The sequence below is a fragment of the Leucoraja erinacea genome, chromosome 17 (genome assembly GCF_028641065.1).
Source record: "Leucoraja erinacea ecotype New England chromosome 17, Leri_hhj_1, whole genome shotgun sequence".
Lineage (NCBI taxonomy): Eukaryota > Metazoa > Chordata > Chondrichthyes > Rajiformes > Rajidae > Leucoraja > Leucoraja erinaceus.
Genome location: NC_073393.1, coordinates 38116376 through 38188464, shown reverse-complemented (window position 1 = coordinate 38188464; position 72089 = coordinate 38116376). Strand labels below are relative to the sequence as shown.

The following is a 72089-nucleotide window of genomic DNA, read 5'->3' as shown; positions in this document are numbered from 1 at the left end:
AATCAAAGTGATCGGGGCTGGGCCCACTGTTGGTCACTATTTACATTCGTTATTATATTATTTGGAAGTGAATGTTCGCGGCATGATTAGTAAGTTGATGGAAGACACTAAAATTAGTGTTACAGTAGACAGTGAAGTAGGTTATGCTTTCTTGATGGACTAGGCCAGTGATTAATGAATAAATATTAGGTGTGGTATTTTGGTCGGACAAACCAGGGTTTAATTTATGGAGTAAATGGTAGGGCCCGGAGGAGTGTTGTAGAACAGAGAGATCTAGGGGTGCAGGTACATAGTTTCATTCAGGTGGTCAGGGTGGTGAAGAAAGCATTTGACATGCTTGCCTTCATTAGTTAGTGTATCGCGTGCAGGAGTTGGGACATCGTGTCACAGCCATTCAAGGCATTGGTGTGGCCATATTAGAAGCACTGTGTACAATTCTGTTCACCTTGTAATGGGAAGGTTGTCATTAAACTGGAAAGGGTGCAGAAAGATATATAAGAATGTAACCAGATCTGGAGGGTTTCAGTGAAAATGATGGGTGTGATAGGCTGGGTCTTTCTTTTAAGAGCTTAGAAAACTGTGGGATGGTATTGTAGAGGAATATATAAGAGGGTCAAAGATAAGGTGAATAGCCACAGTAGTTTCCCCTGAGTAAAGGAGACTACAATTAGAAAGCAAAGTTAGTGGGAAAATATTTAAAAGGGACCCGAGGGCGACTTTTTCACATAGAGGGTAGTGCGTTCCTGGAAGTGGCTGCCAGAGGAAATAGTAGAGGCAGGTAAAATTACGGTATTTAAAAGATACTTAGAGTGGCACAGGCAAGTAGGACTCACTTGGCTAAGCAATTGGATCAGTATGGATAAGATGGGCCAAAGGGCCTGTTTCTGTGCTGTATAGCTCTATGACAGTTCACTGGCTACACCAGCAAAGCCCATTTTCCATGTCTGAATAAATCTAAAAAGAGGGTATAAGTAAAACTCTTTTACAAAATGAACTCAAGATTGGCTGAAGTAGGGTCTCGACCCGAAACGTCACCCGTTTCTTTTCTCCAGAGATGCTGCCTATCCCGCTGAGTTAAGGGCCTGCCCCACTTGGCCGTCATTTCTGCCTCATTTACGCGTCATATGTAAAATAGGTCGACGCGTCGTGATGCGTGACGTCCCATGCAAATCACGTATCAGCGCAGCCGTCTGGTGCGCGGGACGTCACGTTAGAATACCCTGCAGCTCGTGGCGACGCATGGTTGCGGACGTTGATGCTACATGCCGAGACGCCAGTGTGCGACGCCAATGCATTAGCGCGCATAGCCAACGCGCCAGTGTGCGTACGCAATACGTCACACAAGTGACATGCGAGGATTTCGTTACACTACGAAATCCTGGAGCGCTGCACGATACAGCACGACACCACATGCGATTCCACACCTCACCAGGCGCAATGCGTGCGTCACCCACACGTCACGACACGTCGACCTATTTTACATGACGCGTAAATGAGGCACAAATAACGGCCAAGTGGGACAGGCCCTCCAGGATTTTGTGTCTACCTTCAAGATTGGCTCCCTCAATCAGTCAATTGATTGCTGTGTTAAATATTCACCTTTTCCGTAATTATTAAGAGCTAATGCCAGCACTCTGAAATTCCCAACAGTGTAGGAATAATAGTCTGATCCCTAAGTAATTGTCAGAATAATGCAATAAGGACTTGGCACATTTGTCCCGTAGCGATTATTAGTAATTTAACCTCATTTCGTTTGTAAAAAAACCAAAGACAATTCCCAGAAGATTATGATATTTCACAGCTCACTACATTTCATTCAGCTGCAAGCTTTGCATCTGATAAAAAATATGCGATTTGAAGCACACCACTGTTGATGCAACACAAATCAGGTCTGTCAGAAAGGACTCTAATTTCAGTCAGAACCCAGAGGGCTAAATTAAAGTTGAGTGCACATTCCTGAAGTTTTACATTAACACTATCTTTACCCTTTGCTCTTGTCAAAAGTGTTCTCCCAGGATTCAATTAAGACTGGAAAAGATGTGGCACGACTGGCATGCAACTACTGAGATGTCTTTTTCAATTCTTTCATCAGACGGTGGCATTGTCAGCAAGGTTATGATTGATTGATCATCCTTAAATGCCATTGAGATGGTGTTGAGCCAGCTTATTGAACTGCCACCATCTATGATTGTCTTTCCACTGACTGGTTAGCACACAACAAAAGCTTTTCACTGTACCTCGGTACATGTAGTAATGAACTAAACCGAACTATTGCTATTGAGGGAGTGCAGCGTAGGTTTACAAGGTTAATTCCCGGGATGGCGGGACAGTCTTATGCTGAGAGAATGGAGCAGCTGGGCTTGTACACTCTGGAGTTTAGAAGGATGAAACATATAAGATTGGTAAGGGTTTGGACACGCTAGAGGCAGGGAACATGTTCAACAGTGGCCAACGGTGTTGGATGGGAGGGCGCCAGATATTCAGAACTGAGCAACGGACAAAGTTGTGACGGAGAAACTCAGCGGGTGCGGCAGCATCTATGGAGCGAAGGAAATAGGCAACGTTTCGGGCCGAAACGTTGCCTATTTCCTTCGCTCCATAGATGCTGCCGCACCCGCTGAGTTTCTCCAACACTTTTGTCTACCTTCGATTCTCCAGCATCTGCAGTTCCTTCTTAGACAATGCTGTGATGATATTTTGAGCATGCATGTGACATATACATGTCAGTACACATGCACAACTTTTTAAACATATCTGGATTTGGAAGAGCAAGCTTCTGGAGAGAGGTATACCAAATATGGCGTTGACATTTGGTGGTATTGTGAGTTTTCGTCGGGGAGAGTTAAAGAAAGTTATGTGTTGGATACTAATATATTAATTCACATACTCCATGGTTTTTTGAGCTAGTTTTCCAAGAAAAAAAACTGCAGTTTTCAAAGCCCGAAAGGGTAGGATGGGGCTGAAGCCCAGATTTAGACATTGGAATGTTTTTATTATCATTCTAATGGAATGATTTTTCAATTCCAGTGATAATCAAACTTTTTTTTTCCCACTCCTAGTTAATATATTTTCAGGATGTTGAAAAAGTTGAATAAAATAAACAATTAAGAAATTAGTCAATTTATGTATTTTTGCTCATGTGACAAAATTAATTATCTTTAAAATGATGCACAAGAGAGAATAAGAAAATTAACAAAAGACATAAGTAAATTTAGTCGAAGGCGAATGAAATTTTGTGCTAAAGACTCACGGGTGAATGACACTGAAACAGTTTAAGAAACACTGGACTATATCCAAGACCATCCCTTGTTTCTGTACTGATGTCTTGTTTAGGATGTGCTTCAATGTCATCAGATAGTTGCTTTCCCATCAAGAAAGACAAATATAATTTAGTGCTCCAGGTAAAAATGTAGATAGAACCGTTGTTCTTTTTTTCTAATTCAGGTTGTTCCTGATGAGCACAAATATTCACGTACTAATGGATATGATTATGTTCATTGACGGTCATCGGGTGGCGCCGCAAGCGGGAGTCTCGCCAGCAGCGTGTTCGTCCTTTCGACTTTATTTGTTTTTTAGTATGTCTAAATGTATGTTTTAGTGTGTGGGGGGGGGGGGGGGGGAAATAGGGGGGAATGTTTTCAGTCACATACCTCGACGGAGAAGCGACTTTTCTCTTTTTGTCACATCTTCGTTCCCCCCTCGCGGCCTAACTGGATTGGTGCGGCCTTTCTCGGAGACCGGCCCAGAGCTCCAGCAGCAGGCGCGGACTTTAACATCGTGAAGCCACGGTCTGCGGAGCTTCCAGCCGTGGGCGTGGCATGGACTTTCCATCGCGGTGTGTGGGACCCCTTGCCGGGGATCGGCAGAAGTGCTCCAACCGCCGGACTGCGGCCTATAACATCGTGAAGCCGCGGTCTCCGGAAGGAAAGTGGCCGATTCGGGAATTCCAAGGCACGGAGTGTGTGTTCCGATCCATCCCAATGTCGGAGTTTTGATCATCCTGACGAGAGGGCTTGTACATTGGGCTGTCCGTAGCGGTGACTACGGAGGGGTCATGGCCCCGACCACGGGTGAAGAAAGGAGGAAGATTGACTGAATTAGATTAGATTAGATTAGATTAGATTCGTTTATTGTCATTCAGACCTTTCGGTCTGAACGAAATTCTGTTTCCCTGCAGTCATACATATAATTTAAAAAAATGACACAAAAACACACAATCAACACAAATTTAACATCCACCACAGTGAGTTCACCAAACACTTCCTCACTGTGGTGGAAGGCAAAATCTTAAAGTCTCTGGCTCTTCCCTCTTTGTACTCCCTCTGCACCGAGGCGACGGTTCAAACTCCGTTGGAATGTTATTGCCTTCCATCACAGTGAAGAATGGTAATTCCACTGTGGTGGATGTTTATGTTAAATTCTATTGTGTATTGTGTTCTTTTTGATTGTATGGCTGCATGGTAACTCAAATATCACTGGTACCTTAATTGGTGCATGTGGCAATAAACGTGAACCTGAACTTAGCCCCATGATTGTTAATAAATTTAATGCTGCACGTGTAAATCCTTTAGATGTTTAGTTTAGTTTAAAGATACAGCGTGGAAACAGGCCCTTCGGCCCACTAAGTACTATTCTATGTTATTTTACTTCCTCATCCGCTCCCGATACCGTCAGGGCAATTTGCAGAGGCCAATTATCCTACAAACCTGCACGTCTTTGCAATGTGGGAGGAAACTAGGGCACCCGGAAAAGACCTGGTCAGGGGGAGAATGTACAAACTCCACACAGACAGCAACACTAGTCTGGATTGAACCCGGGTCTCGGGCGCTGTGTGCCAGCAGCTCATCCAGCTGTAGCAGTGTTGCCACTCTATGTATTTTGGCATTCAGTATTTCAAGAGTTCATATGGCAAATGTGCCATTTTTATGTCTGAAGCTCCATTCTTAACATGCTGTGTGCACGGAATACTCCCAATATATAAAGGATATAGCTTTAACGTGAAAGTGGGAAATAAATGAAGTGTAACTAAGTGGTCTGTTGTTCACACAGATGGTGAGTGTGTCGAACAAGAAAGTGGCAGAGGAGGTATAAATAGAAAGTTTAAAAGAGATTTGGGCAGGTTAATGGTTGGGGAAAGTTTAGAGGTATACTTTGAGACTCAATGTTGTTTAATCTTAGCAACTGATTCATAAGTTGAAATTGGGTAGTTAAGGAACAAAATAAGTGAGGAAATTATAATATTCAGCAAGCATTATACTGTAACTACAAAAATACTCCAGCAATGTTTCAAAGTGGTTTTGTTAGAGTATATTCAAATCAAAAAAAGCCACAACTGAGACAGAGTCCCCCTAGTCCTTGCCTTTCAACCCATACAGAACATAATCCTCCAACATTGTGGCAATGTCCAACTGGATCCCAATACGAGTCACATCTTCCTAACCCCACTCCTTTCTACCTTCCGCAACTCCCTGGTTAACTCATCCCTGATAGATCTGGCGTTGGTGAGAATGATGCTGGGTAGCGGTGGTTTATGTGGTTGTTGCCTTAGCCTAGCGGTAGTCCGGACCGGCGACCACGCTTTTGCTTCCTGTGCCTCCTCCGTCTCCAGCGTTTGCTGGGGCCCGACAACAATCCACGGAGAGCCCGGTGTCCTGGCTATCTCCTCCGTATGTTGCATGAATGCAGAAAAACACATTTAACTGCCTGTTTGCACTGTAATCCGATAATCAGAAGATCCTGTCGGCTGAAGGTGAGATTCGCACGACAAAACGTAACATTGTCAAACAGACATACAAACAAAAACACACAAAAAAGCACCAAAAGGGAGAGCTTCGAGCCGCCGCGACTGTGCGTGCCGCCATCTTGTTCATTTGTTCCGGTGAAGGCGCTGTGCACACGGCAGCCAGCCAACAGTCGCTTGTCTTTTGCTCTTTGTTTTCACTTTTAATTTCAAGTTTTAGTGTACTGTGTGTGTTGTGACTGTCAGAAAACCAATTTCCCTCCGGGGATGAATAAAGTTTTTAGCGTGCCGTATATTAGCTTTTTACTCATTTGAACCTGTGTCCGCACATCATCCTTCCAATAACTCCATTTACAATCTTATAAAATTTAATAAGATCAATTAAATTAAAGGCTGAAAAGCTCAAGTTTCTCCCACTCTATCTTGTAATTGAGTCATTAATTGTGTGGCATTTCTCAGAACTGGTTCTGAGTCTTGATCACTCTTAATATCTGCTGATGAAAGTGCTCCACAGCTTGAGCATGATTTCACCCGACTTGTCCTCACCTGCTCTGGCTCTAGAGCTCAGTATTCTGCTTGATCTTGTATCGCTGCAATATTGTAATATGCTGAGCATTCAATCCAGCAGCATCACCAGACCTGTAACGTCACCCTTAGCTATAATATTGACATATTCTGTTGTACTGCTGCAAGTAAGAATTGAATTCTTCTATCTGGGACATATGACAACAAAACACTCTTGATTCTTGACTCATGATTTGTCTGGTAGCTGCATTCTTTATTGATATTCTTACCTGTAGTGTTTTACAGTTGTTTGCATTGCGTTTCACCATCTTTTCTTTGATGCAGTTTCAACTAATTTTGGATTAATTTATTGTATCAAGTTTCACTTTTAATATCCTGGCACTGTGCTTCTCTGTCTGGAAACACAGCTTGTGAAGTTGGACACAAAAAGCTGGAGTAACTCAGCGGGTCAGGCAGCATCTCTGGGAAAGAGGAATAGGTGATGTTTCGGGTTTGAACCCTTCTTCTGACTGCTTTTTTGAAGATGAATGGATACCGACCATGACCGTCTAATCATTAATCTGGATGAAAAAAAGTCTGAAGAACAGTATTGATCCGAAATGTCACCTTTTACTTTTCTCCTGACATGCTGCCTGAACCACTGAGTTCCTCCAGTGTCTATCTTCTTTGAAAACAAAATGAGCCCTGAATGCAGAGTTTCAATATATCCCATAGCACAGCAGGGATGTATACCAGCAGTATTAATGTTAAAAAATATTTTACCATTACAATGTAATGGTCCAGCACATCGTTCTTTGATATTTCCGCCAGCTACTGTATGATTGCACCAACAATCATATCTTCCCCTTCGCACTCCTTTCTGCTTTCCGCAGGAAACACTCTCTCCGTGACTCCCTCGTTTGCTCATCCTATCCATTCATCCCCCTCTGGAAACTTCCTTCCATTCTCATCTATTGCGTTTGGTGCTCTGACTTGGCTCCTTCACATCAGTGAGACCGAACGCAAACTTAGTGACAGCTTTGCCGAGTATGTAGGAAGAAACTGCAGATGCTAGTTTATACTGAAGATAGATGCAAATAGCAGGAGTAACTAAGCAGGTTAGGAAAGCATCTCTGGAGAAAAGGAATATGTGATGTTTCAGGTCGAGACCCTTCTTCAGCTTTGATCTCCCAATTGCTGACATTTTAATGCTACTGGCCGTTCCCACACTGACTGGGTGGTCCATGGTTTCCTCCACTGACAGGCTGAGGCTTAACACAAACTAGAGGAGCAACACCTCAGATTCCATCTGAGCAGTCTACAACCTGTAGACATATCATTCCATTCTCCAGTATCATGTGTGTCTCTTTCCCTCCTCTCCTATCTCCCCTGGTGCTCTCTCACACTCCCATCTTCCCACCTTAGCCTAAAGCCCTCTACCACCTTCTTGCTTTCCCTCTTGCCCACACGCTCCTCCCCTTTCCTCCCTCCCTCTGTTCCCATCTGCCACCACAGTTCATCCATCACCTTCCCTTCCCAACAGATTCAAGAAACTGCAGCCCTTTGTTTCCCATTCATCACCTCCCAGCGTCTGTCACTACTCCACCCTTCCCTTCCCCATCGGACCATTATCTGTTATTCAACCCCATCTCACCTGAAAGGACACAAAGTGCTGGAGTAACTCAGCAGGTCAGGGGGTTGGGGAGGAATAGGTGGGGGTTGGGGGGGGGGGGAATAGGTGGGGGGGGAGGGGAAATAGGTGGGGGTTGGGGGGTAGGGAGAAATATGTGAGGTACGGGGAACAGGTGGGGGAGAAAGACGGGTCGGTTAGAGTTTACCTAAGATTGGCAACTTCTATGTTGATACCGTCGGGTTGTAAGCTACCCAATATGAAGTGCCTCTCCTCCCCCTCTCCCCATCTTCAATGCTGTCTTACATCTTCTGTTTTTTATCTCGGTCCTGTATTCCAATCATCTGCCTTACCTGTGTCCAAGCTTTGTCCTGCCTCTCCCCTCCCCAGTCAGTCTGAAGAAGGGTCTCCACCTGAAACGTCATCTATCCATCTCCTCCAGAGATGCCGAGTTACTCCAGAACTTTGTGTCCTATTGTGTATTAACAAACATCCGCAGTTCCCTCCTTCCTTCATCTGCCTCTTTCTGTTTGCTACAGATTGCAGCATCTGCAGTCTCTGATGCCTCTGAATAATATTGCACGCTTCCTTTTGGGTTTATGTTAGACATACACTATTACTGTCGGTGTGGGCCACAGGTACATCTGAATTAGCAACATCAATTGTAACGCCCACAATTCATTATGGTCTTTGTCCCTTTACCCCGACTCCATTTCACCATCTTTGATTAAAACATTACCCTGAATCTAATAGTATGTTCGCTTTGCATTGAAACTGAGAGTGAATAAAATAGTTTGCGTGCGACTGTCTGAGCTTGGTGTCATCGTATATCCTTTATCCTTAATGCAATTACGAATGTTCAGCTTCCTTAATGCTTGGCCATTAACGTTTACTCTGTCTTGTTCGATATCTATTTTGTGTAACTCTTTAAATCGCGTAGACATAAGGCGATGCAGATGCTGGTTTACAAAACAAAGTGCTGGAGTAACTCAGCGGGTCAGGCAACATCTCTGCAGAACATGGATAGAGCATGAAGAAGGGTCCAGACCAGTGCCGGATTTAGATGAAGAGAGGCCCTAATGGCTCTTTCTCACGGTGCGACCTGATGCAAGACTTAACAAGAGTTTAACATCGTGGGAACCTACTGCGATAACAGTACGGCATTCGTGGACCACCGAGGACCTCCGTGGCGCTAACGGCAGGTAGTCGTGTAATTTGTTAAGGTCGGGAGAAAATTCAAACATTTTTGAATTTTTCCAAGAGTGGCTTGAGCAGCGTTGCAACATTGTATGAACGCAGATGCCAGTGCAATATCCGTGCGATATCCGTAATGACTCTTGCGGGTACCGTGGGAACTCCTGCGAACGGTAATATGGGTTGAGCACAACACCGGCTGAAAGGAGGCCATCGAGAAGCAGATGTACGCCTTTGAAATTTTTTTGGCATTGGCTTTTTTAAATGTTTTATGTAATTTATGTTTTTATGTGTCTTGAGTTCTATGTGCAAATCCTTTTCAGTTCCAGGTATCAGAGCGTTGGAAGCAGGATGCCAGAGGCCACTCAGCCACTCTAGCCTGCCCCCCCCCCCCACCACCCACACACACTTACCGGGCGCAGGTGGGCATTGGGGAGTCTGAAGACGTCTGCCATGGTGCAAGCCATCTGGAACTTGGTCATCTGCTCATTGCCAGACCAGTGGAAAACCCCACTGACCGAGGAGTCCAGTAGGGAGGTATTCCGCATCAGCAGAGGGACCGCACAGTAAAGCAAAGCAAGATTCCAGCTGTGATAGTTTACAGTCAACTGTTCTCCCTCTACCCCCCCATCTCTCCCCCTCGCTCACTTCCCCACTCCCCCCCACGTCCCCTCCCTCTCTCCCGGGTGGGGGGAGAGGGAAGGGATCGGATCGGGGATGGGGCTCTACACCCACAGGTGGTGCTCGGACAGCTGCTGACACATCAAGGCACGTGGATGGGGATTGAGTGAGGTGGGGGGGGGTGAGTGATGGTATGGGGAGGGGGGTGGAGGTGAGTGTGAGGTGGGGGGGGGGGGGGGGGTGTGTGAGCGTTGGAGAGGGAGGGGAGGGGGGGGGCACTGACCTGTAGTCATCGCTCGGACAGCTGCCGGCACACCAGGGCCACATCGGCCACGTGGGTGGGGTAACGTTGCTGCCGGTGGTCTATGCTGGCCATCCGCTCGCACCCCTGCACTGGTCCGAAGAGGATGGTCACCGCACTCTCGCCCCTTCATAAACCTAGCCTTGTGATGCTGCTGCGAGCAAGATTTGCATTGTACCTATAGAGCTCTTAAAGATAGCAGAGTCGAGGGGTACGTGGAGAAGGCAGGAACGGGGTACTGATTTTGGATGATTTTGGATGATCAGCCATGATCACAGTGATTGGCGGTGCTGGCTCGAAGGGCCGGATGACCTACTCCTGCACCTATTGTCTCCCCTTCACATTCTCATTCTTGATGCAGATTCTCATCCCGAAATATCAACCATACCTTTCCCCTCACATACGCTGATCAACCCGTTGAAGTTTCAGAAGTTTGGTTTCTTTGTGCTCCAAGTTCCGGCTCCTTGTTTGTGCTGATTAAGTTTCATGTATACAATTCATCTATTGTTAAGGTTTGGGGTTTGAGTAATTTAAGATGAATTGTTAGTTGCTATCATGATAATGATGGAGGAACTACACACTTAACGTATGAATGTGTTATAAATTAGGTATGCACAGTGCAATCAAACACTATTATTCTGCAATTTGCCGACAAAATTCACACTTTAAAAGGAAAAGAAAAAGAACACTGATTTTGGCACAATTCCCATTCAGTCAACAACATCACCATTAGAGGAGATTCAGCAAAGATTTTTTTTGGGACTAACTTAATTAGATTCGCAATCTTTTGTTCAGGGTATGGTGAAGAATCGGTTGATGATTCATGTAAATTACCTTATCTTTTTGAGTTTACAGTTATTGCGGCTAGGTTCTCAGCAGGCTAGAGTGGCCGAGTGGCCTCTGGCATCCTGCTTCCAACGCTCTGATACCTGGAACTGAAAAGGATTTGCACATAGAACTCAAGACACATAAAAACATAAATGACATAAAACATTTTAAAAATCCAATGCCAAAAAAATTTCAAAGGCGTACATCTGCTTCTCGATGGCCTCCTTTCAGCCGGTGTTGTGCTCAACCCATATTACCGTTCATAGAAACATAGAAATTAGGTGCAGGAGTAGGCCATTCGGCCCTTCGAGCCTGCACCGCCATTCAATATGATTATGGCTGATCATCCAACTCAGTATCCCGTACCTGCCTTCTCTCCATACCCCCTGATCCCCTTAGCCACAAGGGCCACATCTAACTCCCTCTTAAACATAGCCAATGAACTGGCCTCAACTACCCTCTGTGGCAGAGAGTTCCAGAGATTCACCACTCTCTGTGTGAAGAAAGTTCTTCTCATCTCGGTTTTAAAGGATTTCCCCCTTATCCTTAAGGTGTGACCCCTTGTCCTGGACTTCCCTAACATCGGGAACAATCTTCCTGCATCTAGCCTGTCCAACCCCTTAAGAATTTTGTAAGTTTCTATAAGATCCCCTCTCAATCTCCTAAATTCTAGAGAGTATAAACCAAGTCTATCCAGTCTTTCTTCATAAGACAGTCCTGACATCCCAGGAATCAGTCTGGTGATTCTGGGTTCACAGGAGTTCCCACGGTACCCACAAGAGTCATTACGGATATCGCACTGGCATCTGCGTTCATACAATGTTGCAACGCTGCTCAAGTCACTCTTGGAGAAATTCGAAAATGTTTGAATTTTCTCCCGACCTTAACAAGTTACACGACTACCTGCCGTTAGCGCCACGGAGGTCCTCGGTGGTCCACGAATGCCGTACTGTTATCGCAGGAGGTTCCCACGATGTTAAACTCTTGTTAAGTCTTGCGTCAGGTCGCACCGTGAGAAAGCCTTTTAAACTGTTCCACTTGTGAGGCCCCCAACGACCGGACAACCATGGCGGCCAATTCTCCCACAATTCAAAGCGAGGGAGAAAGTGCCCAGCGCTGACCAGTTGCCGTGGCAGTGCGCATGCGCAGGGCGGCCGATGATGTGCTGGCCGTGGTTGTGCGCATGTGCAAGGCGGCCTGCCGTGCCGGCGAATGAGGAGCGAGCGGAGCCTGGCGTCCCGGACACGGATAGCGGGGGGAGATGGAGAGAGAGAGAGATAGAGAGGGGGGCCGCCTAGAGTTGAACGGTAGGTGTTCTGCCTTGGAGACCCCCCTAGACCTCGAGGCCCATCAATTTTTTGGGGGGGCCCCCTAGAAAGTGGGGGCCCTAAGCTATAGCTTGTTTAGCTTATACGTATATCCCGCACTGGTCCAGACCCAAAATGTCACCTGCCCATGTCTTGCCAAGATGCTGTCTGACCCGCTGAGTTACTCCAGTACTTTGTGTTTTGTTCCCCTTTAAATCATGGCCCGTTTGGGGAGTTTGCACGTTCTCCCCGTGACCACGTGGATTTTCTCCGGGAGCTCCGGTTTCCTCCCACACTTGTAGGTTAATTGGCTTGGTATAAGTGTAAATTGTCCCCGGTGTGTGTATAGGGTGGTTGCATGAAAGGTCACAGGGCTCGACGCATGGAGCCGCTAGATCCAACTGGAAGACATCAGTCACTTCCGGTATAGGGTGATTTCACGAAAAGTCACTGGAGCATAGATCCTCACCCAAGCGACCACAAAATTTAACTGGGGTACAAACGTCACTTCCAGTACATGTTATTGATGCTGAAAACGCGTACTTTCACACCCATTAAAAACCGCGAAAACGGCACGTTTTTGAGCTGTAAATAACTGTGCCAGTCGGGGTGACCGTGAGGCACAATTATCCTGCTTTAGAATCCAGAAGATAAAGAAAAACGAAGGTAAATACAAGAGAGAGCTGAAGGGAAAATAACAACGGAAGTGGTTGTCCGTGCAGATATAAAGATCGAAAATATCGGGAATTATCGCGTTTGCTCACTGCATTTCATCAAAACTATGGCATTATTGATGTTTTGATGAAAGTACTCGTTTCCAGCATCAATAACATGTACTGGAAGTGACGTTTGTACCCCAGTTAAATTTTGCGGTCACATGGGTGAGGATCTATGCTCCAGTGACCTTTCGTGAAATCACCCTATATGTTATTAATGCTAGAACCGCGTACTTTCCTACCTGTTAAAAACGCCAAAATGTTGAATTTTTGCGCTGAAACAAATTGTGGGGGTCGGGGTAAGTGTGAGAGACATGTACCCAACTTTAGAATTCCAAACGTGTAGCGAAATGAAGGTAGAGAGAAGCGAGAACTGAAGGGACTACAGCAACTAAAGTGCTTGGTAAACATTGAAAATATTGGGAATTATCGCGTTTGCTCACTGCATTTCATCAAGTAAGGCATTATTTGTGTTTTTTCTCGATTCCTTTGGCATCTAAAAATTCTCAGAAGTGATAAATCTGGCTGTAAATTTTTCTTCAGATGCGTTTTCATTTTGTATGTAAAGACCCACGAGAACCATGGGCGATTTAAAAAAAAATTACAGCCAGATTTATCACTTCTGAAACTTTTTAGATGCCAAAGGAATAAAAAAAAAACACAAATAATGCCTTACTGTTAATGAAATGCAGTGAGCAAACGGCCAAATGTTCGCCCAGCACTCTGGCTGTTGTTGTCCCTTCAGCTCTCGTTTCTATCTACCGTCATTTCTCCTCACTTTTGGAATTCTGAAGTAGGCTAAATGTCTCTCACGCTTATCCCGATTTCCATAATTATTTTCAGCGCAAAAATTGACAATTTCAGCCGGTTTTAACGGGCCCACTACGGTGGAAACTATGGGGTAAGTGCCTACCTGAAGTACATCGCGTGTAATCCATTTGGAGTAGCGTAGCAACAGTACGGGTCATGGGTCGTGAAACCTCCCTATATGGTAGAGCTAATGCGTGGGGGATCACTGAGGATTCGGTGAGCCGAAGGGTCTGTGTCCGCGCTGTATCTGACTAAACTAAAGAGATTGACGTGAACGCGTTGACTTTCCCGTGGTGGGGAGGGCGTAGCCGAGGCAGCTGATCTACAGCCATCACGGATCGTCAGTGGCTGATTGTTCCACCGAGGGTGGGTTGTAGTTGAAGCTGCAGCTGCAGCTGCCTCGGGTGGGTTTGTGCTCCAGTGTTATCTCCAGGTATCCGCCCATCTAGAGGTCGCAACATCAGCTGAGCTCAATGGTGCCGACTTAACGTCAGACTGGATTTCACTGTTGGGTCCCGCTCCCGGACCAGTTTCAGTTGAAGCCAGCGTCGAGGTGAAGCGACTCGGTACAACGCACCAGGCTGCCAGCTAGAATCGGACCATCCGTCTCCATACAAGTGGACCTTACAGTAAGTGGCGTTGTTCACAGCAGTAACGAGGGTTCAGGAGGAACATGAGACTGCAGATGTCGGGGTATGGAGCAGCTGGAGACACAAGGCAGCATCTGCGGGGAGGGGGGTGGACAAGTCTAGATGAAGGGCCAAATGTCTATTTCTGCCCGACCAGCGGAGTCCCTGCAGCTGCCCGTTTTACTGTTTCACCAGAGTTCTATCTCCTTCTCTCCATTCAGTGTCGCTAGAAATGTCCCGGGTTGTACAGGGTCTTGGTGAGACCACACCTGGAGTATTGCGTACAGTTTTGGTCTCCAAATCTGAGGAAGGACATTATTGCCATAGAGGGAGTGCAGAGAAGGTTCACCAGACTGATTCCTGGGATGTCAGGACTGTCTTATGAAGAAAGACTGGATAGACTTGGTTTATACTTTCTAGAATTTAGGAGATTGAGAGGGGATCTTATAGAAACTTACAAAATTCTTAAGGGGTTGGACAGGCTAGATGCAGGAAGATTGTTCCCGATGTTGGGGAAGTCCAGGACAAGGGGCCACAGCTTAAGGATAAGGGGGAAATCCTTTAAAACCGAGATGAGAAGAACTTTATTCACACAGAGAGTGGTGAATCTCTGGAACTCTCTGCTACAGAGGGTAGTCGAGGCCAGTTCATTGGCTATATTTAAGAGGGAGTTAGATGTGGCCCTTGTGGCTAAAGGGATCAGAGGGTATGGAGAGAATGCAGGTACAGGATACTGAGTTGGATGATCAGCCATGATCATATTGAATGGCGAATGGTGCAGGCTCGAAGGGCCGAATGGCCTACTCCTGCACCTAATTTCTATGTTTCTATGTCCCGCCATCACAATCTTAAAAAAAGAACGAAACGAAAAGCTAGTTAACGGAGCCGTGATATTGTCAGGGGTACGTTAGAATTAATACATGTTAAAGCGTTCGGCGATTCGGTCCATTGTTCCACTACTAGCCCGTTCGCGGAGTTATCCAGTTACTTCCATCTCCCCGCTCTGCATCAAAACCCCCGAATGTCGTTTTTTAAAAAATCAGGAATGTTCTTCCCCTTCCCATAAATTAATAAAGTCGACAAAATGAAAGTTTTGCTCGTATTACGAGAACAGGCGATCCCACGCCGTGTGCGCGCGCAGAGCTGGATTGTAACATTCGCAGTTGTAGGAAGGAACTGCAGATGCTGGTTTAAACCCAATAGACACAAAGTGCTGGAGTAACTCAGCGGGACAGGCAGCATCTCTGGAGAGAAGGAATCGGGGACATTTCGGGTCGAGAACCTTCATCAGACTCAATCTGAAGAAGGGCCTCGACCCGAAACGTCGCCCATTCCTTCTGTCCAGAGATGCTGCCGGTCCACGGAGTTGCTCCAACACTTTGTGTCGTGTTTTGTAAACCGGCATCTGCAGTTCCTTGGTACACACGAATGCTGGAGAAACTCAGCGGGTGCAGCAGCATATAACCATATAACACTTACAGCACGGAAACAGGCCATCTCGGCCCTACAAGTCCATGCCGAACATTTTTTTCCCCCTTAGTCCCACCTGCCTGCACTCATACCATAACCCTCCATTCCCTTCTCATCCATATGCCTATCCAATTTATTCTTAAATGATACCAATGAACCTGCCTCCACCACTTCCACTGGGAGCTCATTCCACACCGTCACCACTCTCTGCGTAAAGAAGTTCCCCCTCATATTACCCCTAAACTTCTGTCCCTTAATCTATCTTCGCATCTATGGAGCGAAGGAAATGTATAAAGAACAATGAATGAATGAAAAAAGTAACGATGATAAAGGAAAGAGCCCATTGTTTGAAGAAGGGTTTCGGCCCGAAACGTTGCCTATTTCCTTCGCTCCATAGACGCTGCTGCACCCGCTGAGTTTCTCCAGCATTTTTGTGTACCTTCGATTTTCCAGCATCTGCTGAACACGTTCCTTCTTGAACACATCTGCAGCTCCTTGTTTTCACACAATACTAAGAGTTGTGTGATCTTTATTGTGGTCGACGTTAGCACGCGTGGACATTGAAGAAGGGACAGTGTTTTTGTTTTATTTTTGCTGGATAACCTGATCTCTCTCCTCCTCCTGTAGGCGGCTGCGTTTGCCTCGACAATGGGTCACCCGGGGCCGGGTTTTGCCCACATCTCCGTGGATGTCAACGCCTTGCGGGACGAGCTGGGCAACGTGAGCGCGGATGGGCTGCGCTGCCCCGGCCTGGGTTGGTCTGCGGACACTAACGGGACGTTGCCGGGGCTGGGCCCGGGGTGTAACTGGTGCTGCGGCTCTCCGCTCTACAGGATCCTTGCGATCGGCTTCATGGCCACCCTGGCCGGCGCCGTGGTCGTGGGCAACGCCATCACAGTCACCGTGTTCCTCGGCACCAGGCAGTTCCGGACCCCGCAGGGTTACCTGAAGGTGTCTCTCGCCCTGGCCGACCTGATGGTGGGAGTGCTGGTGGTCCCGTTCTCCGTCTACACCGAGATCGTGTGGATGTCTGGCGGGGGGGCGCCGCCGGTCTGGGCCCTGGGTTATTCGGCCAGGGGGGTAGGAGGAGGGGGAGGGTGGTGGTGGCCCTGCCACCTGGTGGGCCTGGTGTTCGCCGGCTGCACCTTCGTGTCCATCAGCACCATCTTCCTCCTGACGGCGGAGAGGAGCGTGGCCATCCTCAAGCCCCTGCAGAAGGACATGGTGGTGACACGCCGCAGGACCCTGGCCACTATCGGCTGCTCTTGGCTCGCTGCATTCGTGCTGGCCGCCGCGCCGCTGCTGTTCAGCGACCACTTCACCCTGCAGTACAACGAGTGCAGCCGCATGTGTAACTACGCCCCGGTGCCGCCGCCCTCCACCCCCTCCACATGGAGCATCCTCCTCCTCTTCCCCGCCTTCGACTTCACCCTCCTGGGCGGCACCTTGGTGGTCAACGCGCTGTCCTTCAGCACCATCCGCCGCTGCTCCAAGAGGCGCAAGTTCCTGGTGGAGGCCGACAACTTCCCGGGACCCCGGCGCCCCTCCTTCTCCGACATCAAAGCGGCCAAAACCATCGCCATCGTCACCTTCGCCTTCGCCGCGTCTTTCAGCCCCATAGCAGCGTTTGTGGCGGGCAGTGTCAGCGGCTACTGCTGGTGCACCTTCTCCTTCTTCGCCTTCTGGATCCTCGCCTCCAACAGCTGCTGCAATTTTGTCATCTACAGTGTCAGTGACCAGCGCTTTCGCAAAGGGGTGCACCAGTTATTCTGTAAAAACCTGCACGCTTTGCCAGAAAAAGAACTGAACGCGCGGCGCTTTGGATTTCCCGTAGACCTACAGCAATAATAACAGTGACCACCTTTTTTCATCCACGGAGTCCCAAAGTCACCCAACTTTTTTTCCAAATGTTTCCCTTTGCATAAAACATCAGTGGGAGGTCCGTTGACGTTAGGATTGAAATGCACGATGGCCGGCTACGGGTGTCAGCACTCGCCCCCTGAGTTAGAGGGTCGTCGCTTCACCTTGGCTCCGAAGACAGGGACTGGGGGGCAATATTTCTATTGCGCTTCTAAGGTAGGCGTTTCACTGACGGACACGCCGCCTTCCAGAAATGTCGACGGTAGATGGGGAAGATCTCACGGCGTTTGTTTTGTGCAGGTAGTTAGAAAGTGATCTTTCAGTCAACTTCACAAAGACAAAGCAATGCGTTGTAGCCACGTTGGTTTTGCAGAGCGGGCAGTGAGTGCCCAGACGCGTGGCTGCTATGGAACTAGGCTTCAGATCAAGTCGCTGCTGCATGGAGCTTCACAATGCCCCAACGCGGATATAAACAGCACACGCTTTTATTGGTGTCGTTAGATGTAAAATACCATTATTTTCATTTGTAAATGTTGTTCCTTCCCAAACCACCCACTCTAATTTTTAAAGCTGATTTTATAATAACTCCTGGGTCTGTGCGGATGTTTAACTTAATTTAATGCAAACGTTGCATTTCACTTTCAACCTGGCGACCTTTTCCATGTTGACTAACATTGCAAACGTTATCAAATGCTATTATAACGAGCAACTGGTAAATGATAATGACCATTACATGTATATATTTTACTACCGTTTGTACACATTTTCTACTGTAACAGGTGCCCGATTCCACATTTTATTGTATTTATTAACACTGCTGACTGTGATTTTGAAAATCAGTCTGTGACAGATAACACAATTCAGGCAAATACACTTAGCTGAATGCCACCTTACAAAATATTTAGGGGCAATGGGTGCTGACTGGGGGAGCTCCATGAAAGCACAATGGATGGAGACACAAAGAACTGCAGACGCTGGAATTGTTAGCAGAAGTGCTGGAGAAACATCAGGCAGCATCTGGGGAGGGAATAGACGGGCGAGGTTTGGGGTCGAGACTCTTCTTCAGACTGAAGCCTGACCCGGGGCGTTCTGCCCTCACTGGGTGTTTTAATTAAAGCAAATCTTCTTTCCAAACTAGTCATAAACAGTTAATGCTGTTAATCGGTGTAATGTTAAAAATATTGGATGGCGCGCGAAGATTTCGTTCGCTACAATATTTCGGAGCGTCGCGCGAAGTCGCGCACAACTGCATACCCCTTCCGCGCTTCTCAGTGGGACCGACCCCGCGCGGCCACACGATGCTCGTGCGCCTCAACGCGACGACGAGGTCGCGTAATTTGCGTGCCAAGGACACGTAAAGTGGGACAGGCCCATAAGTCACTATGGGGAGTAGGTTATGGGGAGAATGGGGTTCAGAGGGAAAGATAGATCTGCCATAATTGAATGGTGGAGTAGACTTGATGGGCCGAATGGCCTATTTCTGCTCCTATTACTTATGAACATGAAGATGGTCAGCCCACTCGGGCAAGGGGAGAGCAAATCCAATGGTTCTAGGTAGGAAAGAGCTGCAGATGCTGGTTTAAATGGAAGGTAGACACAATGTTCTGTTCTTATTTCTCAGACACATTATGATATTCTCTCTTACACATCAATCCCCTTTTGATTTCTTTCTGCTATTGACCGACACCCATGGGTAATTGTCAGCAGCTAATTAACCCTTTGGGTTGTGTGAGGAAGCCAGAGAAAATGCATGAGGTAGCGGACAGGCCAAGTCTACACACGAATGAGGCCACTTGATGTAAGGATAGAATCATCCTCTGTTACTAGGCAGGACAGTCTGGGCAGCTAATCTGAGAACATGCTCCTCATAATATTGATGGTTGAAGCAGTTGTTTTGTGTTGCCAACAATCCCACAGAATGTTCAAAAGGGCATGGTTTCTGAATGTCTTGATGAGCTGCTCTTTGCGGACAAACATCAGCAAACGTAAGGATCTGTGCATGGACTTGAAGGTCCCAGTCTTGTTATTGTCTGTCTGCAGTATTTTCCAGGGATGTATTCAGACATTCACTCTGAATTCCAGTGGCAGGGTTTGTGGCAGTTCCCCAATATTCACTCTGAGGAGTCTGAAGAAAGGCCTTGACCCGAAACGTCACCTATTCCTTCTCTCCAGAGATGCTGCCTCACCCGCTGAGTTACTCTGGCATTTTGTGTCTGCCTTCGATTTAACCCAGCACCTGCAGCTCTTTCTCACACACCTGGCCCTGGAGCAGCATCTCCCTTCACGCCACCAGCAGCAGCTGCAAGAAACGACATTACGTTTTTTACGGAGACGCAAAAAAAAAAAAAACTGCTGATGCTGGAATCTTGAGCAAAACACAAAGTGCTGGAAGAACCCAGCAGGTCAGGAAGTATCTGTGGAGGGAATGGACAGACGGCCCCATCTTCAGACTGATCAGCCCCCACCTAAAATGTCATCTGTTCATTTCCTCCACGGATGCTGCCTGACCTGCTGAGTTCTTCCAGCAGGTCGTGTTTTGCTCAACATTAAGTTTTAATTGTATTTTTAGATTAAGTATTTAAATGTATTTATTTTTATTTTATCGTTTGAAATTGATGAAACAAACAACAGAAACGGCAATTTGTACTCGTGTAGCTGCTCGAATGTAGTAAATGAACCCTGGACATCTCCGGGAGTGTTACCAAGCAAAAACAGTGAACCTGGTGTCAGTGCAACAGAGGGGTGATAGTGGAGGATGTCTTGGTATGCGTTATGATAGAGTTTTAGATGATTTCAATCTTATGTAGAATAAAATGAGGGAGTAGGAAAAGACAAAGTGCTGGAGTAGGTGTGGGTCAGGCAGCATATATAGATGACATGGAGAGGTGACGTTTTGGGTCGGAATCCTTCTTTAGACTAATTGTAGTAGGGGGAGGGGGTGCAGGAAGCTGGAAATCCAGCACCTGCAGTGTCTACATAGAATGAGGGGGGTTGGCTGGGTTGTTAGTGATCGTCTAGAAATACCATCGGCATGAATAAGGTTTGCATTGGCTGATGAGTTGATGTGGCCCCGTGGTTTGAAGTGATATTGCTGAAGTGAAAGCAGGCATCCTCAGCAATGATGTGGATAAATGATCTAACCCTCGTTTCAGAATCAAGAATGACTCCAAAGCTTTCACAATGACATCAGGTGCTTTGGGAGTTAGTGAGAGTTACCCAAGGAGAAGACTAGCTGTTAAACCTTTTTAAGATTCAGATATGTGATGTATTTAAAGTGGTTACATTTTGCTTCATAACACTCAGATGGTCTTGGCAAATTAAATATAATTTGTTGTTATTTTATGAATGAGGCATTTTAATGACATCTATTTTGTAGCACTTCATTATAAAAAAAATGTGCACTTTATTTGTTCCTGCTTTCTACATAAAGGAATGTGGTAAATATTTTACAGCATAAGAATAAAAAAAAAACCAGTAATGTTACATCCTTGTTGGATTAATTTATTGTAATGCTTTAATAAAGCGAAAGTGCAAGTGGTAGAGGATGGTGAATATTTAGTATAATTAGATGCCGACTTCCACAAACTCCAGGCAAACATAACCACCAGCAACTTCCCCAAAGATTGAACGCAGGCCCATGTAGTGTGCGTCTCTCAACTGGTATGGACCCATCACCAAAAAATGGCTTGTGTCCAGTTGTCATAGCCTCAGAATGAAAGGACGTTCTTTTAGAAAGGAGATGAGCAAGAATCAATTTAGTCAGAGGGTGGTGAATCTGGGGGATTCTTTGCCGCAGAAGGCTGTGGAGGCCAAGTCAATGGATATTTTAAAATCAGAGATAGGTTCTTGATTAGTACGGGTGTCAGAAGTTATGGGGCCAAGGCAGGAGAATGGGGTTGGGAGAGAGAGATAAATCAGCCATGATTGAATGGCAGGCGATGGGCCGAATGGCCTAATTCTGCTCCTATCACTTAGTACCTTACAGTAAAACATCTAGAATCAGCTGATTGACTATTTGGGAATCGCAATGATTCAGCTTTTGGTTTATTTAGAGCTGCACTCCCATTAGGAAAGCGAGAGAACCTTTCCTTCATCACACCAGGGCCCCAGTACCTGTATTCCCATTAACACACCAGCATCACATTTCCTGTGTTCACTATAACTCATCAGGGCTCCTGTTATATATTGGTTGTAAGTACAGCAAATGCATTGTCATCTACATCTAATACAACAAAGTCATGCATAACTAAGAGAAACATCTCAGATTTTTCCTTGGAACCCGAGAGATTCATCCTCCAAGTGATTGCATGGCAATCTCTTTTCCTCCTGTTGTGTCCATTGACTGCAGATTAATTTCTCCTTATTGTACCTGCTCTCTCTCTCTCACTCTATCTCTGGCTTTGGACCAACATTCACTTTTCTATTTGATTGTACATGATAACTAACAATTTTAATATTCTCATCACTTAACTCAACTGTACATCTTTATGTTTGATTTGTTCCTTCTTTCTCAAGCTGTAAAAACACAGATGCTGGATATCTAAAAAGAAAGCAGAAAAAGTGGAAATACTCAAAGCTGGACAACATTGACCTGATGTTTTCATTCATCTTCCATTAGAACTACCTGACCTGCTGAGTATTTGCAACATTTTCTGTCTCTGTATTACTCAAAACCCAATCCCACACTTAATATGTGTAGAAAGGAATTGCAGACGCTGGTTTATACCAAAGATAGATACAAAGTGCTGGAGTAACTCAGTGGGTCAGGCTCTGGAGAAGAAGAATGATTGATGCTGTGGGTTGGGACCCATCATCGGAGAGGTCTGAAGAAAAGTCCCAACACAAAATGTTACCCATCCATTTTCTCCAGAGATGCTGCCCGACCCCCTGAGTTACACCAGCACTCTGTCTATCCATGCTTAATATGATTGTTCAACTGCAGCTTTTTAATTTTAATACAATGTGGGAAATGTTAGTATTTGCTTGTTGTAAATCATTTGGATTAAAAGATGATTTACAACAAGCAAATACAAACATTTCCCACATATAAAAATTAAAAAGTTGCAGTTGAACAATCATATTAGGTGTGGATGGATACAGAGTGCTGGCGTAACTCAGCGGGTCGGGCAGCATCTCTGGAGAAAATGGAAGGGTAACATTTTGTGTTGGGACTTTTCTTCAGATTTGGATCCAAGCAGCCTTTCCAGGTGCGGCAGAGGTTCACCTGCACCTCCTCCAACCTCATCTATTGCATCCGCTGCTCTAGATGTCAGCTTCTCTACATCGGTGAGACCAAGCGTAGGCTTGGCGATCGTTTCGCCGAACACCTCTGCTTGTTTCGCAATAACCAACCTGATCACCTGGTGGCTCAGCACTTCAACTCCCCCTCCCATTCCGAATCCGACCTTTCTGTCCTGGGCCTCCTCCATGGCCAGAGTGAGGACCACCGTAAATTGGAGGAGCAGCACCTCATATTTCGCTTGGGGAGTTTACACCCCAGCGGTATGAACATTGACTTCTCTAATTTCGGATAGTCCTTACTTTCTCCTCCGCGTCTCAGCTCTCCCTCAGCCCACTGGCTCCTCCTCTTCCTTTCTTCTCCCCCCAGAGGGCATAGCCTCAGAATAATAGGATGTTCTTTTAGGAAGGAGATGAGAAGGCATTTCTTTAGTCAGAGGATGATGATTCTGTGAAATTCCTTGCCACAGGTGGCTGAGGAGGCCAAGTCAGTGGATATTTTTAATGCAGAGATAGATAGATTCTTGATTGGTACAGGTGTCAGAGGTTATGGGGAGAAGGCAGGGGAATGGGGTTAGGAGGGAGAGATAGATCAGCCATAATGTTCCCAATGTTGTGCGAGTCCAGAACCAGGAGCCACGGTCTTAGAATAAAGGGGAGGCCATTTAAGATTGAGGTGAGAAAAAACGTTTTCACCCAGAGAATTGTGCATTTGTGGAATTCCCTGTCACAGAGGGCAGTGGAGGCCAAATCACTGGATGGATTTACGAGAGGGTTGGATAGAGCTCTAGGGGCTAGTGGAATCAAGGGATATGGGGAGAAGGCAGGCACGGGTTATTGATTGGGGACGATCAGCCATGATCACAATGAATGGCGGTGCAGGCTCGTAGGGCCAAATGGCCTCCTCCTGCACCTATTTTCTATGTTTCTATGATTGAATGGCTGAGTGGCCTAATTCTGCTCCTATCACTTATGATCTCATGATTGACTAAAATCATGTATGGTAGAATGAGACCTTGTGTAGTTATTGTGGTAGTTAGTGGTTCATTGAGGTCCAGCAGTGAATATATGTTTATTGCAGGTAGACAAAAATTGCTGGAGTACCTCAGCGGGACAGGCAGCATCTCGGGAGAGAAGGAATGGGTGACGTTTTGGGTTGAGACCCTTCTTCATATGTAATATGTTTGTTGTAATTCCATAGATCAGTGTCCTTGGCCCAACTTTTGTCAGCTGCTTTATCAAAGGCATCCCCCAAGGTCAGAGATAAGACTGAGTCTACACTAGTTAATTCTAAATCACAAGTAACATCTATCGTCATACAAGTACTCCCATAGTAACTGTAGGACAATAACTACTATCATGCTTTGTTTCCCTTCATTATGAAACTTTGTGTCTCTCCCCATAGTCCCTGACTTGTTGTATCTTTCCAGCAATCTGCTTTTATTTCAGATTTCCACTATTCATGGCAATTATACACCAGGTTTTCAATCAAAGTACAATACTGATGCACAATGTATATCAATGTTATCTCATCTTATATTACTAAAAGTCTGTTCTTGACCGGTTTTGGCCATCTGTGCTGAGATTTCCGAGAATACGCCGCCACCTATGGCCGTCATTTTTGGCCACCTTGCTCAGAGCCCCCCTCCGTCACATGTGTGCCGAGGACATTTCCCGTCGATTAAGAATGACAGAGATATTAATGTTTTTACAAAATTCCCTATTCTCTCTGCCGCCCCCACTGGCGATAGGGGGGAGGGACTATAAAACCAGGAAGTGGCGTGCCTCACTCACTCTTCAAGATGGAGGAAGGCAGAGGGTTACGTTTCTCTGAGCTGTGAATAACACTGAACACATGTCTACTCAAATGTAAGTGCCCTTAGTGGTTCTAAAATGCTTCCAGAATGTGTCTATTGGTTTTAAAGCTTGCAAAAAAATGTCTATTGGTTCTAAAGCTTGCAAAAAAATGTCCATTGGTTCTAAAGCTTGCAAAAAAAATGTCTATTGGTTCTAAAGCTTGCAAGAAAATGTCTATTGGTTCTAAAGCTTGCAAAAAAAATGTCTATTGGTTCTAAAGCTTGCAAAAAAATGTCAATTGGTTCTAAAGCTTGCAAAAAAATGTCTATTGGTTCTAAAGCTTGCAAAAAAATGTCTCTATTGGTTCTAAAGCTTGCAAAAAATGTCTCTATTTGATTCTAAAGCTTGCAAAAAGTGTCTCTATTGGTTCTAAAGCTTGCAAAAAATGTCTCTATTGGTTCTAAAGCTTGCAAAAAAAATATGTCTATTGGTTCTAAAGCTGGCAAAATATGTCTCTATTGGTTCTAAGCTTCCAAACATATGTTGATATTGAAAGGCGATACTTACAGCAAATTGTTGCTTGAAGTTGAAAGGCACTACTTACTGAAAATGGTGGCATGGTTAAAATGCATTACTTACTGCAAATGGGGGGTGTGGGTGCATTGGCCTGAAGTTGAAGGGCATTACTTACTGCAAATTGTGGCTTGAAGTTGAAAGACACTACTTACTACAAATGGTGTCTTGGGTGTTTTGGCTTGAAGTTGAAAGCACTACTTACTGCAAATGGTGGCTTGGGAGCTTTGGTTTGAAGTTGGAAGGCACTATTACTGCAAATGGTGGTTTGGCTGCTTTGGCTTGAAGTTGACAGGCACTACTTAACTGCAAATGGTGGCTTGGGTGTGGCTTGAAGTTGAAAGGCACTACTTACTGAAAATGGTGGCTTGAAGTTGAAAGGCACTAATTACTGCAGATGGTGGCTTGGGTGCAATGGCTAGAAGTTAAAATACATTACTTACTGGAAATGGGGGCCTGGGTGCATTGGCTTGAAGTTGAAAGGCACTACTTACTGCAAATGGTGGCTTGACGTTGAAAGCACTACTTACTGCAAATGGTGGCTTGGTTGCTTTGGCTTGAAGTTGAAAGGCACTACTTACTGCAAATGGCGGCTTGGGAGCTTTGAAGTTGAAAGGCACCACTTACTGCAAATGCTGGCTTGGGTGCTTTGGCTTGAAGTTAAAAGGCACTACTGTAAATGCACTTACTTCCTGTTTGCACTGTATAATGAGTTTAGATAAAACGCTACCACTTACGGCTGTGATTTTTGGCCATCTTACTCAGTCCCCCCTCTGCTGAGCAATTGCAGAGAATTCTTCCCATCACTGAAAAATAAAAGTGTTATTAGTTTTTAAAAAAATGTTGAGAATCTCTCTCCTGTCAATCACTCCATGAAAGCCACACCTTTTCCGGTGGGGGGGGGGGGGGGGAAGGGGTTATAAAACCCGGTAATGTGGGTGTGGCTCAGTCTCTGCAAAATGGAGGAGGGAGAGGTCACGACTCGCTGTTATTTAGTGGCTTTGCACCCTACTTGAAATGGTATGAAACTGCACTTGAATTTGGTGGCCTTATACCCTGCTTGAAATAGAATTTCAAGGATTAGCCGTGAGTCAACTACCAGCCCACCAGCCGTGAGTGAGTTAGTTGCCAGCACAACAGGCTTGATTGACTGAGACGCCAGCCCAAGAATCCATTTGGCGCACAATTTGCATACTAGCCCTCTGGAAACCAGTCCCTTCAGCCCATAACACCCATACTAGCGCTCCAGAAAGCCCCCCCCCCCCCCCCCACAACTCGCCACCAATATTAGAATTGGTGGAGAGGTGGAATATTGCGTAGGATGACCAGCCCTCCTGTGTGATGCTGGGACCCAATGGGTCCCAATTAGTCTAGTATATGTTAAATTTCTATTATAAATTGGCGGAATTAAAAAATGTTTATTGTACCAACCGAGCTTTGTGAATCATTATGTTTCTGTTTGCAAGAGGCCCTCGGGTAATGTCTATTAATTGTCCATAATGTGAATAGTTCGCAACACTTGGACACAATCATGTCTGTTACAATATAGCAGCAGTTTATAATGAAAGTTTGGAATTGCATTGCCCGAGGCCATTCTGCTGCTCTGCAAGCTTACACTGGAACCAGCGGTAGAGTTGCTGCCTTACAGCGCTGGAGACCCGGGTTCGATCCTGACTACGGGTGCTGTCTGTACGGAGTTTGTACGTTCTCCCCGTGACCTTGTGGGATTTCTCTGAGGTGTCCGGTTTCTTCCCACACTCCAAAGGCATACAGGTGGGCAGAAGGGTCTGTTTCCGTATTGTATTTCCAAACCAAAGTAAACTACAGTGGATCAGGGGCTTACAACGCCAAAGAATGTTTCAGCAGTCTGTCCTCCGTCAGATTATTACTTTCTGCTGTCTCCGAGTCCCGAGGGGCTGCAACACTCTGTGCTGTACAGCTAACCCTCTATTCTACCTCTGGGTAACTTCATTCCCAGCACTGACATTCCCCAGTATGTCCCCAGCTCTTGCCCGACGACCAGTCAGTCCAAGCAGCTGCCGCTCAAGTCGAGACTGGTGTTAAAGATGAGAATGCGTCGACCCTGGGATAATCAAGATAATTGCTCAATACTTTCTGCTGTTTTCTCTACTGTAAATAAGTAGCCTTGCACCCGTCATGTTGAATCACCGAGGAAGCATTGGGACGAGCAAAGGAACTTGGAAGAAGAGCGCAAAGAAAAATCATGTAGGTAATTATTTGACTTTTGGATCAGTGTAGCATGATTTATTTTTGAAATTTATTTTGCAATGTTTATTTTGTGTTGAATTTTAGTTTTGCTTTGTGGCCAAACAGACACGGTGATGCTCAGTGATGAGAGGGGGTTAGAGCATGGTTTACTGGTGTTAAATTCAATGCATCCTTCCTGAAATCCGGTAGGCGGCGCGGCTCTGGCCAGCAGCGGCCTCTGCAGCCTGTCCGCGTTTTTATTATTTTTGTCTGTGTTTTTATGTAGTGTTTGTTATTTTATGTTGGGGTGTGTGTGTGGGGGGGTGTGGGGGGGGGAAACTTTTTGAATCTCTCCCTGCACTGAGACCCGACCTTTTCTCGTCGGGTCTCAGTCGTCGTTGAGGCCGTAACGAGGAGCGGCCTCCAACAGGAAGAGACCGGGGACTCAGGTGTCGACTCACCTCACCGTCGCGGAGCTGGCCGGGTCCGGAGCGGTGGAGGAGCTGCTGCTGCTGCTGCTGTTGCTGCTGCTGCTGCTGCTGCTGTGCTGCTGCTGCTGCTGCTGCCGGAGAGTCGGAGGCTCTCTACAGGTCTGTGGACGACGGCGCCGAGCCCACGGCTCCCTGGGGGGAGACCGCTTTTCGGGGCTTCTGCGGCGGCGACTTCTCCCGCCCGAGTTGCGGGGTCGAAGAGCTCCTGGAGCGGGGCCTGACACTGCTGCCCCGCGCGGCTGGAATGGCCGCGGACTCTGCGAGCGCACACCGGGGGCACCAACACCAAGACCCGGTGTGCGACCTCGCACCACCCGGCGTGGCTTTAATGGCCGCGGGACAATCGCCATCGCCAGCCGGGGGCTATGACTTTGACTCTGACATCGGGGGGGGGGGAGAGTGCAGTGGAGAGATACGTTTATTTGGCCTCCATCACAGTTATGTGATGGATGTTTATGTTAAATGTAATTATGTTGTGTCTGGGGTCTATTTGTGTGTTATGTATGGCTGCAGAAACGGCATTTCGTTTGGACCTCCAGGGGTCCAAATGACAAATAAATTGATTCTGATTCTGATTCTGAAATGAATGGCCCAGGTTACTTCCACCCCTCTTCCTCCTTTCTCTTTCGGTTCCATGTGCCCTTGGTTCATTCTCTCAGTCTTGCTGTTCCCCAAGGGGAACATCCCTTAATTTGCCCATTATTCTAGGACCAACTGGCTTGAGCAGAAGACTAGGTTTCAACAAATTTGTTTGCAATTCCAATGTTTGGGTTCTTTTATTTGTAACTTTTTCAAGTCAAGTTAAGTTTATTTGTCACATACACATACGAGATGTGCAGTGAAATGAAAGTGGCAATGCTCGCGGAACAACAAAACATCCAAACAAATTATAAACACAATCATAACACACATATTATTTTACATAATAAATAATAGAAGGAAAAACGTTCTGTACAGTTAGTCCCTGGTGAGAAAGGCGTTTACAGTCCGAATTGCCTCTGGGAAGAAACTCCTTCTCAACCTCTCCGTTCTCACCGCATGGCAACGGAGGCGTTTGCCTGACCGTAGCGGCTGGAACAGTCCGTTGCAGGGGTGGAAGAGGTCTCTCATGATTTTGTTTGCTCTGGAGTTGCACCTCCTGTTGTATAGTTCCTGCAGGGGGGTGAGTGAAGTTCCCATAGTGCGTTCGGCTGAACGCACTACTCTCTGCAGAGCCTTCTTGTCCTTGGCAGAGCAATTCCCGAACCAGATGGTAATGTTCCCGGACAAGATGCTTTCCACCGCCGCTGCATAGAAGCACTGGAGGATCCTCGGAGACACTCTGAATTTCCTCAATTGCCTGAGGTGGTAAAGGCGCTGCCTTGCCTTACTCACCAGTGCTGAGGCGTGTGATGACCATGTCATATCCTCAGAGATGTGGACTCCCAGATATTTAAAACAGTTCACCCTATCCACAGGATCCCCATTTATACTCAATGGAGTGTACGTCCTCGGATGATGTGCCCTCCTAAAGTCCATGATCAGCTCCTTCGTTTTTTTGATGTTCAAGAGGAGGCTGTTCTCCTGGCACCAGAGTGCTAGATCAGCCACCTCCTCCCGGTAGGCCCTCTCATCATTGTCTGAGATCAGGCCCACCACCACAGTGTCATCAGCAAACTTAATTATTGAATTGGAGCTGAACCTAGCCACACAGTCATGTGTGTACAGGGAGTACAATAGGGGGCTGAGGACGCAACCCTGGGGCGATCCTGTGCTCAGGGTGAGGGACTTCGATGTATTCCCTCCCATCTTGACTACCTGGGACCTGGCGGTGAGAAAGTCCAGGACCCAGGCACACAGGGAGGTGTTGAGCCCCAATTCCAGTAGCTTCCCGGTCAGTCTGGTGGGGACTATCGTGTTGAAGGCTGAACTATAGTCTATGAACAGCAACTTGATACAACTTGATACAAATGCAGAAAGCAGTCTGTTCAGAGAATCTTATATACAGTAGGGATACTTCAATCCACAACCCAGTTGGCTGATGATCCCTTCAAATAGCATAGATAAGGTGTCTCTGTACTGAGCAATATTATGCAACAACATTAGTGGTGCATCAGATCACTGTGCATATTGTGCTACATCACCAGGATCCAGTTTCTGATAGATATTCATTGTGTTTGACCTGATACGCTAACTAGTAATCCCTCTGGGGCAAATGACTTCTAAATAAGCACATATGCTCACATTATGCTCTTTTGGAGCTCCAAGGAGTGCATAGACCCGTAGCACGGTCATCAGTCTGGGGAAGGGTCCCGACCAGAGCTGTCTCTGTGCATTCCCATCACGGCTGCTGCTTGGCCCACTGAGTTCCTCCACAACTTTGTGTCTTAGATAGAGTTAGATAGAGCTCGTAAAGGTAGTCAGGGGATCTGGGGAGAAGGCAGGAATGGGGTACTGATTGTGGATGATCAGCCATGATCACAGTGAATGGCAGTGCCAAATGGCTTGCTCCTACACCTATTGTCTATTGAACAGGATTCAAGCATCTACAGTTTCTCATTTCACTTAGCAGGTCATATTAGCCATGAAAGCCTCTGCACCAAAAAGCTCAGGCACAACTGTTGTAATATGTCATTATTCCTTGTTTTCTTCATGCTCTGCAAAGCACATCAAGGTAATTATAGATTCCTGCACTGTCTCACAGTCCAAGGTGGAAGGAAATGGCAGGAGCTGAGATGGTTGGTGGTTAGACACTTGCTACTGAGTGATAAACTCAGTCCCTGAGTACTGAGTCCAGCCTTGAGGTATGAAGGGGTTTTGATGGGCCATTGATGGGAGTATTGATGGGGATGTCCAGCCAAGGGCAGTGACCAGTTTGATTGAGGGAGGGGCTGGTTCTGCGAATGGAAACCTGGTTCATTCAGTGGTTGCAAAATCAGTTGGAAGAAGTGAAGTAGCAAGCAAGACTGGAGATGTTTACAAATTATCTTGTCTGATATCCTGGAAAATCATTTTTTTTACAGAGAAAATCATTTTTTACACACAGAGTGTGGTGAATCTGTGGAATTCTCTGCCACAGAAGGTAGTTGAGGCCAGTTCATTGGCTATATTTAAGAGGGAGTTAGATGTGGCCCTTGTGGCTAAAGGGATCAGGGGGTATGGGGAGAAGGCAGGGATGGGGTACTGAGTTGGATGATCAGCCATGATCATATCGAATGGCGGTGCAGGCTCGAAGGGCCGAATGGCCTATCCTGCACCTATTTTCTATGTTTCTATGTCTGACAGAGCTGATTGGCAAAAGGCCAGAATCTGCTTACACTTGACTGGGGCTGTAATGTCACCCAGAATGAAAATGGTTGGTTAATTTACCTATATGTCAGGCTTGCAAATGACTGGGAATGATTTTGTTCACATAATCTGTGAACAACTGTCTTCCACTCACCACATTTCCATAAACTAATGAATGTCCTTTTATTGGTGGACAAACTCCTGTTGCCTCATCATCAGTTGTAATCACTGCAACTTTAGAAACTGATTTAAAATATATTTTGTAGATTGTTTACTGTGCAAAACAGATTCTGCGTGTAAAAGTGAAATGAGTCTTGCTATGTTTGCTGGCCTGAATCCAATTTACACAGGTGTCAGAATAGCAGCAAAGTTCTTGATCACAAACCATATTGGTAAGGGAATACGCAGAGAATGGTTCATGTATTGTTTGATGTACCCCATTATTACCATTTATATCTCTCGTTTCCCTTTCCCCTGACTCTCAGTTTGAAGAAAGGTCTCGGCCCGAAATGTCATCTATTCCTTTTCTCCAGAGATGCTGCCTGAGCCACTGAGCTACTCCAGTTTTTGCCACTATCTTCAGTAGCATGGAAGATTCCTTCAATTACCCGGTGGATCAAACCGACAACTGAGTTATTGACCTTGCGAAGGCTCAGTGGCTCAGCTGGTAGAGCTGCTTCCTCACAGCACCAGAGATCCGCATTCTATCCTCACCCCTGGGTGCTGTCTGTGTGGAGTTTGCAAATTCTCTCCATGACTTTAGTTTTGATGTGCAGCGCGGAAACAGGCCCTTTGGCTCACCGAGTCCACACAGACTAATGATCCTCATAAATTAACACTAGGGACATTTGTACATTTTAATACCAAGCCAAATAACCTGCAAACCTGAGGGTCTTTGGAGTGTGGGAGGATAACCAAGATCTCAGAAATAAACCCACTACAAACTAATAGATATTTAGCTGACAAATAACTCAGCAGGTCAGGCAGCATCTCTAGAGGAAAAGGGTGGATGATGTTTCAAGTTGGGACCCTTCTCCAACTGAAAGTTGGGGGTTGGGGGAGCGTGAAGAGGGGAAAAGACTAGGACCAGTCAGGGCGGGCCACAATTGACCGGGCAGGGTGGTGCCTGTAAGCACACAGTTGGCTGGAAAGGCATGATCTCAAGAGGAAAACAATGTTAGAGAGGTGTGGGACTGGTAAAACGACGAGGGTGGGGGAATGGGCAAGGGAGGAGATGAGGGGAGTTTAAGATGAAGTTACTTAAAACTAGAGAATTCAATGTTCATACCGCTGGGGTACTAGCTGTCCAAGCGAAACATGGGGTGCTGTTCCTCCAATTTGTGTGTGGCCTCACTCTGGCAATGGAGGAGGCCCAGGACAGAAAGGTCAGTGTGGGGAAGGGAAGGGATAGTGGGCAACTGGGAGATCCTGTCGGTCTAGGCAGACCAAGTGCCAATGTTCAACACAACGTCACCGAGTCTACATTTGTTGCTGAGCCCCGACATTATCATCAAACCCGCTGACAAAGGGCAATGCCATTGTAGTCTGGCGAGCTGACCCCGATCGTGCCAAGGCCAGGTGCCAGCTCTCGGATGCCTCTTTCCTCACCCTGGATCATGACCCCACAGATGAGCACCAGCCCATTATCTCCAGGTCCATCTCTGATTTCATCACCTGTGGCTATCTGTCCCCCACAGCCTCCAACCTCATCATTGCCCAGCCCCACCCTGCCCGCTTCTACCTCTTCCCAAACATCCACAAGCAGAACTAACCTGGTGGACCCATTGTTTCTGCCTGCTCCACTCAACTCTTCTATCCTGTCTCCTCTTGTCCAATCCCTTCCCACCTACATCCAGGACACCTCGCACGCCCTTCAACTCTTTAAAAGCCATTGGTTTCCAGGCCCCCGTTCACTTATCTTTACCATGGACGTTGTCCCTCTACCCCTCCATCCCCCACCAGGTGAGCCTTAAGGCCCTTCGCTTCTTCCTCGAAAAATGATCCAACCATTCTCCCTCTACTAACTCTCCCCTGGCTAATGGAACTTGTCCTCACCTTCAACTACATCTCCTTTGCCTGCTCCCACTTACTCCCATTCAAAGTCGTAGCCATGGACACCCGCATGGGCACCACAGCTATCCCTGCCTTGTTGTCGGGAACGTCGAACGGTCCTTATTCCAGTCGTACACTGGCACTATTCCCCAATTCTTTCTTTGCTACATCGACGACTGCATCCAGGCTACCTCCTGCACCCGTGCAGAACTCATGACTTCATTAACTTCACCACCAACTGCTCTTAAAGTCACCGTCTATCTTGGACACCTCTTCCCTTCCTTGGCCTGTCTCCCTCACAGATGACAGACTATCGACAGACATCTATTACAAACCTACTAATAGCCTTGTCCCACGGTGCGAGTTCATTCCAAGAGCTCTCCCGAGTTTTAAAAAAAAATCTAACACGTGGTAAGCACGGAGAATGAACGTAGCGGGTACGTCGGAGCTCGGGGACGTCTCTTAGCGCTAACGGCAGGTACTCGGGAAGACTCGATAACGGCAGGTAAGCACGGGAAGACTCGTGAAGATTTTTCAACATGATAAAAAATGTCCACGAGAGCCCCGAGTACCATTACCGTAAATCTCTGAGTTCGAATCAGGGCAAACTCGGGAAAACTCTTGGAATGAACTTGTACCGTGGGACAAGGGTTTAACTCCCACAGCTATCTGAACTACACTTCTTCCCAAAGATGCTATTCCCCGTACTCTCAATTAGTCTGTCTCCGCTCTATCTGCTCCCAAGATGAGGTGTTCCATACTAGGAGATGCGAGATGTTCTCGTTCTTCTGGAAGCGTCGGTACCCCTCTTCTATCACAGATGAGGCCCTCAAACTGCGTCGCGTAGTTCTGCTCTTGCTCCCCCTCCCCCCAGATGCAACATGGACAAAGTTCCCCCGGTTCTCACCTTTCACCCGCCGACCTCAGCTTTCAACACCTTATCCTCCAACATTTCCATCACCTCCTAATGCATCCCACCATCAATCACATGTTTACATCCCCACCTCTTCCCGCCCTCTGTCCACAGCTCCTAGGTTCACCCATCCCTTCCCACCCAAACCACCCCCTCCCCAGGTACTTTCCCCTGCAACCGCAGGAGATGCAACACCTGTCCCTATACCTCCTCCCTCGACTCCACTCGGGGACCCCGACAGTCCTTTCAGGCGAGACAGAGATTGACAAGTACCACCTCTAACGTTATCTACAGCATATGGTGTTCCCGATGTTGGCTTTTATACATTGGCGAGACCAAGCGTAGACTTCCACTGAACACTTACACTCAGTCCACCTATGTCTATGGGATCTCCCAGTTGCCAATCTTTCAACTTCCCTTTCCATTCCCACACTGACCTTTGACCCGGGCCGCCTACATTGCCAGAGTGAGGTCACATGCAAATTAGAGGAATAACACCTCATATTTCGCTCGGGCAGCTTCCTAGCCAAAAATGGGCTTAAAGGCACCACGCTGCCCAAAGTCATTTGTGACCAGCCCCGAGTGGTTCTGGTCCTTTCTCAAGTCCCTTCTTCATGCTCTTCAGCGCTCCACCACCCCTTACCTTCAATCTAAAGGATCCCGACTTGAACCATCACCTATCCATTTTCTCCAGAGATGCTGCCTGACCTGCAGAGTTACTCCAGCACTTTGTGTGTATCTTGTGCTTGGGTAAATGTGGTGCCAGATCTTAGCATGCCTTCATTATCACTGATACGTTGTATGGCCCCACATCCTTTATTGTATGCAGTAAGGTCAGCTATTCCTCGAATGATTAGATTTGCCTCGATGGGTTACTAATTTAACACTTTTGGCTGAAGATGGTTGCAAATGCCTTTGCACTGGTACACTGGACTCCACCATCATCCACAAGTCTGGCAATATTAACGGGCCTCTTCCTGTCAGCTATTTAATCACCCAGCAACATTCATGGTAGGAACAGTAACATAAAGGACTGTTTATTTTAACTATACACAATCTGATGATTTTTTTCCCCCCCTTTCATATATGAAGGTACGAATACTAAAATGTGTTGTGTGGGAAGGAACTGCAGGTGCTGGTTTTACACTGAAGATAGATTCAAAATGCTGGAGTAACTCAGCGGGACAAGCAGCGTCTCTGGAGAGAAGGAATGGGTGATGGTTCTGGTCGAGAAACTCTCTCCAGAGATGCTGCTTGTTCCACTGGCTGAGTTACTAAAATGTATTACCGACCTAGTTTCTGCTCATAATTGTACAAAACAAATTAATACTGGTTTCTTTACTTCAAATGCTGCCAGTTATGATTTATGTTTTCAAATTTCTGGCAGCATAATTTAGTTGAAATCATCCAACAGTCCTCTCCAGACACGGGGACTTGGTAACAGCCTGGTAATTTGATCCATGTAGCTTTTCATCATTCATTTTAAAACACTGCTTTACAACTTTAACTGAATTTTAATTATTGGGATTCACAGTTACCAGTGCGTTTCTCAGAATTATTCAAACATGTTTCAATGCTTCTCGGAGAACAGTTTGGAAATGCCAGATTTTGATTTACAAGGTCAAAGTATCCTTTATTGTCATTCAGACCTTTCGGTCTGAACGAAATTTCGTTGCCTTGCAGTCATACATATAATAAAAATAACAAAAACACACAATAAACACAAATTTAACATCCACCACAGTGAGTTCACCAGGCACCTCCTCACTGTCATGGAGGCAAAAGTCTTAAAGTCCTTGTCCCTTCCCTCCTTGTTCTCCCTCTGCGCTGAGGAGATCCAGGCTTCCGATGTTGTGGCCCCACCGGGTGATGGTAAGTCCCGCGGCTCAACTGTGCCCCGCGAACGGGCCGGTTCAAACTCCGCGGCCCGGGGTGGTCGAAGCTGCTGCCCTCCAGTCCAGCTGACGAAGCTGTTGTTGTGGGAGCTCCGGAAAAACAGGTCACCAACCTGTGACCTGCGAGCACCCAATGATGTCGTCCACTGGGCCCCGCGGCCGAGCCGCCGAAGTCGGGTCCGCCGCCACAGCTCCGAGTCAGGCCCGAGGCCGTCAGCTCCGCCATTAGGCCTCAGCGCAGACGGAGACGGGGGACACGACAAGTAAAAGTCGCCTCCCCCCGAAGGAAGAGATTAAAACCCTGTTTCTCCCATCCCCCCACACATACACAACCTAACAAACTAAATTTAACTAACTTTAACTAAAACAGACAAAAGAAAACAACAACAAAAAAAGACAAAAGACGAACTGCAGGCGAGCCGCAGCTGCCAGGCAGCGCCGCCACTTCCAGAATGTTAGCAAATCCAATTCTTTCAAAATTATTGTGTGATCCTGATGCTTGGTTTACAGAGACTTAGAGAAGGGAAGTGAATAGAAACATAGAAATTAGGTGCAGGAGTAGGCCATTCGGCCCTTCGAGCCTGCACCGCCATTCAATATGATCATGGCTGATCATCCAACTCAGTATCCCGTACCTGCCTTCTCTCCATACCCTCTGATCCCCTTAGCCACAAGGGCCACATCTAACTCCCTCTTAAATATAGCCAATGAACTGGCCTCAACTACCCTCTGCGGCAGAGAGTTCCAGAGACTCACCACTGTGTGAAAAAAGTTCTTCTCATCTCGGTTTTAAAGGATTTCCCCCTTATCCTTAAGCTGTGACCCCTTGTCCTGGACTTCTCCAACATCGGGAACAATCTTCCTGCATCTAGCCTGTCCAACCCCTTAAGAATTTGGTAAGTTTCTATAAGATCCCCTCTCAATCTCCTAAATTCTAGAGAGTATAAACCAAGTCTATCCAGTCTTTCTTCATAAGACAGTCCTGACATCCCAGGAATCAGTCTGGTGAACCGTCTCTGCACTCCCTCTATGGCAATAATGTCCTTCCTCAGATTTGGAGACCATGCACTTGTAGTCTTCAAACACACTGGAAATGCTCTTGACTTTCAACATTCTACCTGCCATCTCTATGACACCAAAACCTAGTAGCAGGGTAGCACGTTTGCGTAGCAGTAGAGCTATTGCCTTACAGCACTAGAGACCCGGGTTCGATCCTGACTATGGGTGCTTGCCTGTACGGAGTTTGTATGTTCTCTCCGTGACCTGCGTGGGTTCTCTGAGATCCTCGGTTTCCTCCCACACTCCAAAGATGTACAGGTTTGTAGGTTAATTGGCTTGGTGTAAAATGTAAAAATTGTCCCTAGTGTAGTGTGAATGTGCGGGGATCGCTGGTCGGTGCGGACTCGGTGGGCCGAAGGGCCTTTTCCCGTGCTGAATCTCTAAACTGAAATTACACAGAAATACAGACCACACCTTAACCTGTCATTACCCTCTGCCCACCCCATTTTGTGCACAAGGTTTGTGCAAGAACTTTGCAGAACAGTGGCAATAGTCGGAAGAATGTTGTCTGCGGAGGGCGCTCAGCATCGCCAAGGACTGCTCTCACCCCAACCAAGGACTGTTTACCCTCCTACCATCCGGGGGGCGCTACAGGTCTCTCCGTTGCCGAACCAGCAGGTCGAGGAACAGCTTCTTCCCGGCGGCTGTCACTCTACTCAACAATGTACCTCGGTGACTGCCAATCACCACCCCCCCCCGGACACTTATTATTATTTATTCAAATCAATTGCTATGTCGCTCTTCCAGGGAGATGCTAAATGCATTTCGTTGTCTCTGTACTGTACACTGACAATGACAATTAAAATTGAAATTAAAATTGAATCTGAATCTGAAGAAACCAACCAGCAACTAATCATTTTAATCACAATTGGTGATTACTTTGAACAGCATGTGGGACTTGGGCAACTTTCTACAATTCATAATGAACAATGTAGATGGGAAAATCTTACCGGTTTTCAGGCTGCTTCCTGGAGCAGGCACATCTGACCCCATTTTCAGCTTCCAGTCTGAATGAGATATCCCCCTTTCATGGAGTCACAGCACTCAGTAAAGGGCAGTGGAAAAGCAAAACCCAACAGGACCAGCTGCAGAAATGCGGTCGCATGTGATAACTGAGTCGCTGCATTTTTCACAAGATTCATTTGGAGCTGAATTGAACATCTGCAGATTTATAGAAATGACCAAAACCTGAGCAACGTTTAACATTAGAGCACACTGTCAGGAAAGGAATCAAACTGAGGGTTGAGTCCAAAGTGATTAAGTCTTGAAAATGTACTGCACAGAGTTGCTGTTCACAACTGAAGGCTTCAATTATAGGTAACACCCCCACCTTATTCCGTTCTTTCCTGTGCCCCACCCTGGTGCCAGAGTCAGAATTGTAGAGCACGGATGCAAGTCCTTCAACCCAAGTCCACACCGTCAGCCTCCCTCAGCTTCGCCTCTAACGTTAGTCTGATACACTGACGTACGTAACTTCAGCAGGATATATCCACATTCATTTATTGATGCAATTATGGTACAAAAGAAAGCACAGATGTCTTTACCACCTCTGCTGGGTGACATATTATGTAGTCAATGTTTTTGAAAAACAGATCAACTTGTACATTGATAAATCCGTGCACTGATCATCTTGTTCGCAGGGCTCGTCAAAAGTGCATCTTGATGCTGATGAGATATCATTAGGTCTTCTCATTCTGATTGTCCAACAACTTGTCACCAGTTGTAGAGGCAACTAATCGCTGTGGATGCCCCCACGTCTCCTATTCTGTCGAGTGCTCCAACACAGTGGTTGCTTTGACTGCAGCAACAGGAGCACCTTGAATGTTATCCTTTGAGAGGGCTGGCATCTGTGTCACCCCAGGCCTGTGATCTGCACCCACTGCCTCAGCAACACTGGAAAATCCTTGTTCCCTTCAAAAATAAATACAATTCATCTCTGGTGAGAAAATAAGGATTAACTTGCAAACCAGCCAGGGGCTGCAAAATCATAACATGCTTGCATGGAAACAGATAGTCCATGAAGCCAAAAGGGATCTAATGGATCCCATTTATTCTTTATATTTCAGTTATACTTGAAAAATAATAGCAGGGGAGGAAAGAACTGCAGATGTTGGTTTAAATCAAAGGTAGACACAAACTCAGCGGGTGAGGCAGCATCTCTGGAGAAGAGGAATGGGTGACATTTTGGGTCGGGACCCTTATTCAGACTGATGCCAGGGGAGGGGACGGGACAAGGATAGAAGGTAGTCAGAGACAATAAGACTAGTGGGAGAACTGGGAAGGAGGAGGGGATGGAGAGGTAAAGCAAAGGGTACTTGAAGTTAGAGCAGTCAATATTCATACTGCTGGGATGTAATCTGCCCAATGTGCCCACACCGACCAACATGTCCCATCTTCTGGACAAGAAACTGTGTGTATCAACCCGATCCATTCCTCTCATGACTGTGTACACCTCTGCAAGATCACCCCTCTTCCTTCTGCACTCCGAGTAATAGACCTCCCAGCCTGCCCAACCTTTCCCTATAGCTCAGGCCCTAGAGTCCTGGCAGCATCCTCTTAAATCTTCTCTGCACCTTTTCCAGTTTAACAATATCTTTCCTGTAACATGGTGCCCAGGACTGAACACAATACTCCAAATGCAGCCTCACCAACATCTTATACAACTGCAACATGATCTCCCAACTTCTATAATCAATACTCTGACACCTCTGCCCCTAAATCGCTCTGTTCTACAACACTCCCCACTGCCCTACCATTCAGAGTACGTCCTGACCATCTTAATATCCTCAAAATGCAACACCTCACATTTCTCTGTATTAAATCCCATCAATCAACTATTCCGCAGTCCACCTGCCCAACCGATCAAGATCATGCTGCAATTTTTGACAACCATCTTCACTATCTACAATACCACCCACTTTTGTGTCATCTGGCAAACTTGATAATAATGCCATGTATGTTCTCATCCAAATCATTGGTATAGATGACAAACAGCAATAGGCCCAGCACCGAACCCTGAGGCACACCACTAGTCACAGCCCTCCAGTCTGAAAACAACTTCCACCATCACTCTCTGCTTCCTTCCATGAATCCAATTTTCTATCCATTCAGCTATCTCACCTTGGATCCCATGGGGTCTAACCTTCCAGAGCAGCCTATCGTGTGAAACCTTGTTGATTGCCTAACTGAAATCCATGTCTACAAGGTCCATAGCTCAACCTTCATCAACCTCCTTGTTCACATCTTCAACAAACTCAGACACGACCTTCATGTACAAAACCATGCTAACTATCCTTGTCCATCTAAATGCATGAATATCCTATCGCTCAGGGTAATCGCTAGCCACTTCCCGACTACATATGTTAGGCTCACTGGTCTCTAGTCCCCAACCTTTCCCATGCAGCCCTTCTTGAATAGAGGCACACCATTTGCCACCCTCCAGTCTGCTGGCACCTTGCTTGTACTTAATGACGACTTGTAAATCTCAGCCAGGGCTCCTGCAATTTTCTGTCTGGCTTCCCACTGTGTCCTTGGATATATTTGATCAGATCCAGGAGATCTGTCTATCATTCTAATGAGGAAGAATATAACTGCAGTACAGTTAGCGGATATCCTGGAGGGATCAGCCATTGAGTCCAAATGGGTGGAATTTCAGAATAAGATGGCAGTGATCACTTTGCCTGGGTTATATTGTAGGTCAGCGGTAATTGAGGAACAGATATCTAACCAAATCGCAGAATTGTGCAAGAGCAATAGGGTTGTAGGTGCAGGATTTTGACATTACCAATATTGAGTGGGAATGCTTACTGCAGGAGGCTAGATTGGAGGAATTTGTGTTTTGTTGTTCTTCAGATTGAAGAAGAGCACTAACCCGAAATGCCAACTATCCATCTTCCCCAGAGATGATGCTGCCTGACCCGCTGAGTTACTCCAGCACTACGAGTCTCTTTTTTTGTAAATCAGCATCTGCAGTTCGTTGCATCTACACAGCATCGGGCAGGTAGAGGCAACTGAGATCAAGGACTGGGAGTCAGCTGAGAAATGGGGTCAAGGAAAGAGGGTTCATGTTGCGGACATGTTTCCACCAATCTTTCCACCACCATGCACAAGAAGCACAAGACAGACACCATTGTATGCTCCGGCTGAACAACTTCTAATCTTACGTGTGGACTCGATAAGAAGAAGACTTGAGAAATATAGGGTTTGAAGGAACTTAAAAAAAAAAAGATTAGGAAGGCAAAAAATAGGCCGCAAAATATCCATGGCAAATAAGATTAAGGAGAGCCCCAAAACATTCTCCAGGTGTATCTGGAGCACAAGACACAAGGAAAGAACGTGCCCTTGGGACAGTAGGGGGGCAATCTATGTGAGGAGCTAGGTGATGTGGGTGAGGGCCTAAATGAATGCTTCTCATCTGTATTAACTAAGAGAATGGATGTTGGGATGTTAGCAAGTTCAGAACATCTGGAGGTCAGTATTAAAAAGTGTTGGATGTCACATGAAGCGTCCCCATCCGATAGTGAAACGTAACATTTTAAGAGGCACATGTAGCGTAGATATTAAAAAATCTTATTCTCATTGCAGGGCTATCAAAAAGTTGACATAGGCTTGAGGTAAGAGAAAGGAACATTAATGCAGTCATGAAATATCTTTTTGTTTTACAAATATGAAGAGCGGTTGATAACTCTAATTCACCAGATGAGCCGGTGCACTCAGATACAATTACTGTGTTTAAGAAACATTTCGTCAGACATTTAAATCGGCAAAACATAGAAGAACGTTTAAGTAGGTTTACGAACAGCTACTTTGTTGCTCTTTCTTTGATATTTCTCCTCCAATCCAAGGACGTGAACATTGAATTATCCTCCCTCTGTGTCCACTACCCCCTCCACTGTTCCCATCTGCCCATCCCTCCTTTATTTGCACCAGACCCCATAATCTGCAGCCCATGCATCAACCAGCCTCTGTGGCTATCTCCACCCTATCTCCTCCACCCCACTCCAATTGTCAATCAATCCTTCCTCACTTGGACCCACTTATCACTGCCAGCTCTTGTCCTGCCTCTCCCCCTCATACCTGCACCCCGATTATCTCCTCTTTACCCTTAGAGTCCAAATGAAAAACCCCGACCCAAAATATCGACTGCCCATTTCCCTCCCTACATTCTGCTGGCCCGCAGTTTGGGTTTTGCTCCAGATTTTAGCATTTTTAGTCTTCTATGTCTCGCTTTTAAATATTAAATATGGAGCATACATTTAGTGTATGCAGCTTTACATTTGCTAAAACAAAAAGACATTTTGTCAACAGGGATTTTCTTTTAGTTAATCAGTCTGATGGCTTTTATTCAAGTCCCTGCTCCTCAAATGTGTAGTGGAGTCATAGTGCTACAGCATTGGCCCTTCAGCCCAACTTGCCCATACTGGCCAACATGTCCCAGCTAGTCCCACCTGCCGGGGTTTGGTCCAGTAATGGGACAATTCTAAATGTTGGCCTTTCCCCATTTACAATGGTTGAAGCAAGCTTCAGCAGGTGCCTCAGCATGTAGACACACACACACCCTGAAATGTGCTGACTCACAACAAGTGGTTGCAGAACATTCCTTGCACTGGAAGACCTGCAAGTTCTGGGCAAACCAAAATGGGCCATGACTGAGTTGATGATCCTCCAGCAAACACATTTAAAAAAAAAAAATCCAGTTTGTCAAATGATCGGTAACATTTCATTACATTAAAAGATGCGTGGCATTGGGCCAGCGGAGAAAACTTACTTTAACAGTTGTTCTAATTCACATTTGATTTTGTGTACCAACGGAGGCCCTTGGTATGTAATGGCCGTGTACAATTGGATCAACGTGGCTCCTGCCCGGATCTTCTCAAGGACATCAGCTCCACTACTAATTCCACCTACCCCAATAATAGGAACTCTTCCTAGAAAACAAAACATATCAGCAATAAGGTCCATCACGTTTGATATGGACATGACAGGATGCTAACTTTACATCATACATTGTAGTGACTGTACATTGAGAATTATCCATCACTGCAACAAGCCGAGGTTATATATAATGAATATAAATTCAAGGGGACGGGGACAAATATACTTTTCCCAAATACTCAACCAACATTATTTTGTCTTATACAAGTTAAAGAACAATCAGTAATCCACCCATTAAGCAACTAGACTTCTAGACCAGTAAACATACAATCATCTTTGCATCATTTTAGCTGATGTTGTTTGGGAGAATGAACAAGTGTTAGAATTGGGTCCATGTTCCAGAATTGGTAAGGGAATGTATCACTCTTCTTCATGATACCACAGGTTATTAGAAGCTCAAGTGAGTGGATGGTGGATCAGTTATTTAAGAAAGAACTGCAGATGCTGGAAAAATCGAAGGTAGGCAAAAATGCTTGAGAAACGCAGCGGGTGAGGCGGCATCTATGGAGCGAAGGACTAGATGACGTTTCGGGTCGAGACCCTTCTTCAGATGGTGGATCAGGATGGGTTCAGATGCCCTCACAACCAAATCTGCTGTGATGATGTTGTCAGGGAACACACCTGAGCGATGGATAATTAAATACTTTAAAATAATTAGTATCTGTAAAACCTCATGAAATCATCTGCAGTGGGGAGCGAGAGGAGGAAGAGAACTGGACAAACCAAAACAAAATGGAATCGAGTGTTCAATGACTCACTCCCAATCCCCACATCCTCAGCGTCTGGTTAGAGATTACTGGATTATATTCAATTGGTGAGAATATTGAGCAAGGCTTTTTCCATGTCATTTCAATCGCTTTTGAGGATAGTTGTTAATTTCCCTAATTAAGCAAATGTCTCACTCTACACCCACAAAATGAAAGGACCATTTAAAATGAACATTATACACAACCTGAAAAAAAATCGCATAGCACACGCCATCATGCCCAAGGAGAGGCAGGTGGTTACATCTTAAGATACACTCATTTCAGATAACTTTTCAATCTACAGTGAACATCATTGCACCCTTAGCCGATGAAACCATTATGCTGATTGCTGAGTTAATGATGACTTATTTAGTGTAGGAAGGAACTGCAGACGCTAGTTTAAACTGAAGATAGACATGAAAAGCTGGAGTAATTCAGCGGGACAGGCAGCATCTCTGGTGATTTTTTCGGGTCGAGACCCCTCTTCAGACCCAGTGCATTCCAACATAATGAACTGGTTCTGAACTTTAAATTCATTACCAAGACGGAACTCCTGGTCATTGTATGAATTCGGCCGAGAAATACCTTTGGTTAGAGAGTACATCTCATTCACAGTTTTTGTTGACATTTCTCGGAGTGGCATTCCACTTAAACCACCACCCTGAGTCTGCAACGGATCCTGAAGGGTCGTTGGTCTGCTGGCTGTTGTATTCGTCACGATTAGACCATCAACCCCAAGCTAGAGAGTGGAACAGAATACACTGATGGGAAAGTTACACTGTAGCACAAGCACAGTAGACCCAATCCATCCCATGCTTTACCACATTTACACATGCAAAGAAGAAACAAAATATTTAGTTTCAAACCCTCTGATTTGTGAAATAACATATTTACACCAGCCATATCAGGCCAGAAGCTTAGAGCGGAGTCCCTTCCACAGCCGCTGGCCCAAATGTTTGTGTTGTGTACTTTGTTCATATTAAATCGTCCCCTATCATATTATGCTCACCTCAGTTACCACACTGGCTATATCTTTTTTCTCTTCAGCTGTGAGGTCTGGGGCAATTTTCAGAAGTATTGCAGGTTTGCGATTGACTTTCAGATAATCCCTTTCTTTCATTACCTAAAAATAAAAATGGTACAGAAATCACAACCAATTCCGTGTTATTACAATGGTGGAGACCGAGTATATTAAGAGCAACAAAAGACTACCGCTGTTGAGATTAGGGACGCGACATGACAGTAAATACAATCCACTGTACACAAAAAATGCTGGAGAAACTCAGCGGGTGCAGCAGCATCTATGGAGCGAAGGAAATAGGCAAAGCTTCGGGCCTAAACCCTTCTTCAGACACTTCTTCTTCGAGGTCTGAAGAAGGGTTTTGGCCCGAAACGTTGCCTATTTCCTTCGCTCCATAGATGCTGCTGCACCCGCTGAGTTTCTCCAGCTTTTTTGTGTACCTTTGATTTTCCAGCATCTGCAGTTCCTTCTTAAACACAATCCACTGTTGGGTCGTGATGAATAATTATAAATTCTGACTAATACAGGCAAGTGCCCTATACTGTGCCTCAGTTAATGACAGGATATGGGTGCTTTGGATTTAGTTGCATGATCAAACAAACAAAAGATGAGAAAGCTTTGCCGACCTTTGTTAGCAGGCTGCGGAGCTTTTCCTTGCCCTGAAGAGCTCTTAATCCTGGAGTATTGGGACTGGACACATTCACAACCAGATAGTCAGCTAATGAGCCAAACCCACGGACTCCTTCAACGTAGTCAGCTGCAGCGTCGCTAGAGAGCTTGTTCTTCCCAAGATTTATGCCCAGAAGATTTCCCCCTTCAAAACAAAAATCATCGAGTCAATTTCTGTTTCTGTATTGAGGCATATCTTTATAATAATCATTGAGGAGAGTTCTAATTTTGAAAGTTTCGACAGAAATCTGAAACATCATGTGTACACTTTTGACAATCATACATTATTGATGAAGCTTTGGAATTCAACAGATTACCAAGTTATTGAAATTCATACAATCATGCAGGGGAGAGTTTGCTTTGTGACCTCAGACTGCAACATGACTCCAGGATGATGTCTTGCCTCCCCGGAGCCAGGGTTCAGGATATTTCTGAGCGGCCCCAGCGTTGTCAAGGGGGAGGGGGAGCAGTCGGAAGTCGTTGTGCACGTTGGCACAAATGGCGGAGGTGGGAAAGGGGTGCAGTCCTGCAGAGCGCAAACAGAGAGCTAGGCAACAGATTAAAAAGCAGGACCACAAGTGTAGGAACCTCCAGAATGCTCTCAGAAACATGTGCTAGCGAGGGTAAGAACAGGGAGATAGGACTGGTGAATTTGTGGCTGAGGAGTTGGTGCAGCAATCCAGATTTTTGTACCATTGGAATCTCTTCTGGGGCAGAGATGGCCTGTACAAGAGGGATGGGGTGCACCTCAATATTCTGGCAGGAGGTTTGCTCGTGCTATTATGGGTGGGTTCACAGTAGATTGGCAGTAAGGCGGGGTCCAATGCAGGAGTGAGGCAGTTAAGAGGCAGCAAGTCATGACAGAAGTGTGTTGAGTGGACAGGATAGGATGGAGTACGGCATGGAGAAAAACACAATGACTAGTGAACTTGGGACAGTTAATGGAGATGTCTTGAGGACAGTCCATATTAGTCAGGGAGGTACTGGACATCCTGGGCGTATGAATCTCCCGGGCCTGGTCAAATATATCTGGGGAAGTGTGAGAAGGTAGAGAAGAACCTGCTGGATGCATGGCCAAGACAAATGAATCATTGTATGAGGTGCCAGATGACTGCAGACTGTTGTGCCTCCATTTAAGAAAGGCTGCAAGGAAAAGCCTGAGAACTATAGACCAGTGAGCCCAACATGTTTGATAGGTAAGTTACTGGAGAGTATTCTGATGGATAAGATATACATCCCTTTTTGATAGACAGGAACTGGAAAGGGATAGTTAGCATGGTTGCGTGTGTGGGAGATCATCTTACGAATTTGATGGAGTCTTTTGAAGAAGTTACCGAAAAGGTTAATCATGGCAAGGTTGTAGATGTTGTCTATATGAATTATGAGCGAGGTCTTTAATGAGGATTTACATGGTAGGCTGCTCTGCATGGCATCCTGGGAACTAGCTGCCTGGATACAGAATTGGCTTCATGGAGGGAAGCAGAGGGTGGCGGTGAACAGTGTTTTTTGGAAAGGGGCCTATGCCTCAGATATGGATGCTGGGCCCATTGCTGTTTGTGGTTTATATCAATCATTTGTATGAGAATGTACAAAGCAAGAATAGTAAGTTTGCAGATGACTAAAGTAGATGTCATCGTAGATAGCATATATGATTATCATAAAATTACAGCAGGTTCTTGATCAGCTGGTCAAGTGGGCTGAGGAGTGTCTAAATGGAGTTTAATCAAATAAGTGCAAGTGTGATGGACGTTTATGTAAATTGTGTTAATTGTGTTTGGGTTTCTTTCCTGTCTGTATGACTGCAGAAACGTAATTGTGTTTGAACTTAGACAATAAACGTTATTCTATTCTATTATTCTATTAGATAGGCCTTCATCAGTCAGGTATTGTATCAAAGTGGAATCACATTGGCCTTCATCAGTCAGGTATTGAGTATCAAAGTTGGAACGTTATGTTACAGTTGTAGAAGAAATTGGTGAGGCTACCTTTGAAAGTACAGGTGCACAACCTTTTATCCGGTGTTCCGGAAACCAAAAAACTCCGAAAACCGGCCATTTTTTCCAGGATGTCGTCTGCACACCAAAGCTCGCGTTTGGCGCCAAACTTGACCCGAAACGACCCACGGTCAACCCAGGTCTGTACTACTGTAGCGGCTGCCTCCTCCCCGGAGACCGGGGAGACACTTAAACATCTGTAAATCATTGCATAAATGTTAGTCAGTTAGTTTGGAGGGCTTTTATGTGAAGGGGGGGTGAAGGGGTAAACTTTAATTCTTAGTCCCCTACCTGGTCGGAGAGGCGGGGAGCGGTCAATGCCTTACCGGGTCGCCGTGCGGTAAGCTCCGGACCTCTGTGGCCGCGAACTCCCAAAATTCGCGGAGCTGGGACTGCGGGCGTCCGGCCGCGGGCGGCGCTGGATTTGGAGCGCCTCGCAGCCAGGGGAAGAGTTGCCGGGGTCGGAGCTCCAACCAGCGCCACCCGCGTGGATGGAGCCCCCATGTAATGTTGTGAGTCGCCGTTTGGTAGGGGACTTTCTTGTTTTTTTCTTGTCTTTATGACTGCCCAACCACATAAAATTGTTCCAACTTAGACAACTAACATTTATGCAATGATTCCCCGTCCTCTATTAGATAGCAGCCTTCATCAGTCAGTTATTTATCAAAGTGCCCACATTGGCCTACCTAATCTACGCTAAAAAGTCTTCCATTCGCGAAATCCGAAAATGTCCGAAATCCGACAAGTGTCTGGTCCCAAGGCTTTCGGATAAAAGGTTGTGCACCTGTACTGTGTTTAGTTTTGGTCTCTCTGCTCGAGGAACGATGCCATTAAGCTGGAAAGAGTAGAGAAGATTTATGATGATGTTGCCAGGACTCGAGTGGCTGAGTTACAGGTAGAGGTTGAGTAGGTTAGGACCTTGGAGCAAAGGATGCCGAGGGGTAATCTTACACGAGAATAGATAGGGTTGTACACACGGAGTTTTTTTTTTACTCAGGGTAGGGAAATCAAAAACCAGAGCACATAGGTAACAGCTGAGAGGGGCAGGATTTAATAGGAACCCGAGGGGCAACTTTTTCACTCAGGAGATGGTGGGGATATGGAATGAGCTGCCAAGGAGATAGTTGAGCCAGGTAATATAACAGCATTTAAAAGACACTTGGACATGTAAATGGGTAGGAAAGGTTTAGAGGGATATGGGTCAAATGAGTGCAAATGGGGCTGACTTAGATGGGGCTTCTTGGTCAGAATGGATGAGTTGTGTCAAAGGGCTTGTATAGCTCCATGAGTGGCACCAAACAAATATCTGAGTATTGGCTGTTGACTGTGCTCACTTTCTGCACATGAAGTATTTGCTACTGAAGATAGTAATTAATTTTTGCTCTCCAACAAGTCTTCAAATTAGTCAGTTAGTCTCCTAGTCTGAGAACACTAATGCAATCATCAAGAAAGCTCATCAGCGCCTCTACTTCCTGAGAAGATTACGGAGAGTCGGTTTGTCAAGGAGGACTCTCTCTAACTTCTACTGGTGGACAGTAGAGAGCATGCTGACCGGTTCGGCAACTTGAGCACCCTGGAGAGGAAAAGACTACAAAAAGTAGTTAAACACTGCCCAGTCCATCATCGGCTCTGACCTTCCTTCCATCGAGGGAATTTATCGCAGTCGCTGCCTCAAAAAGGCTGGCAGTATCATCAAGGACCCACACCATCCTGGCCACACACTCATCTCCCTGCTACCACGGTACAGGAGCCTGAAGACTGCAACAACCAAGTTCAGGAATAGCTACTTCCCCACCGCCATCAGGCTATTAAACCTGGCTCGGACAAAACTCTGATTATTAATAACGAATTATCTGTTCTTTGCACTTTATCATTTTATTTATTCATGTGTGTATATATTTATATTATAGTACATGGACACACTGATCTGTTTTGTAGTAAATGCCTACTATGTTCTGTGTGCTGAAGCAAAGCAAGAATTTCATTGTCTTATCAGGGACACATGACAATAAACTCACTTGAACTTGAACTATAGTAAAAGTACCAATAGCTGGTGTTGCAACTCCACATGATGTCATGAATCAATTTGTTCATCCCTATGAAGCTCGTTATCTCTGCACGCCTACTGTTTGGCAAGTTATACAAGGGGCAGAATGCACAACCCCATTAGTTTGAACCCCCAAGAACTAATTTTGCAGAAGCGCTAAATCCATTTTAATAATAAAGAACGAACTTTTCCACTCTCAACATCCTTAGAAGATTTTTACAAAACCACAACAAGTTGAAATTAAACCTTCATTAATTTAAGATCATTTTGCATTTGTAGCAAAATAAATTAATTGTATCAAGGAACTCATGACGAAATTATTTTGTGATCTCATCTGAGCAGCAGTGATTAAAAGATGCCAAGGTAAACTGATCCTTGGTCTGTCCTGCAGGGCCTTTCCATTTAGTACCTAGATGGACAGCTAGTTAATTAGTTGCCTCACTCAACAAAGATGAAAAGTAGAATTTTTGTTGGTCTAATGGACAAAATGGCAACACTGGGGATTAGCTATCAGAATTTCAGCTCAATTATCTTTTCATTCTCTGACGTACACACATAAAACAATGAATCCATACTTTCCGCAGATGGGTATGGACCAACTCAAGATTTCAGGCATTCTTAAGGGCCTGTCCCACTTAGGCGACCTTTTAGGCAGGTGCAGGAAATTCTACACTCGCCTCATGGTCGCCACATGTTCGCTGATGGTCTCTGGTGAGTCTCCTTCGTGGTCACGAGGAGTTTTTCTGCGATCAACAATTGGTCACCATGGAGAAAATCGATAATTCTGTAGTCGTGGGTGCAGTTGTAGTGGGGTCGCCATGTAGTTGTGGGTAGTCGAGGTAGTTTTAGTTAATCACCTTTGCAGACCGGGCATTTTCATTGGCTCATTGGGGGAAAAAAACATAAGCACGAGTTTTCAGTACCAGGGATAACCGACCGGTAATATTAAATGCCCGTAACAGCTGTGTATCTCTGGCTTATTAAAAGTTGTCAGCTTCTTAAAAGTGTCTCCACTCCTTCTCCCCCCCCCCTCTTTTTAAAGGACTTACCGTACACTGTGCTAGTCTTAACCTTCCTGTTCATCGCGGTGTGTGTCTGTATCACCTTGGCTTTGCACCGTGTGAATTTCAGACATCGCTCCCCCGCTTGCCCTGGCCCCCACTTCAACCCCCGCCTTTCCAATGTGTGTGTGTGTGTGTGTGTTCCACTCTGACAGTCCCCCCGTACCAGTACCCGGATTTTCAAGCGAGTGCCGCTAACTTGACAGTCGCCGACAGTCCTCTGAAAAATCACCCAAGTGGGACAGGCCCATTAGCTCCCTGCTTAAAGCCTGCAGCCTTTTGTTATTGTTTCATCTGTCCGTTTGCTGCCACCCTGTGGCTAGAAAATGAATTGTACTCCATGTGGTGTATTTTTCCATTCAATTCAATTCGATGGTAGATCAAATTTACCAATCCACGGTGAACTGACAAATTCTGCACAGGCCCACGTGAGCTAAAAACGGGGTTCAGAATCAGGCCAGGGTCGATCTTAAAATTAAATAAAACAAAAAGCAAAAGCAAGTATTATTTGATAATTAACACTAATTAGCTCCTGTGATCAAACTTTTGTCTCTCTTACCTTTAGTAAGCTGCTCTTGTATTTCTGACCGAGCTTGGAGCCTCCTTTGTACGACAGTAAGTCCATGGCTGTTAAAACCATATCTGGATAAGAAGATAATTACAGACATTTTCTAAAATAAGTCAACAAAGAAAACTGCGAGGCTCTGAAATTCCCAAGGAATGTTTCCCGATTCACGGCATCCAAAGTGTCTGGACCCATATGTGACTCGTGAAACACATGTTAAAGAGAAGGTAGACACAAAATGCTGGAGTAGCTCAGCCGGTGAGGCAGCATCTCTGGAGAGAAGGAATGGGCGATGTTTCGGGTCGAGACCCTTCTTCAGACTGATGCCAGGGGAGGGCACGGGACAGAGATAGAATGTAGGCGGAGACAGTAAGACTGGTGGGAAGGGGATGGAGAGAGGAAACAAGGGCTATCTGAAGTTAGAGAAGTCAATGTTCATACTGCTGGGGTGTAAACTACCCAAGCAAAACATGAGGTGCTGTTCCTCCAATTTGTGCTGAGCCTCACTCTGACAATGGAGGATGTCCAGGACAGAAAGGTCAGATCGGGAATGGGAAGGGAAGTTGAAGTGCTGAGCCACAGGGAGATCAGGTTAAGACGAACTGAGCGGAGGTGTCTAGTGAAACGATCGCCAAGCCTGCGCTTGATCTCCCGGTGGCTCAGCACTTCAACTCCCTACTCCTCTCTCCATCCTCTTCCCTGGTCTCCCACTAGTTTTACTGTCTCCACCTACATTCTATCTTTGTCCCGCCCACTCCCCTGACATCAGTCTGAAGAAGGGTCTCGACCTGAAACGTCATCCATTCCTTCGTTACAGAGATGCTGCCTCACCCGCTGAGTTACTCCAGCTTTTTGTGTCTACCTTCGATTTAAATCAGCATCTGCAGTTCTTTCTTACACATATTAAAGGGATTTACACTCAAACAGAAGGATACCTCTCACTGACACAGAGGCAGTGGGAATGCACACCAGGACTGGGTATTGCTGGCCACCTGCAAACTATACTGTACATGATGAAATCTCCACAACAGTCATTGGGGAATGTACCCAGGAGTAGATCGAACATGGAGCAGGATAGCACAGGAATACAATGGCCCACAACGTCTGTGGCACTCATGATGCCAACTTAAACTAATGTCCTCTGCCAGCACTGGGAGAGATTCCCAATCCCATGCACAAACAACTCATCTTCAGCTTCAGTATTGCAAAGAAGGACCGTATCTCAGCTGGACTTGCAGGCAAGTAGGTGGAGTGTAGTGTAGTGCTTCATTCACTGTTTACACTGGGCATGTGTGTGTTCCCAATGCATGGACTTGAGCACAATCCCAAATGCTTTCTCTTCATGTTCACCGGCCATGGATTCCCAAGAGACAGCAAGGATGCTGCAATTTTACATGGTGTGTTTGAGCACGTCCTTCAATAGCTTCCTCTGCCATCTTTGTACATGGCAGAGTTCAGAATAGACTGTTTCAGGAGACTGTTATTGGATACGAGTAAGATGACCAGTCCAATAAATGTTATTAATGGCTGTGATGTTAGCAGAGGCCGTTACCATTGATGTGTATATCCTGCCAGAGGATTTTGCAGAGACAGCACTGGAAGGTATCTCTCCAATGTTGAGATGCCCACTGTAATGCTTTAAGTCTCAGAACAATTAAAGTTAACTAAGCATCATTACTGCCCAGAGATCTGAGGCCTTTGATCTTCATATATACTTTCCCCAGATGACCAAAAGTCGTGCAGGTGTGTTGAAGTGGGCTGGGAATTTCATCATCAATGTCTGCCTTCGGGATATGAGAAGTGTTGACCGTTTTCCAGGGGAGTGGGCTTTTCTAGTCAGAGGGCAATGCTGTATAGTGTAGTGGGAGCAGGTTAGAAGGAAATATTTATTTTGTCCAGTCCCTCACATGCTTCAGTCAACAAGTTGATGATGACCCGAGACTCGGCATCATTGGCACACTGCAGCTTAACCAGATGCCACGTGACCAGAGTTGTTGTGGGATGACTATGGAGGGATAGCAATCACCGCCATTAGCAACCTTTTTACATGCAATAAATGTGTAGTGGATGATGTCCATGTATTCATTAGAGCTTTCACTCTGTGGCAGTGGTCTCAGGCAATTAATTCACTTCAAACTAACGGAATCAAGGGATATGGGAAAAAGCAGGAACGGGATACTGATTTTGGATGATCAGCCATGACAGATAGTTATACTTATATTAGTGAGGCCTGGCACACCACATCATGGCTGGACCACTGTATTAGTACAGCTGATGCACATGCCTCAATGGGGTGTATGAGCATTCTGTACGGGGCAGCAATGACTGATCATATACCTGTTGCTATGACAATAAATGTTGAACACATACCTGTGGTGTCCAGAGATAGAAATAGCTTTAATACAGAAAAACTGGATGGTCAACGCTTACAAAGGAAGACATCCTAGCCTATTATGCCCATACAGATAAATCCTTAAGCAATATTCATCTACCTAAAGATGCAATAATATGTAGTAATGTTAATTGGAAAGATATGAAGCATAGGAGAGATATCTGCTCCATGTATAATGATATAGTAAGCGCCTTATATGTAGGCAGTACTGCAAGCATAAAAATAAGACACATAACATCAGGCCTGGCTGGAATAAGTATGTAGCTGAGTATCATACTGAAGCCCGTGAAGCCACTAAATCATGGGCTATGGCAGGTAGACCCAGACAGGGGCCCGTGTTTGAGCACAAGAAGCTCACTAATGCAAGGTATAAGTATGCTGTTCGCTTCATCTGTAAAAATGAGCAAGCTATGAGGGCTGATTCCATGGCTAAGAAGCTGCTAAGTAACAATGTTACAGATTTTTGGAAGAAAGTGAGAGCTCTTAATAGTTGCAAAACATCTCTACCATGCACTGTAGATGGAATCTCCGGAACAGCTAATATCGCGGAGTTATGGCGACAACATTATAGCACTTTATTCAACTGTGTCCAAGGTGACTTGTATAGGGTGGACAATATTGAGAGTAATGACTCGATGGCGATTATGTCACATGAGGTGTATCATGCCATGAACAAGCTGTCCAACAACAAAGCAAGTGGCTTGGATCATATTTCTGCTGAACATCTTAAGATACAAGATACATTTAATTGTCATTTCGACCCCTTGAGGTCCAAACGAAATGCCGTTTCTGCAGCCATACATTACAAACATGCGAGTATTAAGTATGCGAGTATGAGGATAGCTCCTCTCCTTGCTATTTGTTTTACTGGCTTTATGATTCATGGCTTGTTTCCAGACTCAATGTTGTCTGTCCTGTTAGTGCCGGTCATTAAGGACAAAGCTGGTAAAGTAGGCAGCCTAAATAATTACAGGCCCATAGCTTTAGCCAGCATATTGTCAAAAGTCTTAGAAAGAGTTCTGCTGGATAGAATAAATGAATTTGTTAACTCCACAGATAACCAGTTTGGCTTTAAAGCTTAACATGGCACTGACTTATGCATATATGCCCTAAAGGAGATTGTAAACAAATATAGAGGCAAAAACTCTTCAATCCATATGTGCTTTATTGATGCTTCCAAAGCCTTTGACCGTGTTAATCACAGAAAGCTGTTTGGTAAAATGAGTCAAAGAGGGATGCCTGAATACATTGTTAGAATTCTGGCCTACTAGTATGCCCACCAGACTATGCAAATAAAATGGGGCAATAGGGTCTCAGCCCCATTTGGGGTTAGCGATGGTGTTAGACAAGGGGGAATTTTGTCCCCAGTCCTTTTTAATCTATATATTGATGATCTGTCTAAACAACTTGAAAGCCAGTAATACTGGGTGCATGATTGGTAATATTTTAGTGAACCATATTATGTATGCAGATGATCTTGTGGTCTTTAGTCCATCTAGCGCTGGTCTCCAGCAGCTCCTTACTATATGTTCTGTGTATGGAGTGGAACATGACATTAAATATAATGCTAGTAAGAGTGCTGTTATGATCTGTAGAACCAAAGAGGATAAATGTCTAAAATTTCCTGATTTTAAATTGGCTGACAATAATCTTAGTGTCTATAATAAAGTAAAATATCTAGGGCATATTATTACAGAACAAATGACAGACGATGAGGATATTTATAGGCAACGACGCATGCTGTATGTACAGGCGAATATTATCTTGCATAAATTTGGTGCGTGTGCAGATGTGGTGAAGATGTCGCTATTTAGAGCATACTGCACACCACTCTACACTGCGCACCTGTGGTCGAACTATGGAAAGACAAGTTTGCAGAGACTAAAGGTGGCATATAACAATGCCATGAGAATACTGCTAAGGAAACCTAGATGGTGTAGTGCCAGTAATATGTTTGTAGCTGCAGGAGTCAGTACTTTAGAAGCTATCCTAAGAAATCACATGTATAAATTCATTTGCAGGATAAATGACTCTAAAAATGTGCTTATTGTGGCCTTGACAAACATAAGGGTTAGCACTACACGCTACGAGTCCCAGCTGTGGAGACACTGGTATCGTTGTCTCGTTTTAGGACATTGATCGTTTTTTAATCTGGATTTTTAACATATGTATTGTGTTTAAAAAAATATATAATTTATGATGCTTTTATATACTAAGTTATTATATGTATTTTATGATATTTTTTAATATGCAATGCATTTTTTTAAATGTAATTTTGCCCCTTGTCTGGACCTCGAGTCCGAAATAAAGTTTCTTATTTATTATTATTATATTGAATGGTTCGATGGGCCAAATGGCCTACTCATGCACCTATTTTCTATGTAATCACATCCAACCTGCAGTCATTCACACCTACCTCGCACAAATACACATCTTTTACAAACTATAGCACAAGTATTGTACTCCAGCGCTACCTGTTGATGATTGCTTGATCGGGATCCAGTCTGAACACCCTGGGCCTGGGATTACCATCCTGGGGGTGTGGCGTGACAGTTCCCACCTCCACAAACCCGAACCCCATCTTGTAAAGACCATCCACTGCCTCCCCATGTTTGTCAAACCCCGCAGCAACTCCAACCGGGTTCTTGAATTTTCGGCCAAATACATTCACCTCCTGAAACAAACTAACAGTCAGTGATCAAGAGATCCAAGAGACAAGCTTCACATATTGCACAGATCGCTGTTTCGTGGTTGCCTGGGGCGCTTACCAGGGCTGAAGAATCCTTGCATTTTGAACGAGGGATTAACCCCCAGGAAATAAAACGGACAGCCAAAGTATGCGCCATTTCTGGATCCAGAAATCTCTGCAGTGTCGGGATCAGGTGATTAGCATAAAACTTTTCATCCCCAACTGCAGTGCAATAAGCCACAAATAGACAAGTACCGCTGCCCAGCACCCGAGCAGCCTCTCGCATGCGTCTCTGCAGGATAAACAAAATGTAGAAATTAATACGAAAACTGGAGAGATTCAGATTCAGATTCAATTTAATTGTCATTGTCAGTGTACAGTACAGAGACAACAAAATGCATTTAGCATCTCCCTTGAAGAGCGACATAGCAAACGAGAGCACAACCCTCCTGCTAGTAACAAAGAATATGTTCCCAGTTTCAGTACACACCCTACATTTATACTGCACATGGGTGAATATTGCAGAGAACTTCACTAAGTGATGACACTAAAATTAAGCGGCAAAAGAATTTAGCATGGTTCAGCTTGGCGTAAATACAATCTTTATATTTTACCAGTCTTCCATCACAAACTTAGATAAAATGCTGACAGGATCATAGAAACATAGAAAATAGGTGCAGGAGTAGGCCATTCAGCCCTTCGAGCCTGCACCGCCATTCAATATGATCATGGCTGATCATCCAACTCAGTATCCCGTACCTGCCTTCTCTCCATACCCCCTGATCCCTTTAGCCACAAGGGCCACATCTAACTCCCTCTTAAATATAGCCAATGAACTGGCCTCAACTACCTTCTGTGGCAGAGAGTTCCACAGATTCACCACTCTCTGTGTGAAAAAATGTTTTTCTCATCTCAGTCCTAAAGGATTTTCCCTTTATCCTTAAACTGTGACCCCTTGTCCTGGACTTCTCCAACACCGGGAACAAAATCCTATGTCGTAAAGGCCTGGAATTGTAAAGGAACATCATATAGCACAACCAAAACCCTTGCCTAGAAGAGAAAAATATTATTGTCACCTAAGGCCTGTCCCACTTAGGCGACTCTTTAGGTGACTGCCAGGGACTAGTTTTAATGGAATTCACCTACGACAACACCTGCGTCAACCCACGACAGCAAAAATTGTCGCCACTGTCGCCGAAGAATTTCCAACACGTCGCCTGTGGTCACCCAAAAAAAAAAATCGCCTAAGTGGGACAGGCCCACAGCCCCACTTAGCCAGAACTGTCAATGACCTAAATCTTATACCTTGAACGCTTCTAAAAATAAACATTACAATCTAAAGTCGCAAATAAACTAAAAATGTGAAAAAAAAATGGTTCCCAACATGTGAACTTTTCAAAATAAATTTAAATTTAATAGTTACTAGACCAAGTGCAGACCCAATGGTGTGATCCCCCAACCCAATATTCCACCATGCACCCGTCTCCTCCAATGGAACTGAACCCGTTCCCAAATGTAAGATTCCAGCACTCCCCTGCCTCCCTCAGCAGTGGATTATTAAAAAATTCCAATTGCACCTCCCCTGCTTGCTGCAGCAGTTCCAATTGCAATACCAATTGGCCCTCCCACTCCTGTTGAAGCACTTGCTGTGATATCCCATTGAGGTGAAAAGTTCAGAGTGTTCCTGTCTTGCAACTTTGTTTTGAAGTGTGTTGGAAGCTGATAGGAAGGAGCAGCGAATCAAAAGGAAGAAAGGCAGCCGGCAGCCGGCTGCTCCCCCAATGGTGTGATCCCCCAACCCAATATTCCACCATGCACCCGTCTCCTCCAATGGAACTGAAGCCGTTCCCAAATGTAAGATTCCAGCTCTCCCCTGCCTCCCTCAGCAGTGGATTAAAAAAAAAATCCAATCGCACCTCCCCTGCCTGCTGCAGCAGTGAAATGTTCAGAGTGTTCCTGTCTTGCAACTTTGTTTCGTAGTGTGTTGGAAGCTGATAGGAAGGGGCAGCCGTCAACGAATCAAAAGGCAGAAAGGCAGCCGGACGGCAGCCAGGCGGATGGCACGAGTTTTATAGATAGATAGATAGATAGATAGATAGATAGATAGATGATTAGAGATTTAAACAAAACTTAGAAAGATTGAAAAGAGACATTTCTGTAAACTCTTTTCAGATATATCATTAGATCTAATGATATATCTGAAAAGAGAGCTTGGTAATTTAATTTTTAAATGGCCAAACTTTTCTTTGGGCCTGTCAAATCCACAGAATCCAGCAGAGATTTTCAGACATGTTAATTTCACGACTGTCCAACAATTGACATTTATTTTTCCATGTTAACTCCCAGGGTCAGAATGGTCATGGATCCATGGAAATTCAGGAAACCAGAATAGTGATGAATGCTGTCAATTTCACCAGCATTTCTCTACAAAATCCAGACCAATGTCTTTGTCGGGATGGAGATAGAGAGGTGCTGAATGGGGGCCTACAAGTGATAACAATACATTGTCAAAATTAATCTCCATATTGATCTAATTTCACCTCTCCTGGCATAATTCAATGGCTAACTCAATAAAGTTAACAATAGAGGAATCTATTATTTACTGCCTACCTCGACAAAGCAATTGGTGAACGGTAAACTCCTCAGTCAAATATGATTGTTTCCCCCCATACCCCGACCCCTTACACCTATATTCCTTCCTCTGGCCTTTACAATCCACAACTCTTCTATCCTAACACACTTTTTGTCTCATCTCTGGCCTTTGTCCAACCACCGGCTATCAGTACCCCCTCCCCACACTCTCTCTCTCACCTGTATTCATCTATTGCTTGGGTAGGATGGAACTGCTAATGCTGGTTTACACCAAAGATAGTCACAAAATGCTGGAGTAACTCCGCGAAACAGGCAGTGTTTTTCCTGCCAATATGGGGTTTAAATTCACCGCAAATCGCAACGTTCCAATCGATCGCGCTCCGCAAAATCTCACTTGCAAGACGATTTAAATGGCCATTAATTTACGGGAATTAAACACCAAATTCCTTCCATTTGGCCTATAAACTCGTGATAATGAGATTTAATAATCGTGTTATATTGTGAATTCTTGTGTGAATATTATTTGGACACTTAGGTTATTTAAAAATGTTAATCTTTTCTTAAGAAATGGATAGATGTTTAGATCTAGTAATTGAATTTTGTAATTAGCTACAATTAGGTAACTAACTAATTATATGCTTTAATTTCAGGTCAACCAAGTAAGATTGTTTCATAAGGACACAAAAAAGCTGGAGAAACTTAGCAGGTGCAGCAGCATCTATGGAGCGAAGTAAAAAGGCAAGGGTTTCTGCCCGAAACGTTGCCTATTTCCTTCGCTCCATAGATGCTGCTGCACCCACTGAGTTTCTCCAGCTTTTTTGTGTACCTTCGACTTTCCAGCATCTGCAATTCCTTCTTAAACACATAAGATTGTTTTATATTTGTTTCAGAATGCTTCAACTATAATAACTTAACATTTTATTCAGTTCACTTAATTTTTAAGAAAGTTATGGGCTTTTGACTGTCCTCGATTACAGCTTTTGTGCTAAGTCAATGGAAAATCAATAGGGAACAAGGTGCTAATTTCCGAGTATGAAAATGGCCATAACTTTTTTAATACTGAAGATATGAAAGTGAATTAGGTGTCAAATTAAACCACTTTTTATGCTTTATCTGATGGGATAAATTGCAGACTTGATCTCAAAATGATGTAACATTGCTACAAACTTTATTTTGCAACACCTGCTGTTCCCCAGTACTTCATTTACGGTCTTGGATGTGGAGAAGCCCGAATCACATGCGTGATTGTATAACACAGCAAGATTCACCGTTTGGAAAACGGACCAGATTATCCCGTGTAATGCAGTGTAAACATTCGCAAAGACACCCGTGTTAACTCCATAATTCTTTAACACAATCGGCTGATGCAATTTGTTTTCAAGCTCCTGTGAATAATATTACTTCTCCGTTGGTGGAGCGTTGAGCCGAGCGACGAGATACATACAGGTTGCATGTGATGCACCTTGTGTTGCAATCCTCACAAAGGGATACATCTTCACAAAGGGATACATACACTAACATGCCGGGAGTCCGGGATTCAGAGCCGGCACTCTTTGGGCACGACCCTGAGCCGCGGACCGCGCTATCCTCCTACCTTCAACGTGTTTCCAGCCATCACACCAACCGAGACGCCTTCGTCCCCGCGGCCCCGGAACGGGCGGGCTCGGACTATCACACGCCCAGGACGTGGCGCGGAAGCCGGGTGAGTTACCCTGCCCGCACTCCCCAGTGCTAACCTGTGCCCATCACAACTGCAGATTGCTGGTTTACATTGATTGCAAATACAAAATGCTGGAGTCACTCTGGCAGCATCTCTGGAGAGAAGGAACGGCTGACCTCCTTCAGACTGAGAGTCAGGGGAGAGGGAGACACAGAGATATGGACATCAAAGGGGACGAAGAATAGATCATTGTCAGTGAAAGGAAACATAGAGATCATTGTCAGGGGGGACAGGCAGGAAAAACTGGGACGAGGGAGATGGGAAAGCAAAGGTTAATCAGGGGGGAGTCAGGCAGATTGTCACATACACGTACGAAAGTGAAATGAAAGTGGCAATGGCGGAGGGTGCAAAAAGACAAACAGGGAAAACCAAACAGGTTACTTGACACACATAGAGAAATAAATAATAGAAGTCGATCGATTTCATACCGCTCGATGGACACAACAAGTAAGTAACTCAGCGGGACATGCAGCATCTCTGGAGAGAAGGGTCGGACACACACCAGTTGGAATTGGTGTCTGGCGAAGGTGCTGCCTTTGTAGCGCCGCATCTCACCTCAAATCTGGCTTTCCTGGAGCTTTTGTAGGTTGGAGGAGCAGAATTAGGCCATTCGGCCCATCAAGCCTACCCCACCATTCATTCAAGGCTGATCTATCTTTTCCTCTCAACCCCATTCTCCCCATAACCCCCTGACACCTTTAAATCAAGAATTTGCTCTGAACGTTTGCAGATCAAAGCAGAATCCCTCATTTATTTGGTAACTGAACCGTATTTTACTAATTTAGAATTATCCCCTCAGTGCATAAAATTATGTTGCAATATCATTGGAGCGGTGATTCTTAAGACAGGGTAAGGCGTGAGTACTCCTCCCTGACCTCTAGGGTTTCAGGCACAGGAGACTCAGCTTAGACCTTTGAGGTGAAGGGGGAAAGATTTTCACATTTTCATATAACATTTCACATACAGAGTGGTGGGTGTTTCGAACGAGTTGCTGGAGGAGATAGTTGAGGCAGGTATTATCGCAATGTTTCAGAAAAATTTAGACAAATACATGGATAGGGCAGGTTTAGAGGGATATGGGCCAAACGCAGGCAGGCGGGACTAGTTAGATGGGACATATAACCATATAATATCCATATAACAATTACAGAACGGAAACAGGCCATCTCGACCCTTCTAGTCCGTGCTGAACACGTATTCTCCCCTAGTCCCATATACCTGCGCTCAGACCATTCCTTTCCCGTCCATATAACCATCCAATTTATTTTTAAATGATAAAAACGAACCTGCCTCCACCACCTTCACTGGAAGCTCATTCCACACAGCCACCACTCTCTGAGTAAAGAAGTTCCCCCTCATGTTACCCCTAAACTTCTGTCCCTTAATTCTCAAGTCATGTCCCCTTGTTTGAATCTTCTCTACTCTCAGTGGGAAAAGCTTATCCACATCAACTCTGTCTATCCCTCTCATCATTTTAAAGACCTCTATCAAGTCCCCCCTTAAACCTTCTGCGCTCCAAAGAATAAAGCCCTAACTTGTTCAACCTTTCTCTGTAACTTAGTTGCTGAAACCCAGGCAACATTCTAGTAAATCTCTGTACTCTCTCTATTTTGTTGACGTCCTTCCTATAATTAGGCAACCAAAATTGTACACCATACTCCAGAATTGGCCTCACCAATGCCTTGTACAATGCCTTGTGCAACACATGTGGGCAAGTTGGGCCGAAGGGCCTGGTTCCACCCTGCAAGACCATGACCCTAGATGAAGGATCTCAGATTGAAAGTTTCCTCTCCCCAAATGCTGTCTGACCTACTGTTCCATCAGCACCTTTTACTTTGCCTGAGGTTCACAGGCAGGAGCATAAACTTAGTCTGAACAATACCCCAGTGTGGAACTGGGGAGAGCCCTGCAGTTTAACAACACATGAAGTCTCGGGCAACATTGCTCAAGTCACCTGAATAGGATCTTTGCTAGCACCACCCTCTACGATTCCTTCCAGTGACTTGGTGTAGGTTCCTGGACTAGGGTATGTTGGCCTGGGAGAGGATGCTGCTGTAAGCTGACTTATTCTGCAGTGCATTTGGAGGGTTTGCAGAGAGATTGTAGGTGGTATCTCTCCATTATCTTGCGGGGGTCTATCGCATTCGCTGACTCAAAAAGGCTGGCAGCATCATCAAGGACCCACACCATCCTGGCCACACACTCATCTCCCCGCTACCTTCAGGTAGAAGGTACAGGAGCCTGAAGACTGCAACGTCCAGGTTCAGGAATAGCTGCTTCCCCACAGCCATCAAGCTATTAAACTGAACTCAAACAAAACTCTGAACATTAATAGACCATTATCTGTTTATTTGCACTTGATCTGTTTATTTATTCTTGTGTGTATATATTTATATAATGGTATATGGACACACTGATTTGTTCTGTATTCATGTCTACTATATTCTGATGTGCTGAAGCAAAGCAAGAATTTCATTGTCCTATCTGGGACACATGACAATAAACTCTCTTGAATCTTGAATGCTGAAGGTAGTTCAAATTTCAGAAGCACACATTATTGTTGGGCAGGCATCACTGCTGCTCAGTAGGCCTTGAGTTTTGTGCCCCGTTTGAGGTCTTTAAATTTGAACAATCTTTTCCTCAGTATGGGCTCTGAGATATGGTACGTGAGATTGGAGAAATGTTGTGCTTCTCAGATTCAGATTCAGATTCAATTTTAATTGTCATTGTCAGTGTACAGTACAGAGACAACGAAATGCATTGTACAGAGAGATCGAAATGCAAATCTCCCTGTGTGTCCTCATAACCATTATTCTTGGGAATTAGTAGAAGACTTTTGAGAATGTTGAATGCAAAACTCATCCTATCATTTGCTTCGGTGATGGAGTTTTGATATGACTTGAAGATCAGCCTCTGAGCTTGCGCAAAACTTCATGTGTGTACAGTAGCTAAAATTGGGGTAACTTTAGTTTTGAGCAAAGGTGACATGGTCAGTAGTTTTCAATAAGTTTGAAGAAGAGATTCTACTCCAGAATGAAGCATGGTGAAGGGCAGCAACGTGGTGAGAAAGATTGAAAAAAAAAGTGTTTGTGGCAATGGAGGCATGCTTGACAGCGGTCAGGGTGGGCCTGTTGGTTAGGATTATGACTTAGTTTAGCTTGGGGATACAGCACAGAAACAGGCCCTTCGGCACACGAGTCTGCGTTGACCAACGATCCCTGTACACTTACACTACCCTACACACACTAGGGACAATTACAATTATGGTGTCTGAGACGGGCTGGGAAGATCATCAAAGACCCTCACACCCCAACCATGGACTGTTTGCCCTCCTCCCATCAGGGAGGCGGTACAGGAGCCTCAGGTCACGTACTAGTAGGATGAGGAACAGCTTCTACAACAATACAATCACATTGCTGAACTCGGAGTCCCGCCGATAGATTTCTCCGGTCCCTCCGTCCCCATTGTTTAATTATTCTGTATTTTTTGATTTTCTGTATCTTCTCTCTTTCTATTTTTTTTTTAAATTTCTTTATGCACAACTACTACGGACTGACGCAAAACTGCATTTGGTTGTACACATACTTGTATTTGTGCGATGATATTAAAATTGAATTGAATTGAATTGAATTCTATCAAGCCAATTAACCTACAAACCTGTATGTCTTTGGAGTGTGGAAGGAAACCGAAGATCCTGGAGAAAACTCACGTAAGTCACAGGGAAAAAGTATAAACTCCGTACAGACAAAAATCCGTAGTCAGGATCGAATCCGGGTATCTGGCGCTGTAAGGCAGCGAGTGCCTCCACCTCTGCGCCACCGTGCTGCCCACTTGCCTGTCATCATAATGCAACAGTATGATGGAACTTGAGGAGGATGTTCAACTTTCTCCCCCAGTTGACAGAATCAAAGGCCTTAGTGAGGTCGAAAATAAATCATGTACAGGTATAATGGTTGGTGTTATTTCCTGCATTTCTTTGGCAGTTGTTGTGCGGTGTAGATTATGTCCACAGAGCCACGAGATGGAAGGAACCCGCCGATGTGGCCACGGCAAGGAGGTGCTGAAAGAGGGCCCTGCTGATTATTTCCCCTGTGGCAGACATCATAGAGAAATGCCTCTGGTTACTTTAGTCAGACTTGGCTCCTTTCTTGAAAATGGATGTGATTATGATGTGCAGCATAAAAACAGAGCTTCAGCCCAACTTGGCCTTGCCAATCAAGATGTCTTGAATTCCAGTAGCCTGCATTTAGCCCATATCCCTCTAAAGCTTTTTCTATCCATGTCCCTGTCTAAAAATCCTTTAAATGTTGTTAATGCACCTGCCTCCTCCACTTCTTCTGGTAATTCATTCCAATATACTCACCATGTTCTGTGTGAAGAGCTTGCCCATCAGGTCCACTTTAAGTTTTTCCCCTCTGACATTAAACCTAGATTTATACTCCCCCACCCTGGGGAAAAGACTGTGAGTTTATCCTATATTTGTGCCTCATGATTTTAGGTCATCCCTAGGCCTTTTTTGCTCCCAATATAACAGTCCCAGCTTATCCTATCGTTCCTTACAACACAAACCCTCTAGTCCATACCTGGAGTATTGCGTGCAGTTTTGGTCTCCAAATCTGAGGAAGGACATTATTGCCATAGAGGGAGTGCAGAGAAGGTTCACCAGACAGATTCCTGGGATGTCAGGACTGTCTTATGAAGAAAGACTGGATAGACTTGGTTTATACTCTCTAGAGTTTAGGAGATTGAGAGGGGATCTTATAGAAACTTACAAAATTCTTAAGGGGTTGGACAGGCTAGATGCAGGAAGATTGTTTCCGATGTTGGGGAAGTCCAGGACAAGGGGTCACAGCTTAAGGATAAGGGGGAAATCCTTTAAAACCGAGATGAGGAGAACTTTTTTCACACAGAGAGTGGTGAATCTCTGGAACTCTCTGCCACAGAGGGTAGTTGAGGCCAGTTCATTGGCTATATTTAAGAGGGAGTTAGATGTGGCCCTTGTGGCCAAGGGGATCAGAGGGTATGGAGAAAAGGCAGGTACGGGATACTGAGTTGGATGATCAGCCATGATCATATTAAATGGCGGTGCAGGCTCGAAGGGCCGAATGGCCTACTCCTGCACCTAATTTCTATGTTTCTATGTTTCTATGTTTCCAGGCAACGTCCTTGTGATTTTTCCGTACACGAGCAGTGAGCCAGCTGCTGGCAACGCTTCAATGCTTCTTCACAGGCTCATCTGTTGCTGTTTCACGGAGCATTGAACATAACATTCATTATTTAGCCCCAGAGCTGAATTGATAAACAGAAGTAAGTTCACTGTTAAAAAAACAAGTTGACAACAGTTTCATACCTTCAATGGATTTTGTAGCAAATGAAGTGGATAAAAGGTTGCAACCCGTGCCTAATCAGGTGGAAAAGCCAGATATTATTTGTTTCTATGGAGAATGCCACATCAAGATTGTTTCCCGACATTGGAAGCTTCCCTTTATTCAATAAAGTAACCCTTCCATTAGTTTGATATTCAACTATCATTCAGTCTTTTAGGGAAAACCTGAGAGAGATATAGAGGTGCGAGGAATATCAGAGACCCTATAGCCATTCTGTGCACCTTGAGTTCCCCAAAGAAGACAATGACCAATGTATCTATCTTTTCCCTTTAAAATATTAATTGGTGAATCAGCATTACTCTTCTCCATGAGACAGTACCACGAGAAACAGTGTACTCCATTTGACTTAGTTTAGTGTAGTTTAGTTTTTAGAGATAAAGCATGGAAACATCTTTCAACCTATCAAATCCGCACCAACCAGCAATCACCATAGGTTAGTTCTATCCAGCACACTAGGGACAATTTACAGAAGACAACTAATCTACAAACCTGCACATCTTAGAAGAGAATCATTGATTTCTCACCTTTTTTGTCAGCTCAACAGTGATTTATGAGAAAACATTACTTTATTTTTTGCAAGAAACCTTCCAAGGCATGCTTTTCTCCGGGGTTACGTCCGTGCCCGGGTGGGATTAGAAAGGGAATACGCCCTGTCTGTGGGCACCCTGAGGGAGTTTCGGGACCGCTGGGCTCCGCAGGGGGTTGAATGTATCCTCAATAAGGATTGTATCATAGTTGTATAGTAGTTTATTACGGATACATGTTTGTATTGTATTATGGTGGTGGGTTCTGGTTTGTTTTATTGTAGTGTAAATATTATTTTTAATAATTGAATAAATTTTGTTAAAATAAAAAAAAATTAAAAAAATTAAAAATTTAATTAAAAAAAAGGCATGCTTTTCTCTTGTTAATAATTGTAACCAATTTGGAGCAGATGATTTTGAGATGACTGGACAGCTTTGGAGAGTAGCTGCAGCCATTGTGGGTTTTTTTTAGAGATACAGTGTGGAAACAGGCCTTTCGACCCATTGACCCTGCAATCCTGTAACTACTTTTATCCTAAACGCTGGGGACCATTTACAGAATCCAACTAACCTAAAAGCCTGCACATCTTTGGAATGTGGGAGGAAACCCGAGCACCTGGAGAAAACCTACGCGGTCACAGGGAGAACATGAAGACTCCACGCAGACAGCACCCATAGTCAGGATTGAACCGGGTCTCTGGTGCTATGAGGCAGCAGGTTTATCGCTGCGCCACCGTGCCGCCCTATTAAGTTTTGACACTAATTATTTCTGATAAACCAGCTGCTATTTTTACAATATCTGTAAAGTACTTTTCCTACTTTTGCCCCAAGTCAAAGTTATTTTCTTTTAATGTTTGTTAGAGTCATAGAGTGATACAGTGTGGTACACTTTCCCACATGCCCCAGCTACACTAGTCCCACCTGTGCTTGGTCCATATCCCTCCAAACCATGTACCTGTCGAACTGTTTCTTAAACTTTGGGATGGTCCCAGCCTCAACTACCTCCTCTGGCAGCTTGTTCCATACATCCACCACCCTTTGTGTGGCAAAAGTTTCCCCTCAGATTCCTATTTAAACCCCTGTCTCACGGTGTGAGTCCACCCACGAATGATCCCGAGTTTAAAACAAATCAAACTCGTGGTAATCACGTAGAATTAACGTAGCGGGAACGTCGGAACTCGTAACGCTAACGGCAGGTACTAGGGAAACCTATTAACTCGTGAAAATCTTCAACATGATGAAAGATTTTCACGAGTTAAATTTACTCTTGAAGTAAAAATTTTAAACTTTTAAACTCGTTGTAAGAACGTAGTAGCCCGTGGGTTTACCGTAGTGACTCGTGAGTCTACAGCGGGCACTCTTTAACTCAGCGGGACAGGCAGCGGAAGGGAGCGACCATCAACTGCCACGGATACAAAAAATGTCACACACAAGAAAGGACAGATGCTGGTTCCTGGAGCTGTAGCGGCGGCAGCAGTAGCGGGACAGGTGGCGAGTGGAAGGTCGCCTCGGCGCAGAGGGTGAACCATCAACTGCCACGGATACATAAAAAGGCACACACAAGAAAGGACAGATGCTGGTTCACTAAAAGTGAACACACAGTGCTGGAGTAACACAAAGACGTCATCCATAATCCCGTCACCTATTCCTTCTCTCCAGAGATGCTGCCTGTCCCACTGAGTTAAAGATTACCACGGGCTTGATTTGTTTTAAACTCGGGATCACTCGTGGGTGGACTCGCACCGTGAGGCAGGGCCATAAAACTTTTCCCCTTCACCTTAAACCTATGTCCTCTTGTCCTTGATTCACCTACTCTGGGCAAGAGACTGAGCATCTACCCGATCTATTCCTCTCATGACTTTATACACCTTTATAAGATTATCCCTCATCCTCCTGCTCTCCAAGAAAGAGAGTCCCAGCCTATTCAACCTCTTCCTATAGCTCAGACCCTCTATCCTGGCAACATCCTCGTAAATCTTCTCTGTACCGTTTCCAACTTGAGACAAAAATCTTTCCGATAACATGATGTCCAGAACTGAACGCAATACTCTAAATGCGGCCTCACCAACGTCTTATACAACTACAACATGACCTCCCAGCTTCTATACTCAACACTGACTAATGAAGGCCAATGTGCCAAAAGCCCTTTTGACCACCCGATCTACTGCGTAGGTCCTACCCATGTTAGACTTTCCAAAAATGCAACACCGCACATTTCTCTGTATTAAATTCCATCAGCAATTCCTCAGGCCACCTGGCAAATCGATCCAGATCCTGCTGCAAATTTTCACAACCATCTTCACTATCTAAGAAACCACTCTCTTTTGTATCATCGGCAAACTTGCTAATCTTGCCATGTATGTTCTCATCCAAATCATTGATATAGATGACAAACAGTAACGGGCCCAGCACCGAATCCTGAGGCACACCACTAGTCACAGGCCTCCAGTCCGAGAAGCAACCTTCCACCATCACCCTCTGCTTCCTTCCATGAAGCCAAGTTTCTATCTGTAACCAATTATATGTGTGATAAGAAGGATATTTCATCGAGGGAATACAAAAGCAGGCTACTTTAGAATATTTCTGTCATAATAACCTTGGAGTTACTGAGATTTGCCAATAAATTAATACATGGGACTAGTATACAATAGGAATGATTTTTGGTCCTATCTGCTTTGATGCTGAAATTTGATCTATTGCAAACTGATGAGCACATGTTATAAAAATCGCTTCCTACTTTAAATCATTCATTGTTGGATTCAGTAGATGTCAGATGAACCAAATCAGGATCTGCTCCTAGACGCCTTAAAATGAGCCCACAATTATTTCTAATGTTTTGTTCTCTATGTCATATTGAGGCAATGCTCAGCTTGCAGCATCAGAAGGAATCCCAGGATTTATGCTATAAGTTTGTGGAACAGCGGATGAGCTTTGAGAATGCTCAGAAGCAGTGTAAGCGTGCGGGAGGACATCTCGCCATTATCCAGAATGAGAAAACGTTCCACCTTCTCCAGAACCAGATGCCGAACAATAAGAATTGGTGGATTGGCCTCATTTTATCTGAAGTGAAATCAAGTCTGGGACAAGATTCCTCAGGTAAGGGATCAACTTGATAAGCAGTGAGGAGACATATTTAGAGGAAATGTTTGAAGAATGTCTTATTTGAGATTAGTTATGTTCAGCTTGAGGGAGATCAACATGATAAGCCGTGAGAGGATATGTTTGGAGGAAGTCCTAAGTACTGTCTACATCTCTCATTCCCCTTTCCCCTGACTCTCAGTCTGAAGATGGGTCTTGCCCCAAAATGTCACCTGTTCCTTTTCTCCGGGGATGCTGCCTGACTCCAGCTTTTGTGCTTGTCTTCTGTTTGAAGAACATGTCTCATTTGAGATCAACTTAAGGTCAGCTTGAGGGTGAACTACAGCTATAAGGCAGCAGCCCTTTTTAAGATGTCGAAGAGGGAATGTCACATGTGAAACAAAAATACTTTTCTCTCAACTATTTGACTAGTGTGACACCAGGACAAGTTAAAGAATGAAATGTGATCCTCCCGACTGTGAAATGAGTGTATTTTGTAAATTAGTTTAATTTGAGTAAAATAAAATTCCAATTCTTATTCAGAGACACAAGAGATAGCAGGTGACAGAGCCTTGAGCAAAAACAGACTGCTGGAGGAACCTAGCAGGTCAATGGAGACTGTGGATGCTGCAGGTGTGAAGAAAGGTCCCGACCCGAAATGACATCTGTTCATTTCCCTCCACAGTTGCTGCCTGCCCGGCTGAGTTCCTCGAGCAATCTGTTTTATCTATCTATCTATCTATCTATCTATCTATCTATCTATCTATCTATCTATCTATCTATCTATCTATCTATCTATCTATCTTCTATATTACTAAAACTCTGTTCTTGACCGGTTTTGGTAATCTGTGCTGCAATTTCCGAGAGAACGCCACCACCTACGGCCGTAATTTTTGGCCACCTCGCTCAGAGCCTCCCTCCGCCGCATGTGTGCTGAGGATTTTTCCCGTCGATGAAAAATTACAGAGATGTTAATATTTTTACAAAATTCCCCATTCTCTCTGCTGCCCCCCGCAGGAGGGAGGGGGAGGGACTATAAAACCAGGAAGTGTGTGCCTCAATCAGTCTCTGCAAGTGATGTGCCTCAATCAGAGCTTTGAATGACACTGAACAAATGTCTCCACAGCTGTGAGTACCCATAATGTGGTTTGAAAATGAAAATATGGTTAGTTTGAGGAAAAAAGCACTGCCTGCAAATGGTTGTTTGGGGGATTTTGGTTGAAGTAAAAAGGCACCCTCTCTCTCTCTCTTTCTCTCTCTCTCTCTCCCCACCTCTCTCCCCACCCCACCCCCCCCCTCTCCCCCATCACCCCCTCCTCTCTCCTCTCCCCTCTCCCCCCTCTCCCCCTCTCCCCTCCCTCCCCCCCTCCTCCCCCCTCCATCTCTCTCTCCCCCACCTTTCTCTCCTCCCTCCCCCTCTCTCTCCCCCCCGCATCTCCCTCCCTCACCCCTCCCCTCTCGTCTCCCTCCTCCTATCTCCCCCTCCCCCCTCCTCTCCCCTCCCCTCCTCTCCTCTCCCCCCCTCTCCTCTCCTCTCCTCTCGTCTCCTCTCCTCCCCCCCCCTCTTCTCTCCCCCCCCCTCCTCCTCCCCCCCCCCCTCTCCTCCCCTCCTCTCCCCTCTCTCCCCCTCCCCCCCTCCCCCTCCCCCCTCCTCCCCCCCCCCCCTCCCCCCACCCTCCCCCCCCCCCCCCCCCCCCCCCCCCCCCCCCTCCCACCCCCTGCCCCTTCCCCTCCCTGCTCCACACCTCTCCCCCTCACCCCCCTCTCAGCACCCCCTCCTCTCTCTCCCCTCACTCTCACCCCCCTCTCTCCTCCTCCCCTCCTCCCCCACCCCCTTCCCCCCTCACCCATCCTCCCTCTTCTCCTCTCCACCCCCTATCCCTCTTGCCCCTTTCTCTGTGTGTATGTCTCTCTCTCTGTCTCTGCCCCTTCTCTTTCTGCCCTCACTCTCTACCCCCGCCCCCACCCACCTCCCTCTAGATGTGACTGCAAGTTGGGGGCTATGCGTCAGTAGATAGGGTGGTTATGGGGTAAAAGGAGCAAATTAATAATATTAATATAATATCAAGGGGGGTAATTAGCGTGAGTGCGGGGGGGGGGTAGTTAGTGTGTGTGACGCTGCATGCCGCCTCCCCCCCCACAACCGCACGTTGGGGGAACAGACCCAACGGGTCTGCACTTGGTCTAGTAATACCTTAAAATTCTTATGTATTGCTTTCCAGACCACAAAACTACAAGTTGGCACTGTTTTTTACTGCCAATTGTATTAACATATTATTTATTCCTGTGATATAATCATGTCCTTTGCTTTCTAGGGATTAACATATTTTAATTGTCACTAGTTAAAACATTTTGGCTAAAATATTGAATATTGCGCACCTTTTTGAGTGTCTTTGCCCCTGTTGCGAAATTTGACCACTGAGTTTCAGGTGGGACTGAGTCAGATATTTTAAAATAAGATTACAACACAGGATCAGGCCTTTCAGCCCATCATGTCTGCATTGACCATGGGTGACAAACTAATTAATCCCATCTGCCTGTACAAGATCAGTACTTCTCAAAGCCCT

General features: G+C 45.4%; 2 protein-coding genes across 2 annotated transcripts; one reads left to right on the top strand and one right to left on the bottom strand.

The window, feature by feature from the left end:
• The first annotated feature begins 16353 nt into the window (after positions 1-16353).
• On the top strand, positions 16354-22508 carry LOC129705427 (adenosine receptor A3). Its single transcript, XM_055648988.1, has one exon. It carries the CDS (start codon positions 16399-16401, stop codon positions 17596-17598), a length of 1200 nt encoding a protein of 399 aa, XP_055504963.1. The 5' UTR covers positions 16354-16398; the 3' UTR covers positions 17599-22508.
• A 16078-nt stretch (positions 22509-38586) lies between these two features.
• On the bottom strand, positions 38587-60560 carry dhodh (dihydroorotate dehydrogenase). Its single transcript, XM_055648987.1, has 9 exons — positions 60408-60560; positions 56301-56513; positions 56007-56206; positions 51135-51217; positions 45431-45618; positions 44793-44906; positions 44369-44522; positions 42871-43030; positions 38587-39014 (listed from the first exon to the last, which is right to left on the bottom strand). The coding sequence occupies exons 1-9, from the start codon at positions 60426-60428 to the stop codon at positions 38864-38866; spliced, it is 1284 nt and encodes a 427-aa protein (XP_055504962.1). The 5' UTR covers positions 60429-60560; the 3' UTR covers positions 38587-38863.
• Between the last annotated feature and the right edge of the window lie 11529 nt (positions 60561-72089).

Coding starts and splice junctions, on each gene's coding strand:
- LOC129705427 (XM_055648988.1), top strand. CDS start 16,399: ATGGGTCACCCGGGGCCGGGTTTTGCCCACATCTCCGTGGATGTCAAC.
- dhodh (XM_055648987.1), bottom strand. CDS start 60,428: ATGGCTGGAAACACGTTGAAG. Junction 56,207..56,300: donor GCAAGGATTCTTCAGCCCTG/GTAAGCGCCCCA, acceptor AGTTTGTTTCAG/GAGGTGAATGTATTTGGCCG. Junction 44,523..44,792: donor TAGCCAGTGTGGTAACTGAG/GTGAGCATAATA, acceptor TCCACTCTCTAG/CTTGGGGTTGATGGTCTAAT.